The sequence below is a fragment of the Chenopodium quinoa genome, unplaced genomic scaffold (assembly GCF_001683475.1).
Source record: "Chenopodium quinoa cultivar QQ74 unplaced genomic scaffold, ASM168347v1, whole genome shotgun sequence".
NCBI classification, from domain to species: Eukaryota; Viridiplantae; Streptophyta; class Magnoliopsida; order Caryophyllales; family Amaranthaceae; genus Chenopodium; species Chenopodium quinoa.
The window spans coordinates 1,687,459-1,759,547 of NW_018742412.1; the positions used below are offsets into that span (position 1 = coordinate 1,687,459).

The following is a 72,089-nucleotide window of genomic DNA, read 5'->3' on the forward strand; positions in this document are numbered from 1 at the left end:
GCAAGTGTTCCAATGTCTTTGATATGAAAATATCTTTGATATGAACACGTCTCAGATTGCGTCTCTTATCGAGTGCTCGGTACCGTGCCTGAGAAACATGAATGCCAAGTGAGTGATAGACCGCATGATCGAGATTGCTCACACTTATAAAAATAAAAATAAATGCTAAAGCAAAGAAAGGTTAAAAAAAAAAGAGTAGAAACTCAAGCATAAAATTACAAATATTCAAAAGCGAGGTTCCACACCTTGGGGGCTTATCTAGGGTCTTGAGCCTTTATCCCCTTCTTCTTCAGCCTTTAGCCTAACCACGTTACAACCCTTAAAAAGACCTTTTTGAGGTATACACACTTGTGCGAGGTTTGGCTAGAGCTACGTTCGGCCTGATTCCTAACGGATATGTAGGCAACCTCACATCGAGGTGCGGCCGTAATAAACATGCATTCATATTCACATTCACACACTTGCACCATGATCATATCAAGGAATCTCCAATGCTAATCCCTTTTCACTTAGAGCTAGACTTGGGGGCTTGATCCTTATATCATTAGCTTACCTAGCCTAAGAGTCACCACCATTTGACTCTTTTCAATAATATATTTTTCCACACACTTAGCTCTTGCGGCCTAACTTTAGTGTCACTATCACACACATCACGCATACATGACCAAATATATTTCCCTTAGGAACCCTTTGTCATGAAATCTTAACGCTGAAGCATGCTTCGTCAAAATCACTCATAATTGTCATTGCATCACAAAGTATGAATTGCTTAGCCTCCGTGCCTAAGTTACCCAAATACTTCCATCATGGAGACAACAGTTGAGATAGCCTAGGATGAATTAATCCTTGCACCTTGAGAGATAGTATCAAATGACATTTAACTAAGCTCATTCAACATGCATCTTCAAACTTTTGATTTTCTTTTTCAGGTCTTTCTTTTTCGGGAGAAAGTCGGTACCCTCCATAAAAATGACGGAAATTTTTGCTTTTTGCATTTTCGAGTCGCACGATCACATTACAATGCACACACAGGTCATGAGTCACACATGTGTCATGTTACTTCGAGTCGAGTCAACCTCGATTCAATCATATCGAGTCAAGTTTATACTTTGAGTCATGTCAAGTCAATGAGCCAAGCAATGCTAAACCTTAGGTCAACCTTAAGATAATTAAAGAAATTGCCAAAGTTCTATAGTCAAAAATAAATACAGGTGTAGCAGAACAGGGAAGACCCTATCACAGCGTTCGGCGACAGAATCAATTCTTAGCTCCAGAAATATCTCAACAACAACAGAGCTCGAAGCCTCTCAGAAAGGTGATTTCGACTTCATACAGCAATTTTGGGTTCCTTGGTGCACCAGTTAGCCCCTATAAGCAATTTGACATGATTAAGTAGTCAGTTTAATTACAATCACAATAAGTGGTCGACCTGATGAAAGATCGTCTCGCTTAGCTTAAAGCGCCTAAGATATGGCTCATTACGGAAACATCGACATACTGGTTTTAGCGAAAGCAAAGTTCAGGCAAACTTTAGAGATCGACAAACATTGGTCTTCGGAAATTTTTCTTCAGAACATTATCGCAACAAACATTCAAGCACCGAAGCTCTATTGTTCAGAGACGCGTGAACATTTCTTTCAAGCTCTATTGTTCAGAGACGCGTGGACATATCATCAAAGCTCTTTGCTCCAGAGACACGTGGGCATATTATTCAAGCTCTTTTGTTCAAAGACGCGTGGACATTTCCTATTTTCAAGCTCTTTTGCTCAGAGACGCGTGGACATCCTATTATCAAGATCTTCGTTCATAGACGTGTGGACACATCATTCAGAAAATCATATAGAAAAGAAGCTCTTTGTTTAGAGGCGCGTGAACATATCAAAAAGAAGCTCTTTGTTCAGAGACGAGTGAACATCGAAACAGCAAGGTGGCGTTCCTTGGATTATGAAGAGTTGTCACAAACAACTGAGGATTGTTTTAAGAGAAGCAATCTTCGATAGTATTCCCTTGGACGCGGAATATTATCAATACGAATGAGGATTGTTTCGAGAGAAATAATCTTCGATAATGTTCCCTAGGATGTGGAATATTATCATTGCGTAGGATGATAGTTTCAGGCGAAGCAATCTTCTAATTTGAAAGCAGTTACGGGCGTAGCGGTTTTCAAGCGGGATGGCATTCTCTAGCTTGCAGGAGGTCATCGAAACAATCGGTTACTTTTAGAGACGTGTGCTCGACGGTGCAAGATACACGTTTCTTAACTCTTTTATCTGTTTAACTAATGCTAGTTTTGCAGGTATCGGCGTTACAAGAGTGATTTAGGATCGCAGAAATTTCTGAATCATTCTCCGTCCCTATCGATACTTTGACTTTCGTTTTCGAAACTTGCGTTTCTCCAAACTCAGTCAAAGTGAGGGCTTCTGTAGATACCCATTTGTGTCTCCCCAAAACCAAACCCAGTGATGAGTAATTTTCGCGTTGAATCATAATCGAATGAAACGAAAGTGTGGAAAGGTCTAGTGTTGCGGAAAGTTTTATTTCTTTTCTCTTCTCCCTGTTTTGGAAAACTTTATTTTAAGAAAACAGCCAATCCAGTTTGGTTGGTCCATGATATGGCTCTAATAGTGGTGTAGTTGGATGGGTCTTGCAAAGACCTTTCCAACGATATATTATAAGCCCAATTCCGATGAATATTGAGGAAGTTATGGCCAATTTACTAAACTGGGCCCGGTTTAAGCTTTATGTACGGCCCAATTATCTAGGGGAGGGCCTAATATAATTTATCATTCCTAATGCAATTAGGAATGGTTTTAGTCTTCTAGAATGTTCTAGAAGGTTCTTTTCATTCCTAATTCAATTAGCATTGATAAGTTGACTTTGTTGACTTTTCAGAGTTTTAATCAAGATCAAATAGCATTTTCGAAGAAATTATATTATTTTATCTTCCAGTACGGGAAATTTATCAGATTTTCGAAAACGCGTTGAAATCCAATTTGGCATCCAACCCCAGGCCTTGGCGCCTGGAACCAGGCTTGGCGCCAGACGCTAGCCATTGGCGCCTGGCGCTAGCCACTGGTGCCTAGCGCCAGCTAGCCAGGGTTGGCGTCGATGCTGTTTTGAGATCTTCAGACTCTGTTTTGTTAAATTATCTTTTTTGGCTGATTTTCTCTATAAATATCTTATCAAAAACTCCGTTTTCATTCACGAATTCTGTTCATTCACAAGTTTTCATTAATTCTTTAGTATTCTTTCATCTTTCAATTCTTTCTTGCTTTTTCATACAAAATTCCGCATTCACAAGATCTAGAAACACCTAGCCATGTTCGAAGTTGCCTTCGCCCTAGACGTGAAAGGTATTAATTTCTTAGGGTTTGGTCCCAAATCTCTCTTTCAATTATTTAATTTAATTGTTGTTTATTATTTTCCTTGAAGTTACTAACGTGTGTATTTTGTTATTAGAAAGAGGTATGAGGCATCAAAGTAAGTACTTTAATTGATTAATTGATTTATGATGTAGATATCATGTTTATATTGTTATTATGATATTCCTAGTATCATGTCTAGGGTATTTTTAATATTAAATATGATTGTTGTGATACTTCCTATGCTCTTCCTAATATTTATTCATGTTAGTATCATGTTAGGATTAAAGATTTGATTTTTATTGCTTAGTGACATGCTAGGGTTTGTTATTAATCTTGTTAGTATCATGCCTAGGATCTTGCTATGTTCATTGTGCTTTAATATTAATATGAGCATGATTTTGATTATGATTATGATTTATGAGTGATTCCTTAAAAACTTGTTGGCGACTCTTTTGCTCTATCTTCTTCCCTTTTGGACGCCACCGTACTTTAGTGTATGATCACAGTGGGGTTCAAGCTGGTGGGATTTTTAAGGCTTGAAATTATTCCCTACAGTAATATAACATCCCAACTTTAAGTTTATATGTTAGAATTATAAAAATATAGTGTTTTATATCAAATTACAGCAACTTTAAAGTGGGTAAATAAATCTGGAAATTTGTTTTAAGTACATAAAATAACCCCATAATCATAATTACTTGAAATAGTCATTATATAGCAAGTTAGTGTGTTAAAAACCCAAGAATATATCAATTCAATGCAATTAGAGGCTTCAAAATAAAAGGTATGAAATCTGAAAATTATTTTTAAAGTTAGAATATGAAGTTCAAAGCTTTTTCAATCACAAAATACTCACAATAATTATTTTATAGGTTTAGAAGCATAAAAACATGAAATTAACACTACTTGTTCATAAAAATTGAAACTTTAATAAATCTAAAAATTTATTTATGATTAAGATAATTATACTTTAATGTAATTTAAACATAGTATGATTAGATGACTTGATTAACACGTTATCAAGCCCTAAAACATGAAAAATCAATACTTTAAACCCTAAATTCATACATATACCAAATCTGAAATTTTATTTAATACTTTAGACATACAAAACCCATAAATTTATAATCTTTTGTGATTTATACATACTATTAAAGCCTAATAACAATAATTTTATAATTGAAATCAAATGAAAATTGAATCTTTAATCAAAATAACAAGAAATAAAGAAAAGAGAAATAAGAGGAAGGAGAAGAGAGGAGAGGCGAACTGCAGTGGTCGGCTGTGCTGGGCGGCGCGGCGGCAGCAGCAGCTTCGGGTTTTTTTTTTTTCTCTTGTGGTGTTGTACGTGAGAGCAGGGGAAAGGAGGAGAAGAATGAAAGTTGTTCTTTTTTTTTTACGTGAGAAGGAGGAGAAGGGTAAGGGTTTTTGAGGGTTTTATTTGGGCTTTTGGGTTTCCTAATTAGATTAGGAGTAATATTTGGGTTTTGGGCTATAATGTTAAAATTGTTTGTAAATTAGTAAAAACATGTTAGTTTACTTAAATCTTTTCATAAAAAATAATTTATTTAATGAAACTGACATAAAAATATTTGTAAGAATAATATATAAATAAATTATAATTATGTTAAAAATATGGGGGATTACATGGCCTTTGGTGTGTTATTTCTTGTCAATTTCCTTACCTTTTCATTCTTTCTAATATGGAGTGTCGCAATTCGCTTGTGTTCTTTTAATTGGGTTTTCCCTCAATTATGTTATTTTAGTCCGTTTACATCTTGGTGTTGTTCGTGTCTTCCTTTTAGTGAAGTTTTTAGTCTTTCCCTTTTCTCCTTAGAAGTTTGGTATGGGTTGTCAAAGATTAAATAACGCCCTTATGCATACACACTTGAACGACAATTATGATGAAAGCATTGTCAACTTTGCTACTAACAATTGTCCAATATCCTAAATCAAGCCAAGATTTTGAAGGAGGAAGGCAATATCCTTTTCAAGAAGGGTGAAGTCATTTTTGTTAGGGCTTAGTATGACAGAGGGTTGAAATTTTTGTGTTTTGTATTGCCGAGAAATGAAGATGATAGTGTTCTTCTATGGAGCTTGCGCCCTAAAGGTTCGTGATTATGTACACACTAAGGAGCTCTGCTCGATTGTCATTATGCTTGATGGAAACAACACTAAAGTCTTTTACAAAAGAGATTTAGCCGAGATCAAGCTCAATCAACTTGAAGTGGCCCATGAAGACCTTGGAAAAGCAGCCAACGCTGAGCCTAACTTTAATTTAGGGAATATTTCAAGCATCCCACACTTGAGCCCCAATGTGAATATACACTTAAGCATGACGGCGTCCAAAGGGAAGGAAGCTAGAGTAAAAGAGTCGCCAACAATTATAAGGAACTTGTAAACCGTTCACAGGGTGAAGGTAACACCCCTTCACGATTTATGAGATCGCTAACTCCATAGTGGTCTGGAACCATGACTAGATTTTCGGGGATGAAGGTACAAATCCAACCTAAAAGAGATTGAACCTGCCCTAAAAATAGGCCTCTACTTTATTCTTCTCATATTCATGTGCGCTTTCTGACTAACATACAATCAATAGGTTAACCCTAAATGTAACACCCTAGAAATTCCTTTCCTTTAAAATACCTGTTTTGCTCTTTGTAAAACTCAAAATAGGAAAATCTAAGACATTACCGCCACCGTGAAAACGGCTAAGGCAATCATCAAAGATACACAACGGAAGACTAAATTCAAAACCATTCAAAACAAGTCAACTTAAAAAGTCATCAAAACAAAAGTAAAGTCAACAAAAGTAAAACCAAAGTCAACGAAGTAAAATAAAATCAACTTACAACTTGGAACCATTGTAGGCCCTTATTAAAACCAAATCAAATTCATAAACTCTTCGTTAGTCATGCATAATAATAATATCATAAATAATTAAAGCAGTAAACACATCATATACTTATAGAAACTAGCATGATTCACTCTTCACTCATGTCCATTCATGAATATGCTTCATTACCTGAAAAGCTTCTCTCTACTCGTTTCCACTACTCTCCGTTAAAAATGGGTCATCATAGGGCCAAGGTAAATACAAGGCCAATAAACACACAAAAACACAATCAGCAAAGCTGAGTACATAAGCGTATTTAAACACACTAACATGCTTTCACCTATCAACACACACTTACCTCAATGCACCTGTTTACAAGCACACAACATTCAACAAAACTTCTCAATTAGACACTAAATAATTTATATAGCATTGATTACGCATCGAACGGGTTTCCCACTCAGCCTCCCCCAATAAATGAGGTTACTGACACAGGAGTTGACCGCGCTAGCATCAAAACCACTCATGGTTGGTGGAATTTCTGCGCATAATAATAATAAAAGGAATGTAAAGCGTCCTGTACTCCCGTAGAAGTTATGATCAAATATAAAGTCACATAACTCCCCCCATATGTTCATACGTACTCAAGGTATATATGTTCCAAGATTTTTGGTGCGTAATCTCTTTCACTTTAAGTTATTTACATATTATTAAACTTGGTAATGACTCTCAAACCATAATCATTCACTCAACAATAATTATTCAATCAAACATAACAATTTAACGTTGAATCCTTTTCAAATCTACATCGGTGTCAAAGACACCTTAAACGCATAAAGCACCACAAATCCTATCCCTCGGTGGTAAAAACACCTTAAGTGCACTAAGGCACCAACTTGTAATTTATTCCTCGTGTACATACACTCTTATATAGCTCCTTCCTCATGCTTATAGCATATGAACCATAATAAAATTCCTTTTCAATATTCTAAACCAAATTAAAGATTTAGTTTAATTAAACATGCTCTCTAACATACCACAATTAAATATGTGGTTCATAAACAATACTCCAAACTATAATTTGCCAAAAAATAATCCATCACAAATAAATCATGCCTCATTATTCAAATCACCAACAACAACCAATTCATAATTTCCATTCCAAATCTAGCATGATACTACTTGTAATCAATTAAGCACATTTAGCATGCTACTACATCAATAAAATTATGCTAAGTACTCGAACGTACCACAATTAAGCCCTTAAAGTGGCCGAAAACACTACAACACTTCCCGAACCAAGTCTCCTACATAAAGGGACAATATTACTATACTAATTACCTGTAATACCCCGTATTTTTAAAGCTACTTAATTATTATTAAGTATGGATTTTTCCGAAATATTCTATTACACAAAAATATTTATATGATTTTATGAAGATAATATTATAATTATGTTTTGTAAAAGGTTTTAATTATACGAGTCATGTTAAAGTTTGTCAAAACCGAAAATCGGATTTTTAACCTTTAGTATCATGCCCGAAATCCCGAGTCAAACACTTATTTTCGGGTCAAATTTACCCAACTACCACTCATCTACTTCTTACTCCATAGTCAAAGTCCAAGTTGATGGCCAATGGTCAATGGTCAAAGTCCAAGTAAACCACCCAACCACCATCCATCTCATTTATGGCAACATTGATGATGGAAGTTTTTGGAGGCTATAAATAGCCATGGAAGTAAGGCATTCTTACTCCATATTCCTTCTCCTCCTTTATTTCCCCCTCATATCCTCCTTTCTTTCATTTCCTTTTGGTCGGAGCCACCACGACACCACCTTGCCTCCACCGTGCCACCACCTCCTTTCCCTCTTGTTTCTACCGTAAGTCTCTCCTATATACTACTATATATGTGTATACTACTAGATTACTACTACTATTACACCACTTTAACTCCTACTATTATGATTATTAATAAAATTATTTCTACTACTATTATTACTACTACTACTCATATGTTACGTACTACTAATACTACTTCCTATTATCGTAATCATCATCATCATCATTATTATTATTATTATTATTATTATTATTATTATTATTATTATTATTATTATTATTACTATTACTATTATTATAATTGTTGTTGTTAGTATTATAGTTGTCGCTATTGATATCTTTGCTACTACTACTACCTACGTACTACCTTAATAATAATAATAATAATAATAATAATAATAATAATAATAATATTATTATTATTATTATTATTATTATTATTATTATTATTATTATTATTATTATTATTATAAGCATGACTAGTACTCCTATTTTATACTACTAGACTACTACTACTCACTACTACTTACGAAAGTATTACTACTACCTTATTATTATTATTATTATTATTATTATTATTATTATTATTATTATTATTATTATTATTATTATTATTATTATTATTATTATTATATTATTATTATTATTATTATTATTATTATTATTATTATTACTACTACTACTACTACTACTATGGATTATTAAAGATTACTTCATAAATACAAGTGTTAATTTTATAAAAGGGTTATAATAATAAGTTGTTCATGCACAACTAGTCAAAGTCGATAGTCTAAGTCCTTGTGTCTATGAGTTGAAAAGTATTTGATTAGAACTATTGGTTTGTTATAGGAGGAATTTCGAGTTCAAAATTAGGAGTTCCGTACTTGTGTGCAAGGATCAAGGTACGTACACGTGGCTAGATCTTTTATAAGTGGCTTTTATATGCAACGTGATTTATATGTTAAGTGATTTCGAACCATGTTTAAATAATCATGAAATATATTTGGTGAAGCATATTTTAATCGTTTAATCTCAAATGTTTAAATATTTTATATGGTTGATTATAAACTTGTATTGATATTCAAGAAGAAGGTTTTATTGTTTAAATTATCCCGAGTATGCATGGGATATTGGAAAGTTTATTTATCAGGATTTATTCCTTGGATCTTTGGATTTTTAACTCCCACTACGCGGAGTAAGTTGAAGACTATGGAATTTGTATGACCTAGTCTTTCCCCTTGATAGCACTATGTAAAGGAGTTACTAACTTGGGGGGGTGTGCACACTTAGGTGGTAAAATGATTTGCGAAAATAAGGATTGATCCATCCTATTCGGAATTATCTTTGGAAAGTTGGTTGTTTCGAAAATTGGTTCTTTTGACAAGTTTTTATACATGAATTTCTATTCATGAATGGTTTGGATAAATTATGATTTATTTAAGTTAAATCTCTTTGAAAACATGTTTAATTAATTAAATTGATTTTACATGACTAGCATTTGTATGTACTTGGCAATTTGGCTAATACGTATTTGTTTTGTTTTGGCTTGGCCCTACTTATCATTTTGATGAGTAGATAGGTGATGGCGATCGGACAACGTGAACTATGTGTTGCATTGGGAACGATGGGCGGTGATCACCTAGTTTAACTTAATAAACATAGTATTAGTAGTGTAGTTACTTTGAAAATGTATCAAACTATTATTACTACTATTATTATCATTAATGAAAGTTAAGTACTATTTTCCGCTGCAAAACTCTGTTAAGCCTTACGTAATCACGTGGCGGTAATACTCCCATGTTACTCTCTAAAGTTGGATATTATTGTTAATATTAGAGAGTAATTTGGGGTGTTACATTACCCTTGTATACACAATTTCCAACAACTTAAATCCACTTTAAATAACTTATAATAAGCTGAAATTTTTTTAAAAAACCCTTAATTAAACTCCTCTTTAATAGGTAATTACACCCTTTTTATAAAACACCAAAAATAAGACTTTAGGCAAAATTCCAGCATTTTAGATCAATTAAAAACCCTTCAAAACTTCATCAAAACATCACTTTTATGCTTAATCAATCCATAGAACTACTAAATATAGAAAAGCCCCAAATCAATTTATGTAAGAACCCTAAAACTCATAACTTTATCAAATTGAAAACCTTAACTTATACTTCCTCCATTTTATAGTTGCAACACTTACCTAATATGAAAATGTCACAATAGTTGCAACACACCATAAAAGGAAGGCTTTTATGGTGAAAATTGTACTAATACCTTTAAATAAAGCACATGATCCACTTGATTATGTTCCTAACAACCATTTTACCCCATTTTAAGTGTATTATAACATGTGAGGTCCACTTTTCTTAAATAGCGTGATAAAGTGTGTGTTGCAACTATAAAGGAACGGAGGAAGTAGTTTATATAATCCGAGTATTAACATCAAGTATAAAATCTGAAATTATATTCTTTGAATACTAAGAATATGATTTTGATACTAAATTAATCATACTTTAAACTAATAAAACCATATTAATAACAATATGCAAAAACTTAATTTCAATAACAAAACCAAGGAGAGAGAAGGGAGGAAGAAAGGTGGTACGGCGGTGGTGGTCTGGGCGACCACTAGCAGGTAGCCGGCGACAGCAGGTAGCTGACCGGACAGCAGCCGCGTCCCTGCTGCTGCTTGTTCACGCAAGGGATAGGGAGGCAAGGGCTATGGGTGGTGGTCACCGGTTAGGTGGCTGGGCGTCACCGGCGTCCGAACTCTGGCTGGAGCGAGCCGACGGTGGCCGCACGTCAGCAACTGCAGTGGGGGTTGATTTGTTTTCACGGGAAGGGTGAAGGGGAAAGGAAAGAAAGAAGAAAAAGAAAAGGAAAAGGAAAAGAAAAGAAAAGGGAAAATTGTCCATTTTGACCATTTGACTTTTTGTGTAGGGAATTTTGGGGATCTATTAGATATATATAGTGTAGGGTAATTAGTGTAGGTTCAGGCTTTATACAGTCATGGACTTAAAACAGTTAACCCAAATACAAGAGTAGGATGAATTGGTTTATTAAGAAAATGAGCTATATTTGGATTATATACTCAAATATAAATACTTGTTTTATTTATAATCCAATAATTAAAATGGTTTGACCCAAAATATATTTTATAATTAAATAAATATTTATAAAATACATTAAAAATACGGGGTATTACACTAAACCTGTATAATCTATGTTGGTTGAATATTAATGCACAAACAAATATATTATTGAGATCACTTGAATTATAATCATATTAGTCTAAACAAGATTATTAATTATCTTATTAAATGTGATTACATGTACAAATTCCCTTTAAACATGCATAAAAGGCGTGATCAAGAAATAACAATAATAATATATAATATCAAGCAACATAATAATAACAATTATCATCATAATAATAATATCAATAAAGTATAATAATGATAACAAGATCCTAGGCATGATACTAACAAGATTAATAACAAACCCTAGAATGTCACTAAATATAAAATCAAAGCTTTAACCCTAACATGATACTAACATGATATTATGAAAGAATAGGAAGCATCATATAAAAATACATGATATTAGAAATTTTAGTTAATACCCTAAACATGATACTAGGAATCATAAAGACATCCTAACATGATACTGACAATCAAAGCATGATTTCTACATAATAGCAAAGTAATTAAATTACTTACTTGGATGCCTCGTATCTCTTTCTAATAACAAAATACACGCGTTAGTAACTTCAAGGAAAATAATAAATCAAACAATTAACTTAAATAATTGAAAGAGAGATTTGAGACCAAACCCTCAGAAATTATCAACCTTTCACGTCTAGGGCAAAGGCAACTTCGAACTTGGCTAGATGTGTCTAGAACTAATGAGTGCGGAATTTTGTTTGTGAAAAAGCTAGTTTAGAAAGCAAGAGGGAGAAAGAATAAGCTATTGCTTAAGAGAGAGGACAGAATTAGAGAATTCTGGGTGATTTGAAAACAAAGGTCTAGGACCCTATATATAGAAAAATAGTCCGGAAATCAAAAGAAAAGAGATCGAGTTCCATTAGGAATAAAAAACCTCATGTCGCGAGCGACAAGAGCCAGCGCCAGACGATAGGTGTTGGCGCCAGGCGACAGGCTTGTCGCCTTGCGCTGAGTCAGAAAATAAAGGCGCTTTGCACGCGGAATCCTCTTCTTAATATGATTAAGCAGAAAATTCCGTGTTTATCAAATTGAAATCGGGTTTATCACAAACACTTATTTTATTCCAAATAAAAATCGTTAAAATATAATTATCAATCCTGATTCCATAAGAACCTTCTATATTATTCTTGAAGATTAAAGTCAATCCTAATAACTTTAGGAATAATAATTAATAGGCCCTCCTCTAGATCATTGGGCCACATATAAAATTCGTTACGGGCTCAATTTAGTATTTCAGCCATAACTTCCTCATTATTCATCGGAATTGGGCTTATAATATATCGTTGGAAAGCTCTTTTTGAGCTCAATTCAACTACACTATTATTGGACCCTTATCATAGACCAAACTAAATCTGACTGGCTATTTTCATAAATAGAGCACATTTCAAAAACAAAAAGAGAGATATTTTAATAAAAACAACCGCATCACTAGACTTTTCACACTTTTACTTTGTTTGATAATCAAATGATATGAAAGGTATTCATCACTGGGTTTGGTTTTGGAGAGACACATTTTGGTGTCTACACTAACAATCAAGACATTCTCCATGAGATGGAAACATTGTAGAGTCTATGAAGCAAATCTAGCAAGCTCAAAGGCAAGAGGGGTACTGAGGCTTCCAACCTGTCACACGCCCTTTTTGACAAAAAGGGAAAGATTAGCAAGCCTTCTGCCAATCTAGAATCTAATAGGTTGCCTAGTAGCGATGCTGAGATTGGTGTTACTAATTTAACCACCATATATGCTACTAGTGAGATGACGGTAGAGAGCCTTAAGGGCGATGATGATTCCACTAGCCCCCCTAACTTCAGGATTCTAGACAGGCTAAGGACGAGGGAATCGAGGATAACTCATATCTTCTTTTTGATTTTCTTATCTGGATCTCAACAACCAGGGTTTTCTATTCTTGCCTTTTTGTAAAAGTTACATATTTAAACTTATACTCGCTTTTCTTTGTGTTAATTCCCTCACTATGTCACTTCTAAATTAATGTAACCCAATATAAGCGTGTTATCTTCGGCTACGCCCCATGATTAGTTTTTCTTTTGTCCTATAGTAATGACAACTTTTGCTGCTACAATTTCGACATCAACATGGTAAAAGTTTTCTACATGTTGCACCCCCACATTCTACTACATGTTCACTACCCCCTCTCACCGTTGCATTGCTGCTATCAACCCCTCTTATAGATTGATCAATGTGTTGAGTGATGTGTTCAAATATGGGGAAAACAACCAACAGATAGATTGTTTAGACGATGAGCTACTTTGAGGAAAAGGGGGTTGAAATCGAGATATGTTATTAACATTATTGATTGACTCAATACAATTATTAAATTTTCTAAAATGAAGATTACTCAAAAAGGAGTAGACCACATTAGATTTATTAAGTTTTGGGAGTAGCTAGTTTGATTTGATTTTATTTTTATATGTATGCATATAGTAATTTTTTTTTTACTCTAATTTGCAGGAAAATGTCATTTGAAAATCCTTCAAATAGTACATATACTAGGTTGTTCACAAATGACCAATATTTTTTTTGATCTAGTTACTAATGCTCATACATTAAAGGATGGCATCTCTCGATACTGTAATTGTTAAAAATAAAGAATTTGATGGTATACATATATATTTGGATTGTATTAGCCATTAATTTTAATTCCTAGCTTTGTAATTTCCAAACCTAGCTGGACAATAATTTGGATTTATATTTTAACACCAATTGAGCAAATCGTTTACAATGACCATCCTCATTTAATCATTAAAATAAGCAATAACCATCCTTATATAATCACCTTTGCTATATTCAACAAAACGTGGGTTGCCATGTGTAATACTCAGGTCAACAATTATACGCACACAATTTTTTCCATAAATTGTTTAGAAGTAAAAGAATACATTATCACAAATTAGATCACAAAAATAAAAGGCTGATAGAAAGTCATTCAAGAGATTTTGGAGTTTGATTTGGTCAATCAAAACTAATATTGATAATTTGACAAAATAATGAAAAACTAGATTAGACCCGTACCATGTAATGATGTACAGATTTTAAAAATTATTGAAATAAAATAACATATTTCTATTATTTATTTTCTCGTTTATACTTATAAGTTAAATCATAAAAGAATATGCAGCAATTATCATAAATTACATGAGTAACAAATATAAAAAATGAAAGCCAATTTCTAGATATCAATTTATTTATTCCAACCAAAAATAAAATTTATTTATTTATATATTGGTACAGTCAAAAGATTAAATGAAAATGATTATAAATAAATAAATAAATAACTAATTCCTCAACTATTCAAAAAAAAAAGTGATTTTGGCGGGAAAATTTTTTCATGTGACACATACATTTGAGAGAAAGGATGATATCAACAGATTTCCGTTTTAGTACTCCTTGAAATCCAGATCAAAGCAGACCTTATAAATTGAGAAGCATAGTAAACTCTGCAGTACAAATTCAATGACAGAATTTTCCGAATTAATAAAATCCAGGGAAATTTGATTAACGTAGAATTTTGTGCATTAGTTTACAGTGACTAAACTTAGCACCCAGCTTCACAACTCATGTTAGAGATAAAACAAAAAACTTAGAGTTTATATTACACACTAGATCAGATGTTAAACTCATATTCAGCATTCAGTCGTCATACATCTTCATGGCATGTACTGTTAATTGTGCAGAAAGAACTTCCCTCAGAATGATCTGCTACACTAGAGGAACTGTTAGAAGTCCTAGTTCTTGATCTTTTTCTGGAACAATTACTCCTCAATCTTCTCCCAGGATGTTTGACATTGGAACTAATCTTGTGTTTCAAAGTCTGACTAATGAAATCTTTCACAATGTCTATGGACTTCATCTCATCGGATAATACTACTTTACTATGGCTTTCCAATGCCTTTCCCTGCTGATTTCCTGGTAAGTAATCGTCATCCTTTTCACTGATCTTGACACTGCAACTACTCTTGCGCTTCAAATTCTGAGACTTAATTTTTTTTGCTACATCCATGGATTTCTTCTCACCTTCCGGTGCCTTTCCAACATCTCTTCTCAATCGAGAAAACACACTAATCCTGGAAGTATTCTCAATGCTGCTTTTGCACTTCCACATTTTATGCCTCTCGTCCAGTCCTTTCAGTACATCCCCCAGATTGTCCACCTTACTACAACAATGACGTTCCTTCCCCAACACTTTCCCTAGCCCCGACAATCGTAGAAATGCACTTGTTCTCATCTTGTCTGAGTACAGCCCCTGAACCTGCAAGCCACTGGAATCATCAATTTTCTTGTGGTCTACTTGTGGTGTACTTATTTTAGGTCCTGATGAACAGCTGGCTGGCTTTGAATAGTCTGAATCCCACCCACCCTGAACAAGACACCTAGTATCATCATCAACCTGCTTGTCACCATCTGTACCACCAACCTTTGTAAATGGCCATAAGGAAGATAAATCAGCACCACAAAGGAATCCTTCAGAAGGATCTTCAATTTCTTCAGGTTCTAATGAAGGCAATGGTATATAGTCGTCAAGGTGAGTTGCATTTCCATGATCAGGAGCATCCAAGTTGCCTGTTTTCTCTGGAATTGATTCTTGTGGTGTCTCTGTTAATAGCCCCTGAACCTGCAAGCCACTGGAATCATCAATTTTCTTGTGGTCTACTTGTGGTGTACTTATTTTAGGTCCTGATGAACAGCTGGCTGGCTTTGAATAGTCTGAATCCCACCCACCCTGAACAAGACACCTAGTATCATCATCAACCTGCTTGTCACCATCTGTACCACCAACCTTTGTAAATGGCCATAAGGAAGATAAATCAGCACCACAAAGGAATCCTTCAGAAGGATCTTCAATTTCTTCAGGTTCTATTGAAGGCAATGGTATATAGTCGTCAAGGTGAGTTGCATTTCCATGATCAGGAGCATCCAAGTTGCCTGTTTTCTCTGGAATTGATTCTTGTGGTGTCTCTGTTAATAGCTCTAGATTTACTACAGATTTAGGGAGTACCACCATAGATTTTTCTATTTGTCTGCTACTCTTGATTTTTTTTTTTCCCTCACAGGAGGATTAGGTATTTTGAGCATTCGTTTCTCAAACAGAAATAGGAGCCTTCCTACCTGCATTTTTAAAGCATACATAATATAAATAAATAAGATAGATGGGTAATGTGGCAATGCTAAGAAGCCTAAGATCGCTAACTGGGCGTAACCCCCAAATCACCAAAATATATGTACTCCACTAATACTAAGTTCTCTTTTCACTGATTACCCCCAATCACCAACACATTAAACAATTTGATATATTACTTCCTGCAAATTAAACACTAATATAAAGTAATAATCAATGGCTGCATTTTATAAAATCCAAGTGACTAGTACATAAATCATTCTCCAATAACCACAAAACAAAAATTAAGTAAATAATAATAAAATAAAATAACAGTAACCTGAGCACAGCCAAACAGAAATCAATAATGAAATATCAAGATAATCCATAATTTATTAGAAACATTGAAATAGCTAAGAATGAAGCAAGTGAAACTAAACGAACATGATAGAAGTCCTTTACAGCTTTGTTTCAGAGAAAAAAATGCATGAAATTGTAGATATATTTTCATGCAAAGTTGCACGAAGTGGTACACATTGGCAGACACAGGATTGCTACTTAGAATTTTTCAACCAGTGAAAAATGTTGAAATATATAATTGATTGTATATTCATAAAACTAGAATGATGCATGGTGTCAGCACTAGAATACAGAAAGACAATAACAGTGAGGAAAAAAAGGGAGTGAGAATACTTGATCTCTGGATAAACCAAGATTGAATTTGAATTGTTTGAAGTAGTTTTCCTTTATCGCATCACCAAAAACGTTCTCTGGAAGAGGATCACAGTGCCAAAATGTACTGAAGCGAACCTGGGGTAAAGCATTATGGGATTTACTACCAAAGAATTTAGGATATAACAGAAATATTTAAATGAGATTATAGAATTTTAAAAAAAATGTAGGATATGAGTGTGATCTTGGAAACAAAAGACACCTGTGCTGGAAACTTCCTGTTTGATGTTGACCTGTATGCATCAGGGACTATATTCATCGCACCATCAGAGGTTGCCTCGAAAACCCCATAAAGCATTCTCTCTTGAAAATCAAAGAGAAACAAAGGCATCCCATTCTTAACTTTCATCACAAAATCAGCATATTCAGATGGAAGACCAAAGATTTCTCTTTCAAAACATTCTTTCCTGGTGGAGTTGCTTGCCATGAAGATAGCCCCATAGTCAGGAGAATTACTTGGAACTCTATTTCTGCAAAGACTTGCAGAGACCTTAATCTCCCTGAATGCTGACAAAACAAGTAACAGAACAGCTAGCAGTACATCACAATAAAAGATATAAAATAGAAAAATATTCCAAAATTTAGTCTTCAATATTCATATTAGAGGGGGAGGGGGTAACATGACTAAGAATTTTTACAAGGTACACGCAAAAATCAGGGAATGATAAGCATTAAAACATAAGAGTTATGTTATAGATCTGACTTTCTATTAAACATGCAGAACCATTTTTCCAAATCTAACATAATAGAAACAATAATATAGGTCGATAAATCTGCAAGTTCTTTAAAAATAAAATTGTCTAATTGTTTTAAACTTTCAACTTCCTTAGTTAAATCCAATTTTTAGATTTGAAGAGCATGATGAATACATTAAGCTCTTTCTTAATGTTTTTTACAATATCTCTATGATTATCTTATTATAGTTCCATGGGTATAATCTTTTATGAAAATATATTATCTTTATAAATAAAGAAAAGATTATGTTCATTTTTTATGAGTTGTAAGTCTTGTAACTTTCAAGATCATATTGGATATAGTCTGTGTAACCCTAGGCTTTTAACAATGAGAAATTCTCATTTCTAGTTCCCTTCCTCATTCACATTATTGTACCTCCCTTTGTTAACCTAGTTCGCAAGTGAATTAAAGATTCACTATTTTTTTGACTTTTGGTTTATAGTTGTTCCATAAATATTACATTTACTATTTACAAAAGTTTTGCAAATAGAGCATCATTGGAAAAAAAAAAATAAAAAAAAATAATTACTTCCTTTCACAATCTAATATATATATATAACCTTATGTCAATTAACTCCTAGATTCTTCTGTCAAAAAAAAAAAAAAAATAACTCCTAGATTCCTTACCCACTTGGATTTTATAGGTAATTCACAAGGGTTTTGTAGTCCTTTCTCACAATTTACCCAATTTTTTAAAACTTTTGCCCTACCCCATACTGCAATATTTTTGGAACCAAAGAAGTAATAGGGTAAATAGGAATGAATCATTAAGGATAACAAAGAGTCATTGAGTATTGGAGCAATAGTCAATACATGAAAATCTACTTGCTATATATCATATAGGTAGCATGCATCTAGCCCTTTCACCCTCCCCTTGTCCTTCAACCAAAATGGAGTTATATCTTGGAATACGTTGTTGTAATCAACGGAAGCTATTAATAATATGCCAGATAATCTTAAAGTTATACATGTTCCTTACATACTTTATCAAAAAAAACTTCATAAACCTACAATGTTACTTTTAAACATGATTTTTGTCCACCTTATTTTCACTCATTTAAGGAAAAATCAAATCAAATAAGATAATTAAAAAAAAAAAGTTTTGACAAGGGTCACCCACATTTCAAATTACAACTAAAATATAATGCTTAATAAGTTTTTATAAGCTCAATAGGTTCAAATAAGTTCAGATAAAATAAGATAGGTCTAGACTAGTGAATATCAAGTAAATTATGCACACCCTTAATATACTAGATAATCACAATGTTTTACATATTTCCCACTTACTATTTAATTAATCAAACAAGGAAAACATAAACAAAAACAAGAAGGCTAGCCATGAAAGTATCCAATTACCCATGTTGATCCTTGACACTCTGACATGGTTATAGATTGTGTTGGAAATAAAGAAAGGAAATTCAAAGGGTCAGATATGGGCGCCCGATCGGGCGGGCATCGCCTGATCGGGCGCGAGAAGTGTCGTAAAATTTTGGAGCTCCGTTGCCAGATCGGGCTAGCTCCGCCCGATCGGGCGCGAGAAGAGTCGTAAAATTCTGGAGTTTCGCCGCCCGATCGGGCGCGAGAAGACGTCTAGAAAAAAAAAGTGTCCGCTCGATCGGGCGCGTGTTTGTCCGTTGAACTCTAACGGATCCCTTGGATTCCTCTTCTAGTTTGATTTCTTGTAACCCCCCCCCCCATTTAAGAGGTTTATTATGGTGTTTTAACCACCATAAAAATTCTGATTTCATTCTTCTTGTTTAAGAATATTCTCTCTATGATCTTTTCATCTACCTCAATCTCTATTATAAATTAGAGAATAATTTTCTGATTTCATACACTTGAAAATACATTCAAACACAATAGCTTAAACACATCTCTCTTTGGGCATAAGATACTTGACTCCAACCTTCCACCCAAAAGTGCCTTTGTGTGGAAGAGGTGTGTTAACCTTAGGGAACGTGCCGGCGAATACAATTGAGCACCATGGTTGCGCCGGAATTTCGTTTTTAAGTCAGTGATTTACATCACGACACACCATTTGTTCCTTTGTTTTGTGAGATCAATTTTTCGGTCTTACTTGTTATTTCTTTATACTATTACTATAGATTTCTTCTATATTTACAACAATTTGAAAACGAAATTATGTCTATTGGTAATAGTATTATGAAGTCTCTTCCCGACCTCTCTAAGTTGGAACCTCTCGATGGTAAGAGGTGGTCACAAAAGCTACTAATCTTTTTTTTAACAAGTGGAAATAGATTATGATTTGAATGAAGATGTCATTGAAGTGTTGGAGAAGGCGGAGGAAGCGGCCAAGATTGCAACGGATCCCATTCCGGCGGCCATCACCGATGCCTTGAAGAAGAAGGAGAAAGACAACAAGCTTGTTCGTGGACATCTCCTCAGCCATATGAACAAATAATTTGTTTGATTTGTTTGTCAATTTCAAGTCAAGCAAGGTTATTTGGGACGCTTTGGAGAAAAAATATGGAGCGGATGATGCAGGGAAAAAGAAGTACGTGGTGGGCAGGTGGCTCAATTTCAAGATGGATGATGAGAAGCCTATCATGTCTCAAGTCCATGAATATGAGAACATGGTGACTGAAATTCTTGGTGAAGGCATGAAGATGTGTGAGACCCTTCAAGCCAATGTTCTCTTGGAGAAATTCCCTCCCTCTTGGAATGACTACCGTAACTCTTTGAAGCACAAGAAGAAGGACATGAATCTCCAAGAGCTCATTAGCCACATGAGAACCGAAGAGGCTAATCGCCTTAAGGATAAGTTTGAGAATTTGTCTCTTAATTCTTCTAAAGCTAATCTTGTTGAGTCTTCTTTGAATGTGTCTAAAAACAGGAACAATTCTAAGAAGAAGGGAAACAACAAGTCCAAAAACAATCTCACTCCAAACAACAAAATCCAAAAGCCAAAGGGTGCTTGCTATATGTGTGGGATTGTTGGACACAAAGCATACCAATGCAACCGGAGGCATGGTGCAAAGAAAGATGGCAACACCTCCCAAGCCAATGTGGTGGAAAAAGAAGAAATCATTGCGGCGGTGGTGATAGAAGCCAACTTGGTGGAGAACAAAGTGGAGTGGATTTTGGACACCGGAGTATCTAGGCACTTTTGTGCAAATAAGGCCTTGATGACCGAGTTTGAAGATGTTACCGATGGTGATCATGTCTACATGGGCAATAGTAGCACCGCGCGAATCCTTGGCAAAGGAAAGGTCCATCTCAAACTCACCTCCGGAAAAACTTTATTTTTAAATAATGTGTTGTATGTTCCTTCTCTTAGGAGAAATCTTGTTTCGGGAGCCCTTCTCAACAAAGCCGGCCTAAAACTTGTCTTTGAGGCCGACAAGATTGTAATGACTAAGAATGGAGACTTTGTTGGGAAAGGCTACCTCAATAATGGTTTGTTTGTTTTGAATGTTATGAATGAGAATGGAAGTACTTCTTTTGCTTATGTTGTTGAGTCTTTGGATGTTTGGCACAACCGTTTGGGACACTTGAATTCCTCTTATTTGAAAAAGTTAAAGGACATGAATTTAATTAATTTTTCAATGGATGATAAACTTGACAAATGCCATATTTGTGTTGAGGCCAAACATACTAAAAAACCATTTAAGCAAGTGGTCTCAAGAAGTACCAAATTACTTGAATTGATTCACTCGGATTTAGCGGACTTTAAAAAATGCACTAGTAGGGGTGGTAAAAATTATTATATTACTTTTGTTGATGACTTTTCTCGTTATACCAAAGTTTATTTGCTTAAAACTAAAGATGAAGCCGAAAGTGCATTTTTAAAGTACAAAGCCGAAGTTGAAAATCAATTGGACCTTAAAATCAAAAGAGTTAGAACCGATAGAGGTGGTGAATCTGGAAAAGATTCTTTAAAAGATTTTTGTGAAGCCAATGGCATCATACATGAAACTAGTCCACCTTACACACCCCAGTCAAATGGCATTGTCGAAAGGAAAAACAAATCTTTAAAAGAGACTATGAATGTCATGCTTCTTAGTTCCGGTTTATCCGATAACTTGTGGGGAGAAGCGGTTCTTTCCGCTTGTTATGTACTCAATAGAGTGCCCCATAAGAAATCGGATAAAACCCCCTATGAACTTTGGAAGGGATATAGTCCAAATTTTAGTATTTTAAAAGTATGGGGGTGTTTGGCTAAGGTGGCTTTACCGGACTTTAAAAAATCCACTATCGGGTCTAAAACTTTTGATTGTGTGTTCATTGGATATGCTCATAATAGTGCAGCCTATAGGTTCATGTTATTAAGTGATAGAACAATTTGTGAAGCTAGAGATGCGGTATTTTTTTAGCATATTTTTCCTATGAACAAATCTTTGTCTTCTAATGTAGACATGCATGCTAGTAAGTCAAGTATGGATGTGCCTTTAGTTGATTCTATGCCTAGTTCTAATCTCCCTTCTTCCTCTACCAAAGTGGTAGTAGTTGAACCTAGGAGAAGTAAGAGACCTAAAGTAGAGTCTTCCTTTGGACCGAATTTCTTGACTTCCTTTCTTGTAGAAGACTTTGACGTGGATTCTTTAAGTGAGCATGTTGTGTCTTTGTTTCTTTTAGAAGAAGATCCTAAGACTTATGATGAGGCAATGAGGTCCATAGATGCTAGTTTTTGGAAAGAGGCCATTAAGAGTGAACTAGATTCTATCATGTCCAATCACACTTGGGATCTTTGTGACTTGCCTAAGGGTTCTAAGCCTATAAGTTGTAAGTGGATTTTCAAGAAGAAACTTAGACCGGATGGGACCATAGATAAGTTCAAGGCTAGACTTGTCATTAGAGGTTTCACCCAAAAAGAAGGTATAGATTTCTTTGACACCTATTCCCCCGTGACTAAGATAGCCACCATTAGAACCTTGGTAGCCCTTGCGGCAATTCATGACTTAGTGGTTCACCAAATGGATGTCAAAACGGCTTTTCTTAATGGAGACCTTGATGAAGAAATCTATATGACCCAACCGGAAGGTTTTGTGGTGAAGGGACAAGAACATAAAGTGTGTAGGCTTAGAAAGTCTCTCTATGGTATTAAGCAAGATCCTAAGCAATGGTTTGAAAAGTTTGATAATACCCTTAGGAGTTGTGGTTATGTGTCTAATTCCTCGGATTTTTGTTTGTATTCTAAGGACTTTGGATCATCATGTGTTATAATTTGTTTATATGTTGATGATATGCTTATTGTTGGTACTAATCTTGATGTTGTGAATGATGCTAAGGCTTTACTTTCCACTAAGTTTGAAATGAAGGATATGGAAGACCGATGTTATTCTTGGAATTCGTTTAAGGAAGACTAAGAATGGTTTTTCCATGAGTCAATCTCACTATGTGGAAAAAATACTCAAGAAGTTTGATTCTTTTGATGTTGCTCCTAGCACTACTCCATATGATCCCAACTTAAAGCTTGAATAAAACAAGGGTACAAGTGTATCTCAAGAGCTCTATGCAAAGGTAATTGGTAGTGTGATGTTTCTAATGAATTGCACACGACCCGATATTGCTTATGCAGTAAGTAGACTTAGTAGATATACTCACAATCCAAGTCTATATCATTGGATTGCACTTTGTCGGTTATTAAGGTATCTCAAAGGTACTATGGATGTATGTTTACATTTTAATCGCTTTCCAAATGTTTTGGAAGGCTATTGTGATGCTAATTGGGTAACCGATAATGATGAAATTTCTTCTACTAGTGGTTATGTTTTTGTTTTAGGTGGAGGTGCTATTTCATGGAAGTCTTCAAAACAACCATGTCTAGCTCGCTCCACCATGGAATCTGAACTTATTGCTCTTGAGTTGGCAGGTCATGAAGCGGAATGGCTTAGGAACCTCCTAGCCGACATTCCATTGTGGGGGAAGAGTTCATCACCGGTGTCTATACATTGTGATTCTCAAGCGGCAATTGGAGTGGCAAACAATAGCAACTACTATGGTAAAAAAAGACATATTCGTATGAGACACAAAGTGTTGAGGCAATTTCTCAAAAATGGAGTGATTGCTTTGGATTATGTGAGGTCCGAAAAGAACTTGGCAGATCCTTTGACGAAAGGATTGGCAAGAAAGCAAGTTGATGAATCATCGAGGGGAATTGGACTTAAGCCATATGATACATTACATTTGTCCTAATTCCTATGATGATGTTGTTGGTAATGTTTGGTTGTGTTTGTGAGGTTAAGTTGTTTAACTCTTAATGGGTCCTTGTGCTATTGAGACGCACACTAAAGGACTCACCTATGTGGTTATGAAGACTAGCCACCTTCTATGAAAACTTTGGCCGGTTTTCTAGAGCCTCCACTAGACCTAAGGTGAATGTGCTTGGCTATAAATAAGTACATCTCTTCGCGGAGTTCAAGTATATTTTGGAGTGACGTATGTGATGTAGGGGTCTTGGATTAAATCTTAGAGTTTCAAGGTCCGTCCACTCTTTGATCAAGGGTGTAAGGGTTTCAAGAATTTTCCACCCTTATACTTGTAATTCATTGCCTCATCTCACTAAACACTAGATTTCAAATTACTTATGTAAATATCTAAGTGTTATGTATTGATCTCCTCTTATGCCCAATATGTTGCTTATCCACATCTTTTGTAGGCTTTTCTTCCCTTCCTTTAGTGGGGGATTGTTGGAAATAAAGAAAGGAAATTCAAAGGGTCAGATATGGGCGCGCCCGATCGGGCGCGAGAAGAGTCGTAAAATTCTGGAGCTCCGTTGCCAGATCAGGCTAGCCGCCCGATCGGGCGCGAGAAGAGTCGTAAAATTTTGTAGTTCCGCCGCCCGATCGAGTGCCCAGACCGGGCGAGCCCCGCCCGATCGGGCGCGAGAAGACGTCTAGAAAAAAAAAAGTGTTCGCTCGATCGGGCGCGTGTTTGTCCGTTGAACTCCAACGGATCCCTTGGATTCCTCTTCTAGTTTGATTTCTTGTAACCCCCCCCCCCATTTAAGAGGTTTATTATGGTGTTTTAACCACCATAAAAATTCTGATTTCATTCTTCTTGTTTAAGAATATTCTCTCTATGATCTTTTCATCTACCTCAATCTCTATTATAAATTAGAGAATAATTTTCTGATTTCATACACTTAAAATACATTCAAACACAATAGCTTAAACACATCTCTCTTTGGGCATAAGATACTTGACTCCAACCTTCCACCCAAAAGTGTCTTTGTGTGAAAGAGGTGTGTTAACCTTAGGGAACGTGCTGGCGAATACAATTGAGCACCGTGGTAGCGCCGGAATTTCGTTTTCAAGTCAGTGATTTGCATCACGACACACCATTTGTTCCTTTGTTTTGTGAGATCAATTTTTCGGTCTTACTTGTTATTTCTTTATACTATTACTATAGATTTCTTCTATATTTACAACAGATTGTTCGATACATTGTAATGGACTAACTTATGATCTCAAAAAAAAAACAAAAAAAAACAAAAAAAAAAAAAAGCTAATGTTAGTGGTGCTCAATGAGTCAATGCATTATGTAACTACTCGTATTAGGAAAGTAGTAAAAGAACCATATATTATAATCGATCTTCTAACAAAAACAAATGAAATTCGCAAAAACAGAGTACAAAATTATAAAAACTACTTCCTAAAAAACATAAATCAAATCATCCAACCAGAATGGGGTTAAATTCAAACCAAACTACACCATTTAGATCCTTCTTCACATGAAATTTTCAATTACAGAAGCATTTGCAGAAAAATTGGAACCAAATGAACATCAAAAACCCTAGATATTTCAACACTTTACCATCGAAGCTGACAAACTTTACACAAAACCTAAATTACCCAAGAAAATCACATTAAAGCTCAAATATCAAGAAAAGGTCGTGAAAATCCAAACAATCCATATTAATTTCATTCTTATCAAACAAAAACAATCAAATAAACAAGGAAAGCAATTAACAAATTATGGAGTAGACAATTCAAACCAGAAGTTTGTCACCTCATTTAGAAAGATATTTGACGGTTGTGAAGGCGGAGGAAGTCGAGGGAGGCGTTGTCGTTGGCGGACTGATGACGCACAGAATGTAGAATTGAGTTGAGTGTATGATCACAGCCTGAATTGAGTTGAGCGTAGAGAGAGAATGTGTTCACTGTTTAGTGTACTGAGAATTTGTACAGTTTTTTTCGTAAGCACAGTTTACGGATTCGTGAATGATACGGACTTACGGAATACGAGTTATTTTAAGGGTGATGATATCCTTCCTCCGTTTTTATTTTATTGCACCATTAGATTATCTCGCACGATTTTAACAAAAAAAAAAAATAATAGTGTAGAACTCGTATATACAATGAATTATTTTAATTTTGCCATAAATTTATTGGAGGATATTTCTTGAAAAGAATACAGTTTTAGTATTTCAAGAAATTTATGAATGTTTGAATATTAGCGTTAAGGAATTGAGCAGAAGGAATGATAGATTTTTAAATCAAAAGAAATCAATATTGTTGCTATTCAATTTACTATATTCCGATTTTCTAGAGAAAAGTTGTTGAAAGAATTTACTTAGCTTGTTTACGAAGTACCAAAAAAAAAAACCTTTTTTTAAAAAAAAATCACAGAAAAATGACATCATCAATAGTTTTAGGCCGGAAAAAATTGCATAAGAAAACGACACGTATAAGTTTTGAGGAGAGATGATGTCAGCAATGTTTTGTTTTAGTACTAGTTACTAGTTAATAGATTAGGAATTTTACACTATTCACTTAATCTTCTGACCATCATTTGTGATTTATTTATTCGGAAAAATATAGTCATGTGGAATCTAGTTAGATTCGTCTCAAAATATTTTTTTTTCAAATATCAAATATTTATAATTTTACAAAAGTATAATTGAAGATATTAATAGCTAAAAAAATGAATTGGCAAGCGTGAAATCTCTCATGGTGCAATAAAACGGAGGAAATACTATGTATCTAACTAGGTTATAAATGGGTAATTTCCTGTTTCCCTTCTTGATAAACATGAAATGTATCTCATGAGGTTAAAATTGTCTTTTTAACTTATAAAATAAGGATAAATTTGACATTTTCAATTTTTCTTTCCTTTTTCACAATTCAGTGTTCAATTGAAGGCTTGAAGCAGGTATTGTGTATTCTCTCCCCTCCCTCCACCATTGAACAACTTTTGAGTTTAAGATGATTATAGTACTAGTTATTTTGATCGAAAATCAATTTCAATGTGTTTGATCGAATTTTTTGATCGAAATTAAATTCACTTAGATATCAAAATTCAATTTCACAATCTATTGTTAATCGAGAATCATCAATTTTCAATTTCTTAAGGTAGTATGTAGCAATTTCAATAGAGGAGGGAAAGCTCACAAGAAAATGTAAAATACCTACCCTCTAAGATAAGGTTAACAGTGCCCTTTATTTCTCACTTTTTCCTTGGGGTTTTTGTAGAATTCAACGACAGAGTCGTCGGAAACGGCCGCTGAATGGGGGGTCAGGGTTTGTGTATGTTGTGGTGTTGGGTTGTTGCTTTTAACCGGGGCTCACCCATTATAAATAACAACTAAATATTTTTCCTTTTTTTTTTTGGTACTTTCTCTTTTTTTTTATTTAGTTGATGCATTTAGTTTAGACACACATATTAAGAGACGAGAGATTATAATAGAAAATGATAAAGCAAGTGGAGTACCCTAAAAAAAAGGTACTCCCTCTATCCCTTATTTACATGCCTATTTCTAGTATTTATTACTCACATAATAAAGAGAAATAGGCATGTAAAGGAAGATGATACATATACAATAGAGGTGATAAAAAAATCAGGTCGGGCCTAAACATAATTTCTCATGCCCAAACCCGTAAAAAAAAAGTTGTTGGCTTGTCGGGCCAAAACGGGCTTTTCGAACTGTTTCGGGCCGGGTTCGGGCTTTTTAACTACAATTGCATTTTTAGGCTTGCCCAAACCCGCCCTATTTTCGGGACAGATCGGATTGGGCCAATGTTAAACACCTCTAATATACAACTATTGTATGTGTGGTCCACATACAATTGACAACTCATCATTAGTTACAAAAATGAAAGGGGAAAATGAGGGGGAAAATAAATTAGTTTTAAGCGCCATTTAGCAAAAATAGGCGTGAAGAATTTCATTGGTTCATAATAACAATCTTGTTACTAAAAAAATGAGAGGGAAAATACAAATTTGTTACTAGAGATAATAGTGTCCTAGTCAGCATCATTAATGAAGAGGTATGTACACTGTACAAACTACAAATGCATTAAAGAAAACCTACAAACAAAAAATTATTATAAAAATAGCAATTTTTATAGACATCCATATCGATATATTTTCGAAAAAATTATAAAGTTGGACAATATTAACCTTACTATAGTTTTTAGGATATTTTGACTTTTACCACAAAAAAAATCAAAAAATTGTTTTTTACAACCAAAACTTTTAATTTATTTTACCACCAAAAAAATTTCTAAAAATTGTTTTTTACCATCTAGGACTAGGAGTGCCGCCTGCCCTTTTCCGGACCCATCTTTGCCCTTTATACAAAGTCCGACTGTATCTGTGTCTATGCAGAGCAGGATGGCCAGAACGAAAAAGACAGCTAGGATCTCAAATTCAGACGGCTCCTCCCACAGGGTGCCGATTAGTGAAACATCTGACCAGGCGCCAGATGTGGAAGTGAGACAAGGCGGCCTGGATGCCGGCAATTCTGTGGGGGGAGTCATAGTGACCCCTTCCAATTTAACAGTTAACAAATCTGCTCCTTTTCAAAGAGAGGAGGCGGGCCCCTTCGGGAGAGGGGAGGAGTCGTCCTCTTCAGACTCGTCGGAGGACGATTCCGAGTCAAGCTCTTCTGGCCATGCTTCTTTGGGTACAGAAGAGAAAAACAGCCGCCTGCAAGAGGCGAGACTTTCTCACGCAGTTGAGAAGGGGGACAATTGGGCGGAACCATCCGCCTCTTACCAAGAGCTAAATACCCCCTACTACTGCACGGTACCTCGGGGCCGAATCACAGCCATGCAAGAGAAGGTGGAGAGCTTTATTGCAAACCACACCATGGGCCCCGACTTTCTAGTGTTTGTGCCGGATCCAGAAGACACAGTCGTCTGGCCGGCTGGTTCCAGTTATGAAAGCTCCTGCTTTGGCTGCTACGAGGCGGCCATTAAGGCAGGGCTTCGTTTCCCATTACATCCGGCTGTTCAGCGGATTTTGGATGGGTATGAGTTGGGGTTATGGCAGTTAGCCCCAAACTCCTGGGTCAACGTACTCGGCTATGTGGCCGGGTGCGAACTGCACGGGGTGGAGCCGAGCTTCGAGGCTTTCGCCCATATGAACTATCTCAGCCGGACCCCTAAGACAGGCTGAGCTCTCGGAAAAGGCCGAGCAAGAGAAGAAAGAGCTGGTCCGGGAGATGATGGAAGACTCCGCTCAAATCCAGCGCATGACCTGGGGCCGCCTCTTCCCCAGTGCCGACTTTGCCTCTTGGGAAAGAACGTACCGCCAGTGTTCGGAAACATATAATCAAGAGATCCTGGCGGCTGCTGAAGAAGAGGCGTTGGGAGAAGCGGTGGAGGAGGAGGAGGAACCGGTAGTGGCGCTTGTGCCGCTTGGGGGTAAGGCATCAAAAAAGGATGCAACTGAAGCCGAGTCCAGCAAGAAGAGTGCTGACCAGGCGGCAGCTGCTAATACTGAACTGCCCCCTTCTTAAGCTTTGCCTATTCTTTCCACGGCCTGCGTGCCGTTTGCTTTGTATTTACCCGGCCAGGGGGCCGGGGCTTTGAATATTTTGCTGGTCTTTAATGACCGGCTTATTTTTAATGAATTTTTGTTTTGCTTCAAATTTGTCTAAGTATTCCATATCTAATATCCAATTGTTTACTAGATCGACTGTTTTACATGGCCGAACGTTGCAGACAGGTACGGAGAGTTAGTACGCCGCCTATGCCCCTGGACGACTGGTTGTCTGTTTCCAGGATAGACGATCAGTCGGCCCTTTATCCAATCAGTATTCGAACTATTTTGTCTGGATCCTTTTTAGGCAGGCGGGCCTGTTATTTGTAAATTTAACCAAGTAGGAAAGTAGTCTGGCCAAGTAAATAGAGTATTACCTAGTCGCCAAGGAATTGAGTAGTAGAGATAACAAGCGGCGGGTACCGGTTGTTTCCCTTTATTGCCAATGTTGTTGGCTTTTAACTCATAATTTTTTAACCTAGAAAGAGTAGTGGTTGAGAGCCCCTGTTTGTTAAAAACAGGCGGACGACTCATACCTTTTAGGCTCCATACTAAGTTTGAGTGACTATTAAGTTAACATAGGAGTTACTTAGTCTTCGTCACAATCTAGATTGAGTAGTAGAGGTACCAGGCGGCGGATGCCGGCTGATCCCCTTGATTTGCCAATGTTTGTTTGGCTATTAACTCAATAGGTTACCTAGTAGGAATAGGGGTTTGAGTGCCCCTGTTTGTTAAAAACAGGCGGACGACTCAAACCTTTTAGGTTCCATACCAAATTTGAGGGAGTGACTATGAGTTAACGTTGGAGTTACTCAGTCGCCGTCACTTTTGTTTGAGAAGTAGAGGTACCAGGCGGCGTAGGCCGGATAGACCCCTTGATTCGCCAATGTTTGTTGGCTATTAACTCAATAGGTACCCCCTGCATTTATCCCAAGTAATACAGGCGGTCATCTGACTCAGATGTCAACTACTACCACTGGTTTGGTTAGTGATAGAGTTATCTTTGTCTCAAAAACGGCTACGTGGTTGCCCTTGGGGACAGTCGTATAGGGGCCGTGTAATTAGTTTATAGAACAATGTTCCACCCAAAAGGGAGCTGCTCTCTGCGACGAATTTCATCCGAAGGGATGCCGTCGGACGCCTGCTATGATGTTGGGACAGGTCGTATTAGTTTTGTACATTTGATCAGTTGGCTTGGCATTTGGTCTGATCATTCGGCCTGTGGCCTTGGTAAGTTCTTGGTGAACGTAGGTGCTAAGTAAAAGGAGGGTAGCCGCCTGTTAGGCACAGGGTCGGCCAGGCCCTAATCTTTTTAGCTAAGTATTAGGGGGGTGGCTATGTGTTTGGAACCAGTCGGCCATCTTCTTATGGAGAGTAGCCGACTATATGCCCAGACGACATGCCCCTATTGTGAGTGAAATACTCAATGGAGAGTAGCCGACTGTAAAGGTACAGACGACATGCCCTTCGTAGTACAAAATTGAATAGTAAGTGCAAACTTTTATTAAGTAGCTCTTGACTATTTACATCATTCAAAAGAAATATTTCTTAAGATTATCTACATTCCAAGTTCGAGGCAACGGTTGTCCGTCTGGTGTTTCGGTAGGGTCCTTCCCAGTTGGGAGTTAGTTTGCCAGACTCATTAGCCCTACCAACTGCTTCCATTTTTCTAAGTACAAAGTCCCCTACTTTTAGTGGACGCCTGTGTACTTTTTTGTTGTATGATCTAGTCATTCTCAGGCGATAGATCTCATGGCGCAAGACAGCATTGCCCCTCTTTTCAGGAAGTGAGTCTAATGCCAGGCGCATGGCTTCCCAGTTTGCCTCTTCGTCATATAGCATTACTCGAAGAGTCGTCTCGTAGTGTTCTATTGGAAGAACAGCTTCCGCACCGTAAGTTAGGAGGAATGGAGTTTCTCCAGTCGCCCCTTTTTCAGTCGTCCTAATGGCCCAGAGAACATGTGGTAGTTCATCCGCCCATAGGCCGCCTGCTCGTTCAATCTTTTTCTTGAGACCGTCTGAGATGATTTTATTAAAGGCTTCTACCTGGCCGTTTGCTTGTGGACGGCCGACAGATGCAAAGTAGTTTGCAATTCCTTGATCACCCAACCAGCTTTTGAGAACAGGCGTCTCAAATTGGGGACCATTATCAAAAACCATAGACATGGGAACCCCGAACCGAGTGATGACGTTTTTCCAAATGAATGAAATTTCATCTTTCGTCTTGATTCCCTTTACAGCCTCCGCCTCTACCCATTTAGTGAAGTAGTCGACGGCAACAAGTATGTACCTCCTTCCGCCTGTAGCAGGCGTATATGGACCCAGAATGTCCATGCCCCACTTAGCAAACGGTAGTGGGCTGTGAATGGTAGTGAGGTCAGTAGCCGGACGGTGAATTAGTTTGCCAAACCTTTGGCACTTGTCACATTTTTTCACCATCTCCATTGCATCTGCTTCCAAAGTAGGCAAAAAGTAGCCCTGCCGCCTTGCCCTTTGAGCAAGCATCCTACCACCTATATGAGAAGCACAGTAACCAGAGTGAAGATCATCTAGTATCTCTCGTCCCTTTTCTGGAGTAACACACTTTAAAAAGGGTTGAAGGTACCCCCTCTTGTGAAGTTCTCCCTTTATCATTTCAAAACAGGTGGCTCGTTTTTTCAGTGCTGCCGCCTGTTGAGGATCATCCAGCAGTGTACTGTTTGTCAGATATGCCCTGATTGAATCCATCCAGGTTGAGCTTCTGTCTAGGATTCCAATAGGGTTTTCCTCGATGCTTCTCTTCTCCATTACTTCCCAAAAAAACAGTTCGAGGAGTATCGGAGGAGGCGGATGATGCTAATTTTGACAGTGCATCCGCCTGGTTGTTTTCTGATCTCGGCACTTGGATTAGATGGAAATCCTCAAGGGAGTCGACTGCTTGTCGGACCGCCTGTAAATACTTGATCATGGCCGGATGGGTTGCTTCGTATTCGCCATTGTACTGACTCACTATCAATTGTGAATCGGAACAGGCGTCTATTTTTCTTGCCCCTGCCGCCTTGCACATGCGGATCCCGGCTAAAAAAGCTTCATATTCTGCCTCATTGTTTGAAGCCTGAAAACTGAAGCATAGAGCATACTCGTACCTGTCGCCCTCTGGCGACTGACATATGACGCCTGCTCCACAACCATTTGAAGTAGAGCTTCCGTCCACATATACCTTCCATACTTGGTCTGGAACTTGAGAGTCAGGAGGACGAGTCATCTCTACAATAAAATCAGCAAAGGCTTGCCCCTTCACTGCTTTTCTAGGCTCGAATGTAATTTCGAGGCTCTGTATTTCTATGGCCCATTTGATCATTCGGCCTGACGACTCCATGATGGTCAGTGGCCGCTTGATAGGTTGGTCTGTATACACGACGACTGCATGTGCCAAAAAGTAGGGCTTCAATTTTTTAACAGCCATGAAGAGTGCAAGACCAAATTTCTCCACTAGGGGATACCTCAACTCGGCATTTTTCAGTACGTGACTGACAAAGTAGACCGGGAGCTGACAGCCGTCCCTTTCAGCAAGGAGAACAGCGCTTAACGCATGATCAGAGACGGCCAGGTACATGTAGAGAACCTCTTTGGGCAAAGGGCTGACCAACCTCGGCAAGGAATGCAAGTGAACTTTTAATTTCTGGAAGGCGGCCTCAGCATCCGGCCCCCATTCAAACCTTGCCTTTTTCTTAATTGCCTGGAAAAAGTATAGGCATTTGTCGCCTGATCGGCTTAGAAATCTTCCTAAGGCCGCCAGACAACCTGTTAACTTCTGAACCTCTCGGATGGTACGAGGCGACTGCATGTCAATGACCGCCTGCACCTTCTCAGGGTTCGCCTCTATTCCTCTCTGATTGATAAGGAATCCGAGAAACTTCCCAGACTCAACTCCAAATACACATTTCTTGGGATTGAGCATGACATGGTGCCGCCTGAGTGTGGCGAAAGTTTCTCGGAGGTCCGACAGATGATCTTTCTGAAGTTTAGTCTTGACAATCATATCATCAATGTATGCCTCGACGTTTCTCCCAATCTGATCAAAGAACACAGTGTTTATCATTCGCTGGAAGGTAGCCAGGGCATTCTTAAGACCAAACGGCATGACCGTGTAACAGTATAACCCCTGATCAGTGACGAAAGTCGTCTTCTCCTGATCTTTCTTCCATAAAGGAATTTGATGGAAACCAGAATAGGCGTCCATAAAACTCATCAAGGCATGGCCGGCTGTTGAGTCGACTAGGTTATCAATTTTAGGCAGAGGGTAACTGTCTTTGGGGCACGCCTTGTTTAAGTCTGTGTAGTCTACACACATTCGCCAGGTGCCATTCGGCTTTTTAACAAGCACCACATTTGCAACCCAGTCTGGGAAGTAACATTGCCGAATGAACCCTGCATCAAGTAATTTTTTAACTTCGGCGGCTGCCGCCTGACTTCTTTCTTCGCCATGGTTCCGCTTCTTTTGCCGTACCGGCTTCTTTTTCGGATCCACGGCCAGTTTATGTACCGCCAGATCAGGACTAATGCCTGGCATTTCATGGACTTCGAATGCAAAGATGTCCTTGTATTCTTTCAAGAGTTTGTGAAACTCGTCACCAAGGTTTCTCAGAGCAGTCGTCCCAACTTTGACTGTTCGGTCAGGACGTGAGTCGTCTAAGATCAGGTCCGCATGCTCACCAGCCGGCTGAGGGCGGAACTCATCCGGCCGCTCCTCTGCCAATGATTGCTATTTTCTTGCTTTTCTTGCAGCCCCTGTCTCGGATGCCTTTCTCTTTTTGCCGCCTGCTTCTTGAACATGCACACTCTCATTGACATTGTCAAGGTCTGTTTTTTCACCGCTTGACCCAGTGGCCATAACAGTGGGCTTGACATCCGAGAGATAGCACTCTCGGGCCATCCTCTGATCTCCCCTTAGGGAGCCGACTGTTCCATTATCCCTCTCAAACTTGAGCAACATAAGAGACGGGATTATAACAGCCTTGGAATTATTCAGGGTAGGTCGACCCAGAATCATGTTGTAGGCCGAGAGTTCCTCTACTACCAAGAACCTGACTACCATGTGTCGTCCTTCCCCTTTTTCGCCCAGGCGAATGGGTAAATCTACTCGTCCCAGTGGGTGGACGACTCCTCCTCCAAACCCTATTAAAGAGTAGGAGGCCGGATGTATGCAGTCAGTCTGATATTTTAGTTTCGACAGACATTTGCTACTGATGAGATCTGAGGAGCTTCCGGTATCTATGAGGATTCGGCCAACTCTCTGGTTGGCCACTTTACATTCAATAACGAGAGGGTCGTCATGCGGCCCCCTTACCCCTCCTAGATCTTCTTCGGTGATGACAATCTCAGGAAATGAATATTTGGACGACCGTTCTTGGTGAACGGAATTTACATCTAACCGCCTGATATTGTCTTTGTTGCCCCTAATAGTGGGGCCGCCTCCTGAGAAGCCGCCTGCAATGGTGTAGACGACTGCATCATCTGTATCAGAGCTGTCGGCCTGCTGATTCTTTTTGGCCGACTGCTTTTTTGAGGAAGTGTTCCCCGTAGATTTCTTGACATAGGTGGAAAGATCACCTTGCTCAGCCAGGCGGTCCAGATACCGCATGAGACTGATGCAGTCATTGGTGTGATGACCAACATCATCATGATAAGCACAGAATTTATCGTGGTTCCGGTTGTTTGTAGAACCCTTCATGGGGACCGACTTCTCAATTGAGATCCGTCCCTTGATTTCTTTTAGGATAAACTGGTTATCCTTGTTAAACGCATACTTTGGGGAGTATGGTTTGAATTCTTTTTTCTTTTTCTGGGCCGGCTGTTTAGAGGAATCAGCCGCCCAGACCTCTTTTCTTTTCTCATCTTTGTTTGACGACTGTTTCTGTCGTCCTTCTCTTTTGTCGAACCTTTTCCCGTCCGACTGTTTTATCGTACAAAGATCAGTCGCCTGTATATAGGCTTCTGCTTCAATCAAGGCCTCTTGAAGAGTCGCCACCCTTTTTCGAACCAAATCAAATTTGAAGGTAGACCCGTCTTTGAGACCTCTGAAAAAGTCAGTATAAGCTACCTCATCCGGTAACCCTTGAATCTGTATTCTCATCAGGTTAAACCGCCTGATGTAAGAACGAAGCCCCTCCTTCTCGCCCTACTGAATTGTTCCCAAATCAAGGGTCGTTTTCTTCGCAGGGATGTTCATGGCGAAGTTGGAGGCAAATAAGTAAGCAAGTGTCCTGAAGCTATTTACACAACCCGTCGGTAGGTTGCCGAACCATTGCTGTGCGATTCCTTTGAGAGTCGCTGGGAAACACTTGCACCAAGTGGGATCATCCAACCCTTGAAGGTACATCAGGTTGGTGAATGCCATCAGATGGTCTTCTGGGTTAGTAGTGCCGTCATAGGCGCCTACCAGTACATTTTTCACTTTGGCCGGCTGAGCGGCTTCAATGATTTCCTTGGAGAAGGCCGACGGCTGTTCTCCAAGTCTAAGCAACCGTAGCTGCCAGTCCATAGGTTGGACGTTTTTTGCTGCAGGTCCACCAAACGGAGGTGGCTGCAAAAAATATTGTTGTTGCGGCACAAATGGTAAGTTTGGTACCGCCTGGTCACTATGAAAGCCGGACTGACGGGAAGTGCCGCCTGTCTAACTCTCATGATACGACTGAGTATGCCTCATCGAGGCATTTCACAAACTGTCTTGAAAGTTTGAAGTAGAGGCCAACTCTGACAATCGGTCACTCTTCTTCTGCTCTAACAGTAGCCGAGCATCTGTAAATGTTTTCTTCGACCCGTCCGCCTGAATATGACGAACAGGTTTCCTGTTTCCTGTAGGATAACGGAATTTTGTGAAATCAAGGGAAGGTGGCTCCCGCTTCCTAGATTTAGGATGAGGAGTCGCCTCTCGCCCTTGAACTGGCTTCCTCTTCAGTGAAGTGGAGGGTTTCTTGGCCGACTGCTCCTTGACTGGAGCAGGCGACTTCTTGTTGATCATCTCTCGAATCTCTCCCTTGAAGTCCCTCATGAAGGTCATGAGTTCGTTCCTTGTGATGGGAGCAGACCCATCAGTCGGCTGTTGCCGAACAGGCGGTGCGCCTGCTGGCTTGCTTCCTGTTTGAAGATGCTCTCGTTCCCTCCTTTCGGTATGACGGGTACAACGGGCCCTTAGGGTCCCGTCTGAAGCTGTATGAGCTTCAACTTCAAATTCACTTTCGGTATCATGGTCCGACTGAACTTGAGGGTCGTCTAGGGGACGCCTCTCTTCAGGAGTCGGTACAGACTTGGATGCCATCTCAGAAGTACTCTCCCCACAGACGGCGCCAAATGTTTCGGGGTTTTCTTGATGTCCTGCGGGAGAGTTACAATTCCGAGACTGGGACCGGACGCCTGTACCTGCAAAATAACGGAGACTCCTGTGAGCTCCGCCTCCAACGGTCAAGTTAGTAACTGATTAAGGAGTAATTAATACGGAAATTAAAGTGATTAGGTCTCTCTAGGTGAGAGTGATTAACGTAGGTAATCTGCTTTGTTAGCGAGATCAGCTGGTTATTACTGTGTGTAATTAATGTGTTTTTTCCGTAATGTTTTTGTAATCCCCCTTAATGAGAATTAAGGGAGGTATTTATAACCTTGGGAAACGTGCCCATCCTAGGTTTAGGTTAACCTAGGGCCGATTGGGCTTCCCTCGGAAGTTGGGCCTGGGTGGCCGGTTTCTCCATTAGGCATGGAGTATGCCACATGTCGTGACATAACAGGTCCAAGGTGGACGAATAAGCGCGTGCCACGTGGCAAGCCCTGACAGTTCCAACTAGGGGACACTTGGCAGGTCCTGATTGGCCCACGTGGCGCATACCGATTGGTGGGAGCAAAATCCCCTAATCAGTTACTATAAAAATTTCAATCACACCAAAAATGTATAGATTATAAATTTAGTATATATAAAGTAACAGTATAAAAATAAGTAAGTGTTGGATACAATCATAAAATTATCAAGCTAAGTGTCATTGTTTGTTTAAAACGCTTCCTTATTGCTTGGGAAAGCTTCCTTATTGTTTGTGTTGTTATGTTGGCAAGGTTATCAATCTTTAAAATCGGTAACTCGAAGGGAAACTAGGGATGTCAGTGGGGCGGGTCAAGTAGGAGACCTGCCCCATCCCCGCCACATAACAACACATGGGGCGAGGATGGGTCTCGGTTTGGCGGGTGGTGGGGCGGGGATGGGGATTAAAACAATACCCGCCATGGGTGATGGGGCGGGGGTGGATTTTAAGTTGTACCCGCCCCATCCCCGCCCCGCCCCGCCCGCTCCCACTTCGTACCCGCCCCATCCCCACCTCATACCCACATCTATATATCTTTTAAAGCAAAATTACATACTTTTATTCTATTTATTAAATAATTACATGAAATACAATATTAATTATAATACTTTGTACGACACTTATATTATAACACAAAAATGTGTATAGAATGTTTTATTTTATAATTCGTATTAATTATATAAGATTGTGTATTTGAGATACGGATATTATTTACACTAGTAGAAAAATTGAAAATGCCACCGCTTAAAGGCCATCGGTTTTTTAAAACCGGTGGTTTAAAAATGGTCGCGAATTAGGCATTTATTATTGCCACCGGTTCAAACCGAACCCGTGGCAATAATGCTTAAGGCCACCGGTTTTGAACCGGTGGCAATATTTGAATATATAAAACGCGCGGCCCAAGCTTCTTCTTCTCTCCACTGTTTTATTTCCACCAAAACTCTAGTACGAGCCACGACCAGTGACGCCGCACCACCATCCAAACCTCCTCCACCACACACTCCACCAGCGACACCGCACCACCTTCCACCACCTCCTCACTCCCTCCGAACCTCCTCCACTAGTGAGCGAAGCAGCAAGCAGCGTTCGAAATTGAAAAAAAAAAGCAGCAGCAAGCAGCAAGCAAGAAGCAACCACACACTCCACCACTGACGCCACAGCCACCGCACCACCATCCCACAGCCACCGTTCGAAATTGCTGATTAATAGAGCGTAATTTTTTCTGAATTTCTGTGTTTTATTTTTGTTGTTTTTAGGGTAATTTTTTCTGAATTGTTCATGAATTAGGTTAATTGAAAAAAAAACTGCAATTACTTGATATTAGTGAATCATAAACTTGAAATTTGGAAGTAAGTGCTTATACTAAATCAGAATTACGCCAGATTATTGAAAAAAAGAAACTGCAATTAGAGGTGAAACCATAAGAATAAAAACAGTGTAAATGAGAGGAAAAAGAGATTTTTTTGATTAATTTTTCTGAATTTTTTGGGTTTTTTTTTTGTTGTTGGTAGGGTTAAAATTTTAGAGAATGCACTTTAGAAATCAAGAAATTTTTTAATTGTGTGTATCTTTAGAATGCAAGAAATTGATTAATTGTTCATGAATTAACAGTATAATGGAAAATATATTTTGAATAATTTATTTTATTTCTTTCATTGTATTATTATTATTAACAATTTGTTGTTGTTGCTTAATTTTTGGTTAAGTATAGTATGAATTATTGAATTATTTTGGAGTTAGATTGAGGAGTAATCCGTTTTAGATTACGTTACATAATGATTTTCCTAATGCTTTTAGGAAATATATGGATTATGGAGTATAATTTGATATGTTGGAGTGGTGTGAAATTGATTGTTAGGTTTTACTAGGAAATTTTGAATAAAGTAGAGATTATTAGTAAACTTGTTAATTAATTAGTTGAATTTGGTAGTATGTTTTAATGTGTAATTTTAGGTTGTTTTATAGTTCTTGACAAAATTACTAAATTTTATTTTGTTGTTGTATTTTTTTATTTTTGTAGATTCATATGTAGTGAAGCACAAGTTTATTAGCTATTCAAGTGGGAAGTTCGAGACATTACATCCATTATACTTGTTATATTGGTATGAACTATAAACTTTATGGAGCTATATATATTTCTTTCTATTTATCTATTTGATAAAAGTTTGTTCATGATATTACAAGTTGTGTCTTGTTTAATAATAAATAATTACAATAATATGTTGAATGTTTGCATCATCATATGCCTAGATACCCGTTCAAGGCTTTCTCATTAGGAGAAAGTCTTGAATAGTCCCCGGTTGGGACTGTTCTTGAATGTTTACTCTCACTTAGGTGGTGAATGTATGTCTTTTTTCGATTTTAAGGAACATCTTGGCTGTCCATTTCTTCTCCATGTTCTCTGGGTACATATGTGGGTAAGTAATTATCTACATCTTGTACTTGGAGAACTGGGGGGAAGTGCTGCCGGATTTTCCTTAAAATTGGAAAGTTGACATACATTCACTAGTGAGAGTAGACATTCAAGGATGGGTTAGGTTGGAGTGATAAGGACACTTTGGAAACATGCATTTGTTCACTATATGAATGGTATATTGACGATGTGTACTTGAAGTTGATTTACATAAGATATGTAGCAATTGTACATTATTGATAATATGTTGCTATATATGTTTAGAGACACTTTACTAAATGGGAAAGGATCATGGTTGGATGTATGGTAGACGTGATACAATGGATTTTTGGAATGGGGTTCAAGAGTTTTGCGAGACGGCTTTATCTTATCAACGCAAAATTGGTGAGGAAGGCCTATATTGTCCTTGTGTTGATTGTAATAATGTGAAGGTGGTCAATAGTGTTGAAATCATTAGAGATCATGTACTTTGTCGTGGGTTTAGACTTAAATACCATGTGTGGATTTAGCATGGTGAAAGTGGAGAGTATAGTGAGGATCTTGATGGGAATGATGTGCATGATAAAAGCAATGAGATTCATGTGGACGAGGAATGGGAGAATGATGAATATGTTATTGATAGTGGTGAGGATGGAGCTGAGGATCATCCAGTGGATGAGGTCGAGGATAATGACGTGGATGAGATGTTGCATAATGTCGAAGGTGATGTGTTTGAATTACTATCGGAGGCTTCCAAAAAGCCTTTGTACCCAGGGTGCAAAAAATACTCCAAACTTTCTGCCGTGCTAACACTTTTTAACATTAAGTCGAAGCATGGGTGGACGGACGTTAATTTTACTTCTTTATTGACCGCATTAAGTGAGATGTTGCCTGATGGGAATGAAATTCCTACGTCTTACTATTATGCAAAGAAGCTTATGTATCCATTTGGTTTAGAGTATAAGAAGATACATGTCTGTCCTAATGATTGTATTTTGTATCGTAATGAGAATGAACAGTTGGAGGAGTGTCCACGATGCAAGCAATCGCGCTACAAGCGCATGAGTTGCAATCCTGGTACGAAGGGACCTCCTGCTAAGGTGTTGTGGTATCTTCCTATTATTCCAAGGTTTAAGCGTCTATTCTCAACACCAAAAGACGCTAAAAACTTAAGGTGGCATGCCGAGGGAAGGAAGAAAAACAGAATTCTGAAGCATCCGGCTGACTCCCCGCAATGGAAGAACATTGATTTGAAGTTTCTGGAGTTATGTAATGAAGTCAGAAATTTAAGACTTGGGTTGTGCACAGACGGGATGAATCCATTTGGCACTCTTAGTACCCAACACAGCACTTGGCCGGTTCTTTTAGTGATCTACAATTTGCCTCCTTGGTTATGTATGAAACGGAAGTATATAATGCTTTCATTGCTAATAACGGGGCCTAGGCAACCTGGGAATGACATAGATGTTTACCTTGCACCACTAATTGACGATTTGAGAAAGATGTGGGACGAAGGGGTTTCTTGTTTTGATGCTCATAAGAACGAGGTGTTCACATTGCGTGCAGCCCTTATGTGGACCATGAATGACTTCCCTGCATATGGCAACCTGTGTGGGTACAAGGTTAAAGGGAAAAAAGCATGCCCCATATGTATTGATGAAACATCAAGCATATACCTTAAGAATTCTCACAAAGATGTGTATATAAGGACTCGAAGGTTCCTTAGGCGTGATCACCCGTACCGTAGGCAAAAAAAGGCTTTCGATGGGACAGTGGAAGAGGAGACTGCGCCTAGGCCATTGACCGGTGTTGAGGTTTATGCTCGAGTTAAGGGTATATGAACAGTGTTTGGAAAATCTGAAAAAGCTCCGGTCTCAACAACTCTTTTCAAAAAAGAATCAATTTTGTGGAAGCTTCCGTACTGGAAAGAACATGATGTTAGGCACTGTCTAGATGTAATGCATATAGAGAAGAATGTGTGTGATGCTCTTGTGGGAACACTTTTTAATATTTCAGGCAAAACAAAGGATGGAAAGGGTGTACGGTTAGATTTGGAAGAGATCGAGATTCGTCCGGAATTGTGGCCTCAAGACAAGGTTACAAAGGGGAAGGACAGAAAGGGAAAGGAACCGGAATAAGAAACTGTAAATGTTTCGAAAAAAGGAAAGGGGAAGAGCAAGGGAAAGGGAAAGGCCGCGGATGCTTCAAAGAGTAGAGATGAGGTTAAAGGCAAGGTTGAGAAGAAGTATTTACCACCGGCTTGCTACACATTGTCAAGGGTAGAAAAGCGGATGTTTTGTGCATGTCTTTACGGCATTAAGGTTCCATCTGGGTACACATCTAACATGAAAAGATTTGTATCCTTAAGTGGAGAACTGAAGCTGAAAAGTATGAAATCCCATGATTGTCACATGTTGATGCAAGTATTTCTACCGATTGCAATACGTGGTATTTTACCGAAGCACGTGAGAGAAGCTATTACAAGCCTATGTTCGTTTTTCAATACAATATGCAGCAAAGTGCTTGATCCTTGTACACTTGATGCTTTGCAAACGGATGTGGTTGTGACTTTGTGCAAATTTGAGATGTATTTCCCACCCTCATTTTTTGACATAATGGTGCATCTCATTCTTCATTTGGTGCGTGAGATTAAGTTGTGCGGTCCAGTTTTCTTGAGGTGGTGCTATCCTTTTGAAAGACACATGGGCACATTGCAAGATAAAGTAAGGAATCCGGCTCATCCGGAAGGAAGCATGATTCAAGGGACCGTGAATGAAGAGATTGGTAATTTTGTGGCCGACTATTTAGCCGTTGCTGAACCTATTGGTCTTCCTGCTTCTCGACATGAAGGGAGACTGGATGGTCATGGCACAATTGGGTCGAAACGAATGTCACCGGATCGAGATCAGTTCTTACAAGCACACCTTTATGTGTTGCACCATGTTGTTGATGCTCACCCATATTTAGATGAGCACATGGCTAGTTTGTGTGATGAATTTCCATCGAAAGGTGAAAGGGCACTAATGCAGTTGCATAATAAGAGTTTTGTGAGTTGGTTTAGTCAACGAGTGATGAGTTGCTTGGATGATAGTGTCACCGATACAGTAAGGTGGCTTGCTTATGGTCCTAGGGATGATGTTCGCTCATTTGAGGGATATGACATCAATGGGTACACTTTTTGGACAGAGGGTCGGGATTTGAAATCAACGTCGACCCAAAACAGTGGAGTAACGCTTGTGGCATCGTCAAGGGAGTTTGCAAGTGCTAAGGATAAATCACATGTCGATGCAAAATTGTCATACTACGGTCGAATTCAAGAAATATGGGAGCTTGATTATTGTAACTTCACGGTTGCTCTTTTCAAATGTAAGTGGGTTGATAATATCAGGCGTAATGTCAAGTATGATGACTTTACTCTTGTAGATCTTGGGCACTTGAATGATAGTGCGGAACCGTTCATCCTAGCTTCTCAAGCTAAGCAAGTGTTCTATGTAACTGACCCAGTCGATTCAAGATGGTCCATTGTGCTAGCTGGGAAAAGAAGAATCCTAGGCATTGGAGATGTTGAAGATGAGGAAGAATACGATGCATTTGATGATTCAAAACCTTTCACTGTTCCTAGACCTATTGTATCAAATGACATAGACGACCAGACATGTTATATGCGGTCAGACCACAACAAAGGAATATAAGAATGAGGTACTATACCATTTAATTTGAAATTGTAAGCAATTAAAAGTATTATTAAATTTAATCAGAAGTTAGGTAATTTTATGAATAGTTTGAGGGAAAATGTATGATTTGTTATCTTAGTTGCTAAACACTCACAAATTCTTGTTAATGAATGAAGTATATCTCAAAATTGACAAATTATGATAGAATTTAATTTTTTTTAGTGTTAACGGTACTAGAAAATAACAAGTTACGTCAAAATGCATCGAAAATGATAGAATTTAATATTTTATATACTAACATGTATTATGACCTATATGTCAACATTTTTATCTCTTATGGACCTAATATCGTGTTATGTTTGTAATGACAGGTGTTTATAACTCATGGAGGACAATTATGACCCACTAGTAGAGTATTTGGAGGATGATGATGATGGCTATGAGGATGAGGATGAGGACAAGGACGAGCCATATGATGTCAACAAGGAGACTGATTTGGGTGAGCCAGAAGATCAGGAACAAGATGCTTTTGAGCGTAGGCTTGATGAATTTGAAATTTTAGCTGAACGTGCGCCTGCTATTGATTCTACAATTGTTGAGATTGTTGGTGAGAACACTAATCCTCAAACTCAAAACCAAGGAAAGGAGCAATTGAACACAGGTGGTGGAGTGGGGGTAAAGGCACCAGCTAAGAGAAAGGGTAGGGGTCCGACAACAAGTTTTAAGAAGCCAACCGGTCCCATGGTGTTGGAGTATGACAAAAGAGGCCGACTTACTGGCCAATGGATTTGGAAATATGCAAACCAAGTTGGCATATGTTCGCGCAAAATCCCCATTACACTTTCTTGGAAGCAAGTACCTCCAGGCTTGATTCAAACATTTTGGGATGATACCAGGGCAAGTGTTTTGTTCAAATGCACATTTACATGTATTACAAATAATTTCACCTAATGTTTGTTTGTAAATGGAAAATAATAATTGCTTATATTTGTGATTGCAGAAGCTGTTTAGTATTCCTAATGATCCCTAGAAGAGAAGGGTGTTTGATTCTTTACTAGGGGAGAGATTCAGAGGCTTCAAGACCCACTTGACCAGTGGATGGATCTATAAGAAAAAGAAACACAAGAAGAAAGCTTCCAAGGGAAATGAAGGTGAAGGTGGAAATGAGGAAGATATTGAGGAACAAGACCCACTGTGGAAAAAATGGCCAAGCGTGACGGAGGACGAGTGGAAAGACTTTGTTATTCAAAAAACTCGACCCAAAGCAATTGTAAGAACTACTAAATCTAATGAGAATTGTATAACATATTGACTCTTTTTGCAGTAATGATGCTAACATTACTATTTATGTAGGAAATTCGAGAGCAAAACAAGGAAAATTCATTGAAGAAGGAGTACCGCCATCGTACGGGGGCCAAGACATTTGGTGAATGAATCAAACTTGGAAGAAGGAGGGTATATACCCCACTTTGACTCAAGGGTCATCCTCAGAACCCTCCAACTCCACGATCACTACGTTGGTTAGTCGTGCTGGCGATTTCATTTGTTCTCTACATTCCTTTGATAAGGACACCGGAAAATGGGTTATCAAGGAACCGGAAAAAAAAGTGGCGGATAAACTTGTAAGCTATTTGAAACTTTAGCATAACTTTACCATACAAAAACATTTTATGTATTCATGTTAACATTTTTTCTTATGCTACAGCTTGAGTACACTACAGAAGTTGTTGAAGGCAAGCTGGTCCCGACTATAGAGAAAGACCCCTTCACCTTGGCTTTGGGAAAGCCCTACCATCCAGGATGGGTAGTAGGTATGGGAGGGACGTTTCTAGGATGGGAGAAGGTGATGGGTTCAGAATACACAAAAATGGGAAGATCTCGAGCAAGTGTTAACTCACCGGAAGAATTGGATGCCAAGGTGGCATCCATCAAGGAACAAGTTCGCAATGAGTTAATAGGTGAATTCAATGCTTGGGCGAAGCAAATGAACTTACCCTTGTCGTTCCCCTCGACTACACCGGTCGACTCCAGTAGTCACCCAAAAGGACAAGGAGAAGATGAGAGACATGGAGAAGAGGAGATACATGAGGTAGTTTTCTATCTATTAGTTTTGGCCTAGCTTATGAGTTACGTGAGATCTAATGTGTAATCCCCCATATTTTAAAATATATTATAAATGAAATTATATATTATTTATAATATTTATTTGTATTTTTCCGGAATTTAATTTCAAAAGTTTCAAATTATTTTAATTTTGGGGTTGATAAACGATTTTATTACAAAGAACTTTTTATGAACCTTCCTTCTATAATTTATGTCCAACAAACAAACCAAACCCAGTTTACTTTCTTAATTGACCCATTAATTTAATGAGGCCCAATATCCCTACTTACCCTACTACCCTCTCTCCTATAAATACCCCATACATCCCCAAAAATTTCCCCACACAAAAGGTTAGTCTTATTTTCTTTCACCTTTGTTTTATTAATTTGTGTAATTATAATTATTGATTATGGGTTTTGATTTTATTGTTTGAAATTAATTTAATTAGTATCAAATTGTATTTTGATGATTAAACTTTATAATTTCGGATTTTATAAATGTTATAATTTTCAGATTTTGTAAATTTAATAACCTAGGGTTTTTAATCATTGAAAATCATGATTTTAGGGTTTTTATGAACAATCGATTTAGGGCTTTTATAGTAATGATGATTTGAATTTTTGGTGATTATACTACTAATTAGTTTAACTTAATCCTAGATTATTTTGAACACGTAAATTCGTGTTTTAATGTTTAGATTTTGGTTCGTTAATATTAATCCCGTTTTAATCCTGATCAGGTTCTGAACTCAGCCTCTAAATATGATTTTCGGGCAGTTTTTGATTTTTAACGAAGTTTTTTTTTATGCTTAATGTTTATGATTAGTTTTGGGTTTTGATTTTATAGTATAAAGTTTATATTTTTAGTATCAAAATCATGTTTTTATGTTTTAAACTAATAATTTCGGATTATAATTGTTGTTATAATTTTCAGATTTTATAATTTTAAAACCTAGGGTTTCAATTTATTTAAATTTGGATTTTAGGGCTCTTATGACTAATTAAATTGGGGCTTTTGTTCATATTGGATTTCTATTGATTAATTAAGCATAAAAACATGTTTTTAATGAAGTTTTAAGGATCTTTAATCAAATTTATATTGCTGGAAATTTGTTTAAGTGTTAATTTGTGATTATTGGTTGTTTTCTAGGAGGTGATTATTTCCTAGGAGACTTTTAAGTGATTAAAAATGGCACAAAGAATTGTTTATACGAGGTACGTACATGTCTACTTCGTTGTAAGTAGTATCATGTTTAGGTACCAAAGAAAAGAACTTAGTTTCATGATTAGAGAACACTTGGATGAAAATTGTTTGGTTATACATTTAATTAATTCATGTGCTTATGTTTATGAGACATGTTTTGGTGAATTGGTTATGTTTGTATGGGATTATGGATGCAAGCATGTTGAATTATATTGGATTAATTGTTTGTATGGAACGTTGATACAAGCATATTTTTATTGGATTGGTTTGTTAACCACATTTGGATTATTAAAGGATTGGAATTGAATGGTTTAAGTGGAATGAATTTATTAATTATTCCACAAGGTTATTATTATTTTATTTATTACTCGAGCATGACTTGTTAGTATGTTGAGTAAAAGTGGATTAAGCCGAAATGGCTAGGTGGGTTGACTATGTTCAACAATTTTGAATAATTTGGAAGTTTAATGGAATTAAAGGTCAATTTGTGATATGATCACCATTGTCCTAAATAAGATTAAAAGTGAATTGATGTATGATTGTTATGTATGGTCTTCTTGATTGAGTCGGCTATTAATTAAAATTGTAATCACGTAAAGTGAAACATGGATGAGCAATAAAACTCTGGAAAGCGTGCACTTCTGGAGTATTGACAATTATGGGTTGGGGTACACGGTGGTAGCCCGTGGCTTTTCGAAGCTTGTTTGATCAACATGTCCTCTTTTCTTTTGGTATTTACATTTTATTTTTATAATGAAAGTTAGATGGGATCCTAGACTAACTTTGTGAGAATGGAGTCGCGCCCATTCTCGCATCGCGCTAAACTTTTATTTTAAATGGTCATTTGGGACCAAAATGATTTGGTGGATTGGACAACCTCGTCTATTGCTTACTCCAACTAAATTAATTAAATTAAATATAAAGAGTCAAGTGTTTGGAATTGATTAGCAAGTATGTTGAGTCGATTGAATTGTTTAAGTGTGGAGTCTTGATTAATGAATTTATGTTGTATGTTTATTTACCTTAATTAGTTGAGCATGCTAGGCTTGGTACGTTGTAGCTTGTATGTACTCAGCTTTGCTGATTGCGTGCTTTTGTGTGTGTCTTTCTTTGGTCATGGCCTTCGCCTTTCAATGACCCTGTGATGATCCAATTATTACAATTGTATTATTGGGGAGCAGTATTGCACAGGTTAGCTTGATGATGTGAAGTTCGGGGATTTGACATACGCATTGTCAAGGGATTGGTGTGATTGAAAGTATTCGTTCTTTATGTTGAACTTATTTATGTTTTACTATTTTAATTATGTTTTGGGATTTTGGAATATTGGTTTGGTTTTTATAAGGGCCTTTATGGTTCCAATTTGTAAGCTTTGACTTATTGGTTTTCTAAATTATATTATTTTAAGATCTAAGTTGGATTTCCGCTGCAATACTTTGATAAAGTCTTAACGTTTTAACACGTGGCGGTAACATGCCAATGGTTCTCCTGTATTTTTATTTAAAGTAAGTAGTTCGGAAAATGGAGAATTATTGGGGTGTTACATAATGTGACATTATTGATTAATTATTGCAGGTTGTTACTCCCACACATGCGGACTCGAGGGAGGTTGATAATCCAACACCCCATGAATTTCCAGATTTAGAGGTGAATTTAGGATTCGAGGGAGCGTGTTTGATTTTAACATAGTGAATTTCGTTACATGATCAATTGTGTAGGAAAAGACCCTTTTTGATAATTTCAGTTTTTACAAGTGAATTTCGTTACTGGTGTAGGTAGAGACCGAGTGTACACTTCTAGCCCCGGGGCTATCAAATGGAGGAGAGTTGCAGTTGGTGGCGTATGGTAGTGCACAAGCGACGACTGGTGATACGGTCCATTTCCAATCGCTTAGGCCACAACATTACTCGGTCGGGATCAATTCTTACATTGCTGGGTTTAAAAACATCCCACTACCGGTGCCTATAGTGGATGATGGGATTACTCTTCTTTGGGAAGCAAAGGGTAGCTATGTGCAATGGCCACGTGCTTGGGTGAGGTTGATCAACGAGGTAATATTTATTTTGATGTTGTGCAAAATAACAAATCTGCATGCGTACTTATTAGCTTAAACCCTGGCCAAAAATTTTTGAACTCTAATTATCTTTGTTTTGATCAGATTTCGAAAAAAAGTCAACCATCAAAGAGAAGGAAGGTGGTGAAGCCTAAAAGCGTTGATCAACCTACAAAGAAGATGAGTGAACAAGGGTCGAAGAGTGAACAAGTGTCGAAAAAGAATTCTTCGAAAGGTTCAACCATGCAACCTACTCCACTTGTTGGAGACAATGTCCTTCAATCGCTCACTAAGGATTTAACTTTTCTACACAATCGTTTTAGTCATTTGCCTAGTGACGATCCCATTGAAATTGCACTTCCTAAGGCAATGTTCCAATATGATGAGGATGCAAGTGCATGGTTAAACAAACAAGATGTGAAGGAATTTTTAAGAGGTTCAATGCTTAACATTTCTCTCGTTCAAATATTCATGAGGTACGGGCACATGCCACTTAAATTAATTATGTTATTCATATTAGTGTTGTTTATCCTTCATATATATGTCAATTAATTTTTCATTGCACATGCACGTAGAGCACTACGAGATCACTTAAGTGACACTGATTCCCCTAGTAAAGTTGGGTGGTTATGCCCCGAACAGACATCCGAGACTAGAATCTTACACAACTCCCCCGAGGTGATGTATTATGTTAATCATAATATTCGGGAATCAATGCGTGCGGGAGACAAGTTCATATTCGCCCCATGTTATGAGGAGTACGTTTAACCATGTGTAATTCAATAAGTTCTACATTTGAATTATTTGTTGTACCCTAATTATTGATTTGTTTGTGTATTGTGAATTTATGTAGGTTTCATTGGTTCCTCATGGTGATTTGTCCTGCTAATAACACAATCTTTCACCTTGATTCAGCTCGATCAACAAAGAAGTACCTCGTGATGTCTGTACTACAAAAGTAAATATAGCTACCTAGTGTTGATTATCTTAACCAAACTCATTTAATAGTCAAACTAATCAAATTTGAATTTACTTTCCTATAGTATTATGAAGAAGATACATGGTCGTGCTCCACGGGGTCCTACATGGAAATCACCTATGGTAATGCCACATCATATTGTGATTATCTTAATAAACATTACTAAAACAATTGTGGATTTTATGTGACGTTTGATTCATTTGATTTGTTCCTATGCTAGTGCCCACAACAAGATAATGGAGTTGATTGTGGATTATACGTGATGAGATTCATGCTTGACATAGCGACTCATTGTTCCGACACCATACATCTTGATGAGGTACGACCTTAAACTTAGTAAAATGCCCTTTTTCTGTTATTTCAAGGCTTAGCAACCTATAACTAAGTGTAATTGAAATGTTATGAGAAAGAACTTGGTCATTTGTTTAAAAATGTAGAAAATGCGCAAGTAGAAGTCAAATAGGCCTTTTTAGGCTATTTTGGATGAAAATGCGACCTTAAACTTAGTAAAATGCCCTTTTTCTGTGATTTCAAGGCTTAGACACCTATAACTAAGTATAATTGACATGTTATGAGAAAGAATTTGGTCATTTGTTTAAAAATGTAGAAAATGGGCAAGTAGAAGTCAAATAGGCCGTTTAAGGCTATTTTGGATGAAAATGCGACCTTAAACTTAGTAAAATGCCCTTTTTCTGTGATTTCAAGGCTTAGAAACCTATAACTAAGTATAATTGACATGTTATGAGAAAGAACTTGGTCATTTGTGTAAAAATGTAGAAAATGGGCAAGTAGAAGTCAAATAGGCCTTTTTAGGCTATTTTGGATGAAAATGCGACCTTAAACTTAGTAAAATGCCCTTTTTCTGTGATTTAAAGGCTTAGCCACCTATAACTAAGTATAATTGACATTTTATGAGAAAGAACTTGGTCATTTGTTTAAAAATGTAGAAAATGGGCAAGTAGAAGTCAAATAGGCCTTTTTCGGCTATTTTGGATGAAAATGCGACCTTAAACTTAGTAAAATGCCCTTTTTCTGTGATTTAAAGGCTTAGCCACCTATAACTAAGTATAATTGACATTTTATGAGAAAGAATTTGGTCATTTGTTTAAAAATGTAGAAAATGGGCAAGTAGAAGTCAAATAGGCCTTTTTAGGCTATTTTGGATGAAAATGCGACCTTAAACTTAGTAAAATGCCCTTTTTCTATGATTTCAAGGCTTAGACACCTATAACTATGTATAATTGACATGTTATGAGAAAGAAATTGGTCATTTGTTTAAAAATGTAGAAAATGGGCAAGTAGAAGTCAAATAGGCCTTATTTTGGCTATTTTGGATGAAAATGCGACCTTAAACTTAGTTAAATGCCCTTTTTCTGTGATTTCAAGGCTTAGAAACCTATAACTAAGTATAATTGACATGTTATGAGAAAGAACTTGGTCATTTGTTTAAAAATGTAGAAAATGGGCAAGTAGAAGTTAAATAGGCCTCTTTAGGCTATTTTGGATGAAAATGCGACCTTAAACTTAGTAAAATACCCTTTTTCTGTGATTTCAAGGCTTATCCACCTATAACTAAGTATAATTGACATGTTATGAGAAAGAATTTGGTCATTTGTTTAAAAATGTAGAAAATGGGCAAGTAGAAGTCAAATAGGCCTTTTTAGGCTATTTTGGATGAAAATGCGACCTTAAACTTAGTAAAATGCCCTTTTTCTGTGATTTCAAGGCTTTGACACCTATAAATAAGTATAATTGACATGTTATGAGAAAGAAATTGGTCATTTGTTTAAAAATGTAGAAAATGGGCAAGTAGAAGTCAAATAGGCCTTATTTTTGCTATTTTGGATGAAAATGCGACCTTAAACTTAGTAAAATGCCCTTTTTTGTGATTTAAAGGCTTAGCCACCTATAAATAAGTATAATTGACATTTTATGAGAAAGAATTTGGTCATTTGTTTAAAAATGTAGAAAATGGGCAAGTAGAAGTCAAATAGGCCTTTTTAGGCTATTTTGGATGAAAATGCGACCTTAAACTTAGTAAAATGCCCTTTTTCTGTGATTTCAAGGCTTAGCCACCTATAACTATGTATAATTGACATGTTATGAGAAATAACTTGGTTATTTGTTTAAAAATGTAGAAAATGGGCAAGTAGAAGTCAAATAGGCCTTATTTTGGCTATTTTGGATGAAAATGCGACCTTAAACTTAGTAAAATGCCCTTTTTCTGTGATTTCAAGGCTTAGAAACCTATAACTAAGTATAATTGACATGTTATGAGAAAGAACTTGGTCATTTGTTTAAAAATGTAGAAAATGGGCAAGTAGAAGTTAAATAGGCCTTATTTTGGCTACTTTGGATGAAAATGCGACCTTAAACTTAGTAAAATGTCCTTTTTCTGTGATTTTAAGGCTTAGAAACCTATAAATAAGTATAATTGACATGTTATAAGAAAGAACTTGGTCATTTGTTTAAAAATGTAGAAAATGGGCAAGTAGAAGTCAAATAGGCCTTTTTAGGCTATTTTGGATGAAAATGCGACCTTAAACTTAGTAAAATGCCCTTTTTCTGTGATTTCAAGGTTTATCCACCTATAACTAAGTATAATTGACATGTTATGAGAAAGAATTTGGTCATTTGTTTAAAAATGTAGAAAATGGGCAAGTAGAAGTCAAATAGGCCTTTTAAGGCTATTTTGGATGAAAATGCGACCTTAAACTTAGTAAAATGCTCTTTTTTTGTGATTTCAGGGCTTAGTCACCTATAACTAAGTATAATTGACATGTTATGAGAAAGAAATTGGTCATTTGTTTAAAAATGTAGAAAATGGGCAAGTAGAAGTCAAATAGGCCTTTTTAGGCTATTTTGGATGAAAATGCGACCTTAAACTTAGTAAAATGCCCTTTTCCTGTGATTTCAAGGCTTAGCCACCTATAACTAAGTATAATTGACATGTTATGAGAAAGAACTTGGTCATTTGTTTAAAAATGTAGAAAATGGGCAAGTAGAAGTCAAATAGGCCTTATTTTTGCTATTTTGGATGAAAATGCGACAATTTTTAATTTTCCCAAGTGTTTAATTTTTTACATATTAATTTAATTTATTCTAACATAATTTATATATATTCCAAGTTTTGCAAGGTGTAAAAGGGAGATCCGTTAACAAGCAAGGAGCTTAATGAAGTTCGAGACATGTTGGCATCTTTCATCACCTTCAATTTGTAAATGTGGCATCATTTTGAATTTATACTTTGTTATTTATTAACTTTTAGACTACAATATTGACTAGTTATTAGTATTGTTTGTATTTATTTGTATATCACACTTTATTTAATTTGTTGTATTGCATTTGGTTTTTAATTATAAAAGTCTAAATATATATTTTTAATTCTTGTTATGAATATTAATAATAATTATATTATGGCAGAATTTATGGCACTAATATGGCAGAATATTATAGCAGGATCAGTTGTAGGAATAATTGCAGGCAAAAAAAATAAATAAATTAGATCCTTATTATTGCCACCGGTTTACCGGTTCAAACTGGTGGCAATAGTCAGCCTTCCCCTCCAAAAAAAAAAACCGCGTCATTTTTATTGCCACCGGTTAACCGGTGGCCATAATTATTATTACCACCGGTTAACCGGTGGCCATGAAGACTATTGCCACCGGTTTTGAACCGGTGGCCATGAGATGCTTTATTGCCACCCCCCAAATGAGCACCGGTTCAAAACCGGTGGCAATGGGGGGTTTTCAATCAGTGGCCATTAGCAATTTTCACCTAGTTAGGTGGATCTTGGGTGGGGATTAGGTGGGTCTTTGGTGGGGATTAGGTGGGGATGGATATCCAAGTGAGGGTGGGGGCGGGGATGGTTTTGGAGTTGTACCCGGTGGGGCGGGGATGGGGATGAAAGTTGGACCCGCCGCGGGGATGGGGATGGGGATGGGGATGAAAATATTAGGTGGGGATGGGGATGAGAAGGCCAACATCCGCCCCGCCCCATTGACATCCCTAAGGGCAACCCCTTAATACTCTAGAACAAGATAGAGTATTTAACATCAGTGTTAGATATTCCTTAACTCCGTATATGTATCTTGTTACTAGAAAAGCACAATTTCATGAATATGTATTTGGTTGTAATATAGGATGGATTATTTCAAAAGATTGTTTTTGTAAATTCTGTTACCGATTTATGTGTATATTTTGAAATTTCTTTATTTAGAAAAAATTTTAAACATACCAAAAAAAGCAAAATAATTACAAAGTTCTTGTGACACTCTATTTTGCTGATTACTTGATTGAGTTTACTTAAACATAATTTCAAGTACTTTTATAATAATTGTCATTCATTGTATGATTACATTACATTGTACAAGCGATGGACTTTCAATGTATACATTTAGAACACAAATGCTTCAATATTTCTCTCGCCATAAATTATTTCAAGCAATAACATAGAATCAAGGTCGCTATCAGTACTAACAATCAAAATTACTTTACTAAGTTATAATCAAGTATTATAAGGTTTAATAATCCATACATTTGAGCGTTTGATTCAAATAATAATAATAATAATAATAATAATAATAATAATAATAATAATAATAATAATAATAATAAAGCGCACACACACATATAGTTTGAATCAAATCACTATGGGTTACACATAGTCAAATCACTACATATTTTCGACTTCTTTCTTGAATCATAAAATGTTTCCAAAAAAATGTAATTTTATTAAAAGATATATAATTTCGGTTACTATATTTTTCATCTTTTGTTACTATTTTTTGTGGACGATTATAAAATTCATATTAAGGAGAATGAAAAAAATGGCATTAAAAGAATGAGTTTGAACCCGGTACCAAATTGGCAAATAAGTAATTTATCAGTACTCAAGTAACCAAGATTACAAGATATTCACCACATTAACTTATTGTGAAAATCATTATTTATTGTTCAATGCAACATCATTTATTCTTTTACTTACAAACAAATTTGTTTTGGTTACTAATTAATTAGGAAATTAGAGTGTTCGACATATTTGGGGTTTTCTTCCACTTTCAATGTTCTAATATTTCAACCATTTTTGACATTATAGTGTTTCTTCTATATTTAATAATTTAGATAAATAATAATGTCAAACATTATTGGCATATTTATGTCCCATAAATCTGATTATTTAATTATTAAGATTTTAACTTTCAACACTCTAAAAAAAATCTACACTCAAATTAAATTTTAATGGAGACAACAAACAATTAAGTAATGGAAGACAAGATGAAAGAAAAGACAAATATTTTACAAATTAGAAAAAAAAATACATCAAGTAGTTAACCTTCATTGTACTGCATAAAATTAATTATCCAAGTTCAACAACGATTAGTCTTTTTCCCGTGGCTTATATAATTCAATGAATTATACTCCATATATATGAAAGAAGAATATGAAACCCAACTCATAAGGAAAAAAAAAAACCCAGCTAGACATGTGAAGAATTCAAGAATGATTAATTTGATGAACATGAAACCCAAACAAATTTTGAGTGAACGAAAAGAATCGAGTATATGCAAGAAAAACAAAAACAAAAAAAAAAAATCAATGGACAACAATGGAATGAACAACCGAAATTAAAAATATTGAAGATCAAAAAATATTTAAAAAGAAAAAAATTTAAAAAGAAAAAAGTTATGATACTTTAAATTTACATTTAAAATGACAACTCTATTTGAAATTCAAATTTTACTATTTGAAAATTCATTTGAAATTCAAATGAATTGTGAATATGAGTGGGACCAATTTTTTTTCCAATGTGTGAGTGACATGTATATGTAGGCCTCACATACAATATTTGTATGTGTAGCCTTTTCCGTCATGTAAATAAGGAACGGAGGGAGTATAAAACTTACCTAAAAAATTAACGTGTTAACTAAAAATAAACTGTAATACCCTAGAAATTCTTTTCCTTTAAAATACTTATTTTGCTCTTTTCAAAACTCAAAATAGGAAAATCTAAGACATTACCGCCACCGTGAAAACGGCTAAAACAAATATCAAAGACACACGGAGGAAGAGAATCTTAAAACAAAAACATTCAAAACAATTCAACTTTAAAAGTCAACCAAACAAAAGTAAAGTCAAACCAAAGTGAAACAAAGTAACCTACAACTTGGAACCATTGTAGGCCCTTATTAAAAACCAAACCAACTTAAAAACCTTTGCGTTAGTCTCACAAGCATAATATAATAAAATAACCAAAGAAATAAACCACATTATAAACTCATGGAAACTAAGCATGATTCGCTCTTCACTCATGCCCATCATGAATATGCTTCATCACCTGAAAAAATCTCATCTCTACTTGTCCCCACTACTCTCTACTAGAAATGGGTTATTGTAGGGCCAAAGTAAATACAAGGCCAAACAAACATACAAACACATAATCAGCAATGCTGAGTGCATAAGCGTAAATGAAACACATTAACATGTTTTCATCCTATCAGTACACAACTTACCTTGTTGCACCTGTTTATAAGCATACAACATGACCCTCAAATAAATAACTAATCTATTCATTTAGCATTGATTACGCATCGAACGAGTTTCTCCCCTAACCTGCCCCCAATAAAGGGGTACTAACACGGGAGCTAGTCGTGCCAGTATAAAAGAACCACTCGTAAGTGGCGGAATTCCTGCGCTTAATAATAAAAAGGAATATACAGCGTCCTGTACTCCCATTAGAAATTATGGTTAAATATAAAACCCTATAACTCCCCCCATATGTTCATACTCAAGGTATATACGTTCTAAGAGTTTTGGTGCATAATCTCTTTCACTTTACGTTATTTACATATTATTAGACTTGGTGATGACTCTCAAGCCATAACACAATTCAATCAATATAATTATTCAAATAATTCAGCATACCAATTTAATTCTTGAATAATTAGTGACCACATAATATTTAATGTTGAACTTGCTAAAATAAAACAAATTAGAATTAATAAAATGAAATATATCAACATAAATTAAGGAGGCGTGGTTCATTTAAATAGTAAGATATTAGCTAGTCATTGGATCTAAAATGACAATTAGCTTAACAGATTAGGTGACATGACAAGCTAATTCAACAGTTAGCTTGCCAATAAGGTTTCTTAATAGTCTCAACTCTAATCGAAACCCAATAAATTAGGTTTGGGCCGAAATCTCAACCTTAATCCAACACAACCATATAAGGTTTGTTTCGGTTGAAAACAATGGGACCTTCGGATAGGTCCTTTCTGGTGGGATAAAGACTGAACTTGGTCCAAGTGGCGATTGGGCCGAGAATTTTTAGCACAACAAACACATGTAAACTGGCCTCAGGGGTTGTGCCGAGGAAGGCCCCTATGATGCTAAAGTTTGTATAGTGTTTAGAGAGAAAGCTATGCAAGTTTATTAATTGTTTGAGGCTTGAAGTGAATGAATGTAAAGTGATAATGTTGATGGCTTTTAACCTTGGCATAATGGGAGAAATAGGCCTCGGGCCAAGTGGGCTTGCCACGTTGGCTGGACCCTGGACTGACTTGACATGGTTTGGAGAGTAGAACAGTTGAACTTGGGCTTTGTAATTAAATCATTTGTGGATCGGCCCAATTGAAGTAAATTGGACCCAAACAACTTGCCCCCCAGACCCAATTTGGAAGCATTACATGCCGGGTTTTAACTTGCAAAATGGAGGGAAGTAAATGATTTAATTAAATTTTTTAAATTTGGCAGTTATTAATAAAAAACGGTTGTTTAGAGAGTAATTATGGAAGTTGGAAGGTTTAGTGGAAAGTTGATTGGGAGAAGTGTGTTTAATGGTTGTTTTGGAGTGATTTAGTGGGGGTTTTAGTGGCTCAGACTCCTAGAATTCCATTTCTTGAAAGATTTAAGCCACTCATCCCACTCTCTCTCCTCATTTATTTTCCAAAACCAGACTTAGTCTCCGCGAAATACCACCATTAATCGATTTCCGATTTTCGCTTATGCTTTGAGATTTAGACTCCAAAAGAAAAATTCGTTCTCCGAGCTTGTTGATCGGCGAATTCATCTTCTGGTAAAGGTAATTTTTCCTTAAATTTTTTTCGGTTTTCATGATTTCTAGAGTACCCTTATTTTTTCGAACACCCCCCCTTTTTTCCCAGTTTTCTGAATTTCCGACGACGGAAATGGCTTGAGGTCAAGGTAGGGGCCGAGGTAGGGTTCATGGGAACAATGACCCGGAGTTAGAAGACCCTCGGCCTTTGAACTCCGACATGGGAGGAGAGGTTCCTCGGCCCGCGTTTCTGCGCAACCAACCTCTAGAAGCGATGCCTACGTTGGCTGGTCATAACCCTCGCTAGATGGAGAGAGGTGAGTCCTCGAGAGGGGCAGGTTAGGAGCCGATCCCAGCGATTCTCCTATCATCCGCGCCACCTCGAGGTTTGGGAGGATCTAGCACATTAGGCCGAGTTGAACCTTCGGCGACCGAACCCTAGGACCTGCTCGACGAAGAAAGGGAGTGGGTGGATATTCTGGCCAACAATGGGCTGATGACTTCTCGACCCTACTCCTGGTGGGTAGAGAAAGATGCTGAATATCGGTTTGCTGAGCAGATTGAGATTTTCTACGGCATCCTCGAAATGGACGGCTATTGGTGCCGAATGCCCACTACTCAAAATAAGATTCCACCGCCCGCCGCCTGGGTACATTGGGGTGTACACTCGGAAGTTGGAGGGCAGGCTTTGATTTCCCATGCACCCCTTCATTATTTAGGTGCTGAACAGTTACAACATTTCCCTATGCCAGTTAATCCCTTGCAATATCAAAAGGATGATGAGTTTCCTTTGGACGTGCCTGTTCTATGATGTGGAGCCAAGCCTTTATGTCTTTCGGCGACACCATAAGTTGTCTTGGGATAATCAGTTTGATGAGGAACCTGGCCCTGGCTGGTGGAGGATATAGACCATCTGAGGACATCTCACCTCTCGGCTGAATGATACCTCGGACAAGGACTGGCGAGGCCAGTGGATCTGGGTTCGGGTGCCCTACAAGGAGATCCATCCAAATTTTTACAGTGGGCCGAGGTATATGTGTAATCCCGACCTCGAGATGAAGAAAATTGGCCATGATCCCGAGGAGTTTAGTGAAGCTGAATAGAGATAGCTGACCCTCTTCGGCAAAAAGGCGAATCCTCAAGGCCGTGGCATGACTGCCCAAGTGCCTGCAACTTGAATGCCCTGTTATCATTACATCTTCCAGGAGAAGATGCTTGCTATTGCCAGCCTTAGCCAAAAGTTCCGAGGGGGTAAGGAGTTTGGCTGGGGTCAAAGGCTTTTGCTTGCATTTCCCTTTTTTTTTATCGTATGTTCTTTTCCTGCTGACTAATCCTCGCTTTTTGCTTTTTCCAGAGTTGAATGAAGGAAATTCTATGGTTGACTATAACCTGCTCGGCATTGATGCTGCCAGGCGAGTGACTAACAACGCCCCTAAGATCCTCTAAGCTTTGGAGCTCCCATTGCCTTACGCTCCACTCAGCTGAAAATGGTCAGTGCTGTCAAATATCAAGCGCAAAGGCCTTGGTGGAAGAAGCGGGATCCATTCTTCTTTTTGGGGTCCCAAGAACAAGCTATTGTTGATGCAGTAGCTGAGACTCACGCAATTGTTGAGGCTTTTGCTGCCACTAATATTGAGGCATTCCCCACTTCCGAGCCTTCTACTAGCGTTCGAGAAGCTAAGGCAGAAGGGGAAAAAGTTGAGGAAGAAGACGGGAAGATGACGACAAGAGTTTTCTGAGGACTTACGTAAGTATCAAAACTTGCTTGTTTTTTTTTATTTGATACTCATATCCTTCCTTGCCCCCTAACGAGGGTGGAACCTAGGTCGTTGGGAACTAGATTTCCCGGTCAAAACAATATTTGTAAAACTAAACCCAACCCTATGTATTAGGGCAATTCCATGTCGAACCCAAGGGAAGGTAGTTTTGCTAAAGTCAAGGCTAAGCTATTCTGAAAACTTAAAGAGAATGGGTTCTTCTAGGCTATCAAAGTCAATTCAATTAATTAAATGAAAATCAATTATCAAATCACTAGGAAAATTTAGGATCCACATGCATCAATGATAAACTTGCTAATTCGAGGGAATTCGATCAATTACGCAATGTAAGGGAAAACGTAATACATAATCAAAATCACTCAAGAAGCCATTTCCTAGGGTCAAGCAAGATGTCTCTACAAATGACTTCAAAGGAAAATTGCGAATCAAGATCAATCGATAATAATAACATCTAAATCAATTGTTTATGTCATTGAAAGATATTATGCAATCTAGCATGATCATTAAGGTTAGCTACTTCTCTTTAAATCAAGCACATGCACAAATTTCATCATCCAATTTAATCACATCATCAAATCAATCAAAACCTCAAATTAGCTATAGATTATCACCAATATATGCTTCACCACATTCCCTAGCAAAGGAACTACTCACAACTCATGGTAAAATTGAAAAGAATAACAAAAGTAATCATAAATCTCATCAGCAACATTATAATCCAAATATCAACAATCAAATTCAAGCTAAACAATAGAAACTGAACAATATATCAAAATCAAAAATAAAATTGCATTGAAAAGTAAAGGATTCTTACAAAACTTTGATCAATATCAAAGAGGAATGAAGATATTAATATCACAACCATCAAACATCAAGTTTCTCTCTCTAAAATCTAAGAACAATATCACAAAATCAAGAGCTTCTATCTCTAAAAATCAATTCTAATTCTATTCTATGATGATATAATTAATTATCCCTCTAGAAAATGAAGGAAAATCTATATATAGTAAAACTAACTAAGGGGAAGTTAGTTAGACATCCAAAAGAGACCTCAAAAGGCGCGGCCTCTCACTCCTTAGCGCGGCCGCAACAAAATGGGTACGGAAACAGGGAAGAGAGAGAGGCGTAGGTACATATGGTTGTAGCCTAGTTACCAATTTAATTCGCTTATGGTTGTAGGCGTCGCTCGAAGTGCGCCTACGTTAAAGCATGTTGTGAATATGCTTGGCTCTCTTAGGAAGTAGGAATTGACATATACGATTAGGGACAATGATTAGGGACAAAGCAAAGTAGGGAGCTGTAGAAACCCATTTGTGTCTCCCCAAAACCAAACCCATTGATGAGTACCTTTCGCGTCGAATCATAATCGAATGAAGTGAAAGTGTGGAAAGTCTAGTGTTGCGGATAGTTTTAATTTCTTTTCTCTTCTCTCTGTTTTTGAAAACTTATTTTAAGAAAACAGCCAATCCAGTTTGGTTGGTCCATGATATGGGTCTAATAGTAGTGTAGTTGTATGGGGTTTGAAAAGACCTTTCCAACGATATATTATAAGCCCAATTCCGATTAATATCGAGGAAGTTCTGGCCAAAATACTAAACTGGGCCCGATTTGGTTTTTATATGCGGCCCAATGATCTAGAGGAGGGCCTATTATTAATTATCATTCCTAAAGCTATTAGGATTGATTATAGTCTTTTAGAATACTCTAGGAGGTTCTTTTAAATCCTAATGGAGTTAGGATTGATAATTATGTTTTAAAGAGTTTGAAATTGAATAAAACTACTCCTTTTAAGAATCCTTGTTTTGTACGAAGTGGAATGTATTCAGATTTTATTTTCGTGCCTCATAATATTTATCCAAATTTTATATGGTTGGATAGATCTTTAAATTATCTTTCCAATGATATATTATAATATTCAATCCGAGTTATAACGAAAAAGATATGAATGAGACATGAAACTTTATCCAAAACTGACACCCTTCCACTATTTTGGCCATATATTTTTATCTACAAAAATATTTTAATCTGATTCTAATTGGATTGGAAAGTAGACTTTAAGAGATTTCCAACGACATATTATATGCATTATTTGGACTTTCGGAACAAAAGATATGTTAAAAACAAAAACACGTGAATTTCTGAAATCAACGCCTGGAACCAGGCCTGACGCCTGGCGCCAACCATTGGTGCCTGGTACTAGCCATTGGCGCCTGGCGCCAATAAGCTGGTGCTGGCGCCAGCTCTGTTTTAGGTGCGCCAATCTCGTTTTACGTGCTCCAAGTGCTCTGTTTTGATATTTTATCTTTTTGACTGATTTTCTCTATAAATAACGTATTAAAAACTCCGTTTTCATTCACCAACTCTCATCAAGATTTTCTTGATTATTATCTCTCTCTCTCTCTCTCTCTTTCTAAACTAGCCTTTTCTCAAATACAAAATTCCGCATTCACAAGATCTAGAAACACCTAGCCATATTCGAAGTTGCCTTCGCCATAGACGTGAAAGGTTTTAATTTCTGAGGGTTTGGTCCCAAATCTCTCTTTCAATTATTTAATTTAATTGTTTGTTTTATTATTTTCCTTGAAGTTACTAACGTGTGTATTTTGTTATTAGAAAGAGGTACGAGGCATCAAAGTAAGTACTTTAATGGTTTTAATTGATATTATGATGTAGAAATCATGTTTATATTGTTTTTATGATATTCCTAGTATCATGTCTAGGGTATTTTTAATATTGAATATGATTATTACGATGCTTCCTATGTTCTTCCTAATATTTATGGTTGTTAGTATCATGTTAGGGTTAAAGATTTGATTTTTATTGCTTAGTGACATGCTAGGGTTTGTTATTAATCTTGTTAGTATCATGCCCAGGATCTTGCTATTATTATGCTTTAATATTAACATGAATATGATTATGATTATAATTGTTATGATTTATGATGATGATTATTATTATTTTGATGATGACTATTATTATTTTGATGATGATCGTTATTTTGATGATGATTATTTTATTTATGATGATTATGAATATTATTATTATGATATGATTATTAATTATTATTCATGATATTGATTATTTATTATGTTGCTTGATATTATTTATTGTTTGATCACACCTTTTATGCATGTTAAAGGGAATTAGTACTTGTAATTATGGTTAATAAGATAATTAATAATCTTGTTTAGGGTTAATTGTGATTATAATTTAAGTGATCGCCAATAATAGTTTATTTGTGCATTAATATTCAACCAACATAGATAAACAGGTTTAGAGTTAAACCTATTGATTGCATGTTAATAAGAAAGCGCACATGAATACGATCAGAATAAAGTAGAGGCCTATTATTAGGGCAGGTTCAATCTCTTTTAGGTTGGATTTGTACCTTCATCCCCGAACCCTTATTTGGTTCAAGACCTTATGGAGTTGACGATCTCTTGGATCGTTAAGGGGTGTAACCTTCACCTCGTGAACGGTTTACAAGTTCCTAAAAAACTTGTTGGCGACTCTTTTGCTCTATCTTCTTTCCCTTTGGACGCCACCGTACTTAAGTGTATGATCACAGTGGGCTTCGAGCTAGGGGTTAACGCTTGAATTTATTCCCTACAGTTTTTGGCGACTCCGTTGGGGAGGATTTCTATTTTAATTCCTGAATTTGTTTTGGCAATGATTTAGAATGAGTGGATGAGACTCGAAAAGTTCTAAATATTTCATGTGCGTAATTTTGATTAACCTTATTGTCATATGCATAAAAAGGTTCTCATTGGAAAGACCATCCGTAATGAGTTAAAACATAGGATTTTACACGTAGGAAATTTGAGAAATATCTTTCACAACTAGGATTGAAATAACACCGCGCGAAACTGGAAAATTTTATCGAGCACAGAAAGCTGCTGAGGCATGTGGGAAGTAGCGTCAGGGGCCAGAGCTTGGCGCCAGTATTTTAGTTGTAGCGCCAGACGCCAATATTGGCGCTAGGAGCTACAGTTAAAAGCTGGCACCAGTCTCTGTTTGCTGGCGCCAACCTCCCCCAATACCGAGCCAGAAATATGCGTTCTAATTTCGACCGGTTTTTCGTATTGTTTGCTCGATCCTACTACCTGATTGAATTTTTTCTCACTTTTCTGAAACCCATATGTGTTCTAAATATGGACATAACCCTCTGGGAATTCATGCTCCATTTACCCAATTGAACGCTCCATGCAACAAAGGGTACATTCGAGATGTTGAATTCACCAAACCATGGAAGCGAGTTTTTTCTAAAACTCGCGGTGTCCCATCCACTCGCGCCAACCCTTCACGGTTAGGCTTCTGCGCGGTGCATCCAGACAATTAACCATGGAACCTCTATTGACTAAACCATATCCCGAACTTTAGAGAACTAGAGCCATGGTAAGGTTGCAAACTCATTGCATCATATTGTGTCTACTTGGCTAATTGTGCATTATTTGTTGCGCATACTCTATGTGATTTTTCTTAACCGTTTGTTTGACTTGTGTTAAGACTAAATAAACTGATTAATGACTAAAGGAATTTGTTTAATTAATTAATTAATTAATTTGAGCTAAAAAAAATAAACTTAAAATCGAGTCATAGTCCCTTTAAGTCAACCCGGATTTTTATTCCCGTATGCTACATAAACGTCAACTTGTTTTGGTCATATACAGAGTTATAGGAAGAACTACGAGTCGTACAACCTATGGACCTGTAGCCCCGAGTTTATTCTTTAATTTGGCGTTGGTTTCAACCCAATCAGAGTCGCAGATCAAAAGTTATGACTAAAATACCACATCTTGTCCAGTTTAATGCATATATGTGAAGTCTTAACTTAGTCTTTGCTTGAGTCTAGTCACATAGTCTAGCCACATGGTCATGAAAAGAGTCTTAACATATCACCTACACTCACTAGTCTTAGCACACACTTTGAGTACACATCACCATGACCATGTCTTAGGTTCATGCATGAGTCGGTTCTTTTTCCGTCATTTGAGTTTGGGGGTACATTTTATTCCTAATTCTTCATATCCCTCCTTCTAAATCCAATCTTCTTTCACATTCTATTCCAATCTTTCTTCACTTCCTCCATCCATTGCATGTTAAATAAAGTTTGAGTCAAATAATTACCAATGAATATCCCCAAATTCCTTTTCCACAGTACTTGGTCGAGGAGGGAAGGGCGATTAATCAAGGACAACACCTTTGTTCAAGTCTTACTTTTTGATAAACTGATTCGTCAAAAGAGGAAGGCTAAGAAGATAATGGCAACTCAAGAGGAAGTTAATGAACTTAGGAGTCAATTGACTAACGTGACTGAGACACTGAAGCTACTCACACTCAAGGTCGATGATCCCGTGAAGCAACAACAAATGAACCTCATGCAAGAAAGTATAAGCAAGCTATCTAGTGACTATAAATTTCAGGGCATGAGTTCACAAGGGGTCTCGCTGGACAAGGAACTTCTTCCGCACAAGTTCAACGCCACTGACATTCCTAAATTCAAGGCAACGGATAACCCTTATTTTCATCTAAGAGCTTTCGAAACTATAATAAACATTAAGGGTATCGATAAGAAGGTTTTTCCCTCTCTGTTCCCACTATCTCTTGAAACCGTTTGCCAACAATGGTACTTCTCCCTTGACAAGGAGAAAACCTCTACTTGAGAATCGATAGTAAACGCTTTCGTTGATAGGTACAAGTGCAATATCCAAGTTGAAACCGACCATAGACAACTTGAGATGCTAAGTTAAAAAGAGAATGAAGGTTTTACTTCTTTCTTTAATAAATGGAGGGAAACTTCCGCCAAGATGATTGAGGTCCCCACCAAAAAGGAGTATGTGAGGATGTTTATCAAGAATCTTCAAGAGAAGTATTCAAAGCACTTAAAATATCAACACAACTTGAATACTTTCAAGGCCGTTTATGACATCGGAATTGAAATCGAAGATGACCTCGCAAAGCAAAAAGCTACTAACAATAGTAACCACGGTGGCTGGAAAGGAAAGAAGAACGACAATCCTTCTTCTTCCGAAAACGCCCACTCTAGTAACAATGTTAGTACCTTTGATCTCAGTGAAGTTTTATCCATAGATAACCAAGGATCTAAGAAGCAACTAAGGAAAGACTTCACCCCCATTGGGATGAGCTACGATACTGCCTTCGATCGACTCCATGCCAAAGGACTCATTACTCCCATTGGACCTATTCAAGATCCCGCACCTGAAAAGAGATTGCCTTGTTGGAATCCAGATGAACACTGCAAGTACCATCAAGGTAGGGGTCATACTACTGAGAGTTTTTGGAAGCTAAAGGAGGCTATCCAACATTTGATTGATAATAACAAGCTTCCCATGCCTCCAGTTAACAAGAAGAGCGAGAGATGATAAAGGAAACAACACAACACAAGAGGCGAGCTTCAACGACAAGATTTCATGGCCTCTTTTTCTATTTCTTTTTCATATTTTCTTTCCCCAATAAGTCTAGCATAGGCACCTTTTCTTTTCCTTTAGTTTAATTTTGTAGATTTTTCCTTTTTCCCTTAATAAAATGAGCATTTAATTCCTTGCATATGATCATCACATTGCATTGCAAAAAAAAAAAAAAATCCATGTCAAATTAAGCACAAGGTATACTAATGATTTGAGGCACCCATTATAGCCACATCATATCCCCTTTCGCCTTTCAATGTACACATCCTTTCTTCATAAACCACTTTCAGCCTCGTCTAACGATAGACCCTTCTTTTTTCAACCCACATCTACCTAACCTTGGGATGGGATGGCGTGCAAATTATGCAATTCTAAAGAGAGCTTGAGCAAATTCAAAAGAAAGCAATAGCAAAAAAATAGCAATAATAAAAAACCAAAACAAGTGTACAAAAGGGTAAGTGTTCCAATGTCTTTGATATGAAAATATCTTCGATAAGAACACGTCTCAGATTGCGTCTCTTATCGAGTGCTCGGTACCGTGCCTGAGAAACATGAATGCCAAGTGAGTGATAGACCGCATGATCGAGATTGCTCACACTTATTAAAATAAAATAAATGCTAAAGCAAAAGAAAGAGCTAAAAAAAGAGTAGAAAACCTCAAGCATGAAAATACAAATATTCAAAAGCAAGGTTGCACACCTTGGGGGCTTATCTAGGGTCTTGAGCCTTTATCCCCTTTTTCTTCAAACCTTTAGCCTAACCACGTTACAACCCTTAAAAAGACCTTTTTGAGGTATACACACACTTGTGCGAGGTTCGGCTAGAGCTACGTTTGGCCTGATTCCTAACGGATACGTAGGCAACCTCACATCGAGGTGCGGCCGTAATAAACATGCATTCATATTCATATTCACACACTTGCACCATGATCATATCAAGGAATTCCCTATGCTCATCCCTATTCATTTAGAGCTAGACTTGGGGGCTTGATCCCTACATTATTAGCTTACCTAGCCTAAGAGTCACCACCATTTGACTCTTTTCAGTATATTTTTTCACACACTTAGCTCTTGCGGTCTAGCTTTAGTGTCACTTTCACACACTGCACAGATTCATGACCAAATATGCTTCCCTTAGGAACCCTTTGTCACGAAATCTTAACATAACGATGAAGCATGCCTTGTTACATCACTCATCACTCATAATTGTCATTGCATCACGAAGCATGAAGTGCTTAGCCTCCGTGCCTAAGTTACCCAAATACTTTCATCATGGAGTCAACAGTTGAGATAGCCTAGGATGAATTAATCCTTGAACCTTGAGAGATAGTATCAAACAACATTTGACTAAGCTCATTCAGCATGCATCTTCAAACTTTTGATTTTCTTTTTCACGTCTTTCTTTTTCGGGAGAAAGTCGGTACCCTCCACAAAATTGACGGAAAATTTTTGCTTTTTTTGCATTTTTCGAGTCGCACGATCACATTACAATGCACACACAAGTCATGTACACATTGATTCATGTCATGTCATATCACTTTGATTTGAGTCTAACACATGTGTCAAACACTTTGAGTCGAGTCAACCTCGAGTCAGTCAATCACAGCGAGTCAAGTTTATACCTTGAGTCGTGTCAAGTCGATGAGTCAAGCAATGCTAAACCTTAGGTCAACCCTAAGATGATTAAAGAAATTGGCAAAGTTCTATAGTCAAAATAAATACAAGTGCAGCAGAACAGGGAAGACCCTATCGCAGCGTTCGCGACGAACAGAGCAAGAAATAAAACGGAAAATTGAATTTAAAGAAGAATCTGTGCTGGCGCCAGTCCCTAGGAATTGGCGTCACTTTCTGTGCTTGGCGCCAGACGCCAATTCCAGAGCCTGGCGCTAATGCCATATGTTTGGCGCTGATTGATTTTCAGCGACGCCAAAGTAGCCAACCACCTGTTGGGGTTGTGCTAGCCTTCTGAAATATATTTTGGGTTCCTTGGTACGCCAGTTAGCCCCTCTAAGCAATTTGCCATGATTAAGTAATCGGCTTGATTACGTAAAGTGATCGACCTGATGAAAGATTGTCTCACTTAGCTTAAAGCGCCTAGGCATTGGTTCAAAAGCAGAAAAGGCACCGACGTATAGGTTCAAAGCAACGAAAGCGCCGACGTACAGGCATAGCAAAAGCAAAGTTCAGGCGAACTTTTAAAGATCGACAGGCGTGGGTCTTCGGTATTTTTCCTTTGGGAAAATTATCGCATCAAATGAGGATGACTTCAAGTAAAGTTATTTTCGACAGCGTTCGCTAAGATTGTGGAAGTTGTCACCAAAGATTTGAGAAGATAGCACGAGATGGGCGGTCTTCGACAGCATTCGCTAAGATTGTGGAGGTTGTCACCAAAGATTTGAGAAGATAGCACGAGATGGGCGGTCTTCGACAGCATTCGCTAAGATTGTGGAGGTTGTCACCCGAGATTTGAGAAGATAGCACGAGATGGGCAGTCTTCGACGACTTTTGCTATGATTAGAAAGGTTGTCACTATGATTCAAGAAAAGGCTCAAGATGTAGCAACATTGGTCGACAACGTTCCCTAGATTGCGGAAGGTCGTCAAAACAAACAGCAAGGTGGCGTTCCCTAACTTGCGGAAAGTTGTCACAAACAACTGAAGGTAATTTCAGGGCAAAATTGTCTTCGATCATGATTCCTGAGGCATGGAAGATGATCATAATGCGGATGAAATTATTTCAAGAGAAATAATTTTCGATAGTATTCCCTTGGACGCGGAATATTATCAAAGCGGAGAGGATAGTTTCAGGCGAAGCAATCTTCTAATTTGGAAGCAGTTACAAGGTGTAGCGGTTTTCAAGCGGGATGGCATTCTCTAGCTTGCAGAAGGTCATCAAAACAGCAGTAGCAGCAATAAACGGTTACTCTCAGAGACGTGTGCTCGACGGTGCAAGATACTTGTTTCTTAACTCTTCTATCTGTTTAACTAATTCTAGTTTTGTAGGTATCGGCATTACAAGATTGATTTAGGATCGCAGAACGTTCTGAATCATTCTCCGTCCCTATCGATACTTTGACTTTCGTTTTCGAAACTTGTGTTTCTCCAAACTCAGTCAAAGTGGGGGCTTCTGTAGACACCCATTTGTGTCTCCCCAAAACCAAACCCAGTGATGAGTGCCTTTCACGTCGAATCATAATCGAATGAAACGAAAGTGTGGAAAGGTCTAGTGTTGCGGAAAGTTTTAATTCTTTTCTTTTCTCCCTGTTTTTGAAAACTTTATTTTAAGAAAACAGCCAATCAAGTTTGGTTGGTCCATGATATGGGTCCAATAGTGGTGTAGTTGGATGGGGCTTGCAAAGACCTTTCCAACAATATATTATAAGCCCAATTCCGATGAATATTGAGGAATTTATGGCCAATTTACTAAACTGGGCCCGGTTTGAGTTTTAAGTACGGCCCAATGATCTAGGGGAGGGCCTAATATGATTTATCATTCCTAATGTAATTAGGAATGTTTTTGGTCTTCTAGAAAATTCTAGAAGGTTTTATCATTCTTAATTCAATTAGGATTCTTCGGAGTTTTAATTAGATCAAATAGCATTTTCGACTGAAATTATATTATTTTATCTTCCAATACGGGAAATTTATCGGATTTTCGAAAACGCGTTGAAATCCAAATTGGCGTCCAACCCCAGGCCTTGGCGCCTGGAATCATGATTGGCGCCAGACGCCAGCCATTGGCGTCTGGCGCTAGCCACTGGTCCTGGCGCCAATGAGCCAGGGCTGGCGCCAAGGTGTTTTTGTGGTCTTCAGACTCTGTTTTGATAAATTATCTTTTTTGGATGATTTTCTCTATAAATATCGTATCAAAAACTCCGTTTTCATTCACCAAGATTCACCAATTCTCTTTATTCTTAAGTCTTCATCAACTATCTTCATCATTCATCAATTAACATTCATCTCTTTCAATAATCCTTTTCATTCATCTCTTTTCATCAATTTTCAATAACATTAATTCATTCATTCTTACTTTAATACTTTGCTTTAACACAAAATTCCGCATTCACAAGATCTAGAAACACCTAGCCATATTCAAAGTTTCCTTCGCCCTAGGCGTGAAAGGTTTTAATTTCTGAGGGTTTGGTCCCAAATCTCTATTTCAATTATTTAATTTAATTGTTTTGATTATTTATTTTCCTTGAAGTTACTAACGTGTGTATTTTGTTATTAGAAAGAGGTACGAGGCATCAAAGTAAGTACTTTAATGGTTTAATTGATATTATGATGTAGACATCATGTTTATATTTTTATTATGATATTCCTAGTATCATGTCTAGGTTAATTTTAATATCAAATATGATTGCTATGATGCCTTTGACTCTCTTCCTAATATTTATGATTGTTAGTATCCTGTTAGGGCTAAAGATTTGATTTTTATTGTTTAGTGACATGCTAGGGTTTGTTATTAATCTTGTTAGTATCATGCCTAGGATCTTGCTATGCTTTAACATGATTATAATTGTTATAATTTATAATTATTTAATTTATGATGATATTATTATTATTATTATTATAATTATTATTCATGATATTGATTATTTATTATGTTGCTTGATATGCTATTTATTATTTATTGCTTGATCACCTTTATTGCATGTTTAAAGGGAATTTGGTACTTGTAATCACGCTTAATAAGATAATTAATAATCTTGTTAGGGTTAATTGTGATTATAATTCAAGTGATCACCAATAATAGTTTATTTTTGCATTAAATTCAACCAACATAGATTAAACAGGTTTAGGGTTAATCCTATTGATTGCATGTTAGTCAAAAAGCGCACATGAATACGATCAGTATAAAGTAGAGGCCTATTATTAGGGCAGGTTCAATCTCTTTTAGGTTGGATTTGTACCATCATCCCCGGACCCTTATTTGGTTCATGACCTTATGGAGTTGACGATCTCTTGGATCGTTAAGGGGTGTAACCTTCACCTCGTGAACGGTTTACAAGTTCCTTAACAACTTGTTGGCGACTCTTTTGCTCTATCTTCTTCCCTTTTGGACGCCACCGTACTTTAGTGTATGATCACAGTGGGGTTCAAGCTAGTGGGATTTTAAAGGCTTGAAACTATTCCCTACATCATCACAGCAAAAGCACCGACATACTGGTTCACAAGCAGCAAAGCGCCGACGTACTGGCATGGCAGCATTAAGGATTAAAAAGCAGTGATCTTTTTGAAGACTATCATAGCGGAAATTGAACATATCAAAAAGAATCTCTTTGTTCAGAGACGAGTGAACATCGAAACAGCAAGGTGGCGTTCCCTGGATTATGGAGAGTTGTCACAAACAACTGAGGATTGTTTCAAGAGAAGCAATCTTCGATAGTATTCCCTTGGACGTGGAATATTATCAATGCAGATGAGGATTGTTTCAAGAGAAGCAATCTTCGATAGTATTCCGTTAGATGTGGAATATTATCAAAGCGAAAGAGGATCGTTTCAGGCAAAGAAATCTTCTATATTGGAAGCAGTTACAGGCGTAGCAGTTTTCAAGCGGGATGGCATTCTCTAGCTTAAAGGAGGTCATCAAAACAATCGGTTACTTTCAGAGACGTGTGCTCGATGGTGCAATATACGCGTTTCTTAACTCTTTTATCTGTTTAACTAACGCTAGTTTTGCAGGTATCGGCGTTACAAGAATGATTTAGGATCACAGAACGTTCTGAATCATTCTCCGTCCCTATCGATACTTTGACTTTTGTTTTTCAAAACTTGCGTTTCTCCAAACTAAGTAAAAGTGGGGGCTTCTGTAGACACCCATTTGTGTCTCCCCAAAACCAAACCCAGTGATGAGTACCTTTCGCGTCGAATCATAATCGAGTGAAGTGAAAGTGTGGAAAGTCTAGTGTTGCGGATAGTTTTAATTTCTTTTCTCTTCTCTCTGTTTTTGAAAACTTATTTTAAGAAAACAGCCAATCCAGTTTGGTTGGTCCATGATATGGGTCTAATAGTAGTG

At 37.2% G+C, this 72,089-nt stretch overlaps 2 protein-coding genes and 2 long non-coding RNA genes across 4 annotated transcripts; 2 read left to right on the forward strand and 2 right to left on the reverse strand.

Annotated features, from left to right (window-relative positions):
- Positions 1 to 7,960: 7,960 nt before the first annotated feature.
- LOC110706120 lies at positions 7,961 to 9,842 on the forward strand. Its single transcript, XR_002508236.1, has 3 exons — positions 7,961 to 8,083; positions 8,892 to 8,944; positions 9,618 to 9,842. It is a non-coding gene; the product is annotated as an uncharacterized LOC110706120 (long non-coding RNA).
- A 4,839-nt stretch (positions 9,843 to 14,681) lies between these two features.
- Positions 14,682 to 26,094, reverse strand: LOC110706385. The gene is made up of 4 exons (XM_021884312.1): positions 25,822 to 26,094; positions 17,318 to 17,622; positions 17,077 to 17,193; positions 14,682 to 16,394 (listed from the first exon to the last, which is right to left on the reverse strand). The coding sequence occupies exon 4, from the start codon at positions 16,288 to 16,290 to the stop codon at positions 14,926 to 14,928; it is 1,365 nt and encodes a 454-aa protein (XP_021740004.1). The 5' UTR covers positions 16,291 to 16,394; positions 17,077 to 17,193; positions 17,318 to 17,622; positions 25,822 to 26,094; the 3' UTR covers positions 14,682 to 14,925.
- Positions 16,299 to 19,210, reverse strand: LOC110706535 (B2 protein-like). Its single transcript, XM_021884454.1, has 4 exons — positions 19,207 to 19,210; positions 17,318 to 17,622; positions 17,077 to 17,193; positions 16,299 to 16,394 (listed from the first exon to the last, which is right to left on the reverse strand). The coding sequence occupies exons 1-4, from the start codon at positions 19,208 to 19,210 to the stop codon at positions 16,299 to 16,301; spliced, it is 522 nt and encodes a 173-aa protein (XP_021740146.1).
- A 23,568-nt stretch (positions 26,095 to 49,662) lies between the features above and the next one.
- Positions 49,663 to 50,105, forward strand: LOC110706127. Its single transcript, XR_002508237.1, has 3 exons — positions 49,663 to 49,789; positions 49,875 to 49,932; positions 50,031 to 50,105. It is a non-coding gene; the product is annotated as an uncharacterized LOC110706127 (long non-coding RNA).
- The last annotated feature ends 21,984 nt before the right edge of the window (positions 50,106 to 72,089 follow it).

Excerpts from the sequence above, each read along its gene's own strand:
- LOC110706385 (XM_021884312.1), bottom strand. The coding sequence starts at position 16,290 with ATGGTGGTACTCCCTAAATCTGTAGTAAATCTAGAGCTATTAACAGAG.
- LOC110706535 (XM_021884454.1), bottom strand. Across the intron at positions 17,194-17,317 it reads ACAGGAAGTTTCCAGCACAG|GTTCGCTTCAGTACATTTTG; the intron begins GTGTCTTTTGTT and ends GCTTTACCCCAG. Across the intron at positions 16,395-17,076 it reads TTGGTTTATCCAGAGATCAA|GTAGGAAGGCTCCTATTTCT; the intron begins GTATTCTCACTC and ends TTAAAAATGCAG.